General features: G+C 42.2%; 2 protein-coding genes across 7 annotated transcripts; one reads left to right on the top strand and one right to left on the bottom strand.

Moving 5' to 3' along the window:
- Positions 1-7,115: 7,115 nt before the first annotated feature.
- Positions 7,116-49,989, bottom strand: NMNAT1 (nicotinamide nucleotide adenylyltransferase 1). 2 transcript variants are annotated; one of them, XM_072608805.1, is made up of 6 exons: positions 35,116-38,504; positions 30,972-31,057; positions 16,436-16,573; positions 13,112-13,295; positions 10,522-10,667; positions 7,116-10,231 (listed from the first exon to the last, which is right to left on the bottom strand). In XM_072608805.1, exons 2-6 carry the CDS (start codon positions 31,018-31,020, stop codon positions 9,843-9,845), a joined length of 906 nt encoding a protein of 301 aa, XP_072464906.1. In that variant the 5' UTR covers positions 31,021-31,057; positions 35,116-38,504; the 3' UTR covers positions 7,116-9,842. The 2 variants fall into 2 exon arrangements, with proteins under 2 accessions (XP_072464906.1, XP_072464907.1); XM_072608806.1 differs by lacking the exons at positions 30,972-31,057; positions 35,116-38,504 and adding an exon at positions 49,870-49,989.
- On the top strand, positions 49,888-66,790 carry LZIC (leucine zipper and CTNNBIP1 domain containing). Of its 5 annotated transcripts, none has more exons than XR_011966995.1 (8): positions 49,984-50,108; positions 56,021-56,155; positions 61,153-61,288; positions 61,575-61,673; positions 63,168-63,263; positions 64,275-64,356; positions 64,889-65,062; positions 66,188-66,790. XR_011966995.1 is itself a non-coding variant. In XM_072608807.1 (8 exons), the coding sequence occupies exons 1-7, from the start codon at positions 50,032-50,034 to the stop codon at positions 64,945-64,947; spliced, it is 684 nt and encodes a 227-aa protein (XP_072464908.1). In that variant the 5' UTR covers positions 49,984-50,031; the 3' UTR covers positions 64,948-64,980; positions 66,188-66,790. The 5 variants fall into 5 exon arrangements, 2 of the variants coding, with proteins under 2 accessions (XP_072464908.1, XP_072464910.1); XR_011966996.1 differs by having other exon boundaries at positions 64,889-65,073; XM_072608807.1 differs by having other exon boundaries at positions 64,889-64,980.
- The last annotated feature ends 221 nt before the right edge of the window (positions 66,791-67,011 follow it).

The raw sequence follows: 67,011 nt of genomic DNA, 5'->3' as shown, positions 1-67,011 counted from the left end.
AACCAACATATCTTACATGGGGACACTCATTTGCAATTCATTCGATAAGCATGGTGCTAGGCCATAGGGGTGCAAAGAAAAAGAAAATAATTTTTTCCTTCAGGGAGCTTATAGTCTATATTGGGAGTTTACATTCTATTTATTCTATAAAACAACATGTGCATGGATACCTAGGTAGATACAAGGCAATTTCTGGGGAAAGGGAACAAATAACTTGGGGGAATCAGGATAGGGTTCCTTTAGGATGTGGCTTTTGATTTATTGAGGTCCTACTATGTGCAAAGCCCCATGTTAGGTTCTTTGATTGTTCAGTGAAAGACTCTCTGAAATCTTGACTAACAATTGCTCTAGCCTCACTATCCTAGAGGGAGACTGGCTACATATCCCCATAAATGTTCTAGGGGTACCCCTGTGGGTTAGGGCTATCCTTCTCTAATGCTGTCAGCTTGTGTCCCTATTCCAATCACTGTTAGCTTCCAGAGACCAGTGGCTCAGTTCCATTTACTCTATTAACAGAAATTAGCTTTTTTAAAAATAGGATATTTACTTCTAAGAAATAGCAAAAACAGAATAAATACAAACATTTCTCCCCAGTACCTTGAGGTCATACTCCCTCTTATGCCACTTCAGTCCCTGGGGAGAGTGTGTTCAGATTAATTGCAGTTTCTACATAGCATTGATCCCACCAAGTTCACATCCAAGCATGGACTCTACTCTGAGATATCCTAGTGACTCAGTCTCCTGACTTTTTGAAACTCTCTAGGTTGGAACCTTCACTCTTCTTCACCTAAAATGAAAGAACAAAGGCAAGGCACAGACTCATGAGTCACATTTTGACCTGGGCTGAAAGGGGTTCGAGGCCTTTTCCTTTTCTGCTTTGCCTCTTTTCTCTTTCCAGCATGTCACCAGGTAGAAAGGAGTCAGCCAAAAGAAAAGGACAAAGTTCTAGTTGACCATTGTCTTTTGAATGAGCTCTATGTGGTCTCTGAAGGGGCAGCTGGGTAGTACAGTGGATAGAGCACCAGTGCAGGAGTCAGGAAGACCTGAGTTCAAATCTCACCTCAGACACTTGACTCTCACTAGCTGTGTAACTTTGGGCAAGTCACTTAACCCCAATTGCCTCACCCTGGGTCATCTCCAGTCATCCTGATGAATATCTGGTCACTGGATTCAGATGGCTGTGGAGGAGAAGTGAGGCTGGTGACCTGCACAGCCCTCCCTCATTCAAAACAAAGTCAAGTGCAAGTCATGTCAGCATTTCTCTGATGGCATGGTCTTCTTTGGCAACTTAGATGGTCTCTGAAGGACCACACAACTCTTAGATTCTGTGAAAAGGAACTTCTTAGGGACCTTTTAAAGGAACCTTTTAAATTTTGTGAAATAAATCCTACATTTATATTCTCTGGTCCTATTATCAAATGCCCTAACCCCTGGTCCCTCTCATGCCTTCTCATGTTGTTTTAACAGTCAAAGTTCATTGTCACTTCTATCTTAGATAGAAGTCAAAGAGAAACTCTCTTCTCGTTTTGCTCATTGTAAGGCTTAAATATCTAGGGCTGGTGATTTCACATATATAAACATATGTATATACACATATTATATATACATATATGTATATGTGTGTATACATATGTACATATATACACACTATATATATTATGTATGTGTATATATATATATATATAAAATCTCACGGTCTTAGTAATGGAAAGATGCAACTTAAGTACTAATTTTCTTCTGATCTAGTGAGAACATATTGACTTAAGCATTTGGAAATGGATTACCCAATAACCAGTGGCTAAAGAAGTGCATGACTTTTAAAGTGTTGAAGGTCTATATGTGTTTGTCTAGGTGTTGCTGTACATTGACCTCTTTGTATACAAAACTGAACTACTCACTGAGTAAATGCAGATAATGTCTGCTTGATTTTGGAAGCTCCCCTTCAGAGATTTAACCAGTACTAGGTAATGGGGCTTTGTTTCAAGGTGACAACATTGGCAAAGGCATGCTTCTTTCTGGGAGCTGCCACCACCTCATCCTAAAGTTCTCCACTAACCCATGTTGCCACAACTGTCCCTGGGTTGCCACTTCTCTCCTTAGACTCACTTTGCTCCATTATTTCTGTTTGGGCAAAGGTCAGAATCATTGGAGTACATGTTCTCTCCGAGAGTTACAACCAAAGGTTGTTTTGTCCCCATGTCAATTTTCTCCTTCCTCCATCTCTACTCAAATGAATTTGCTTTCACTATAAATATTACTAGCTTTATCTCTGCCCCTTCTTAGTCCATATAGCACAGAAGGTAAATATGAATCAAGCAGAATGAGCAAGAACGGATTTGTATTGTATTTGGTTACAATCATTTTCTTCCTTGCGTGTGATAATCTATTGGTGTATGGCTAGCAAACTTTGTCCTCCTCTTGGAATCCCCAAACTGTGTGAAGCAAAGGCTGCCTAGGTAAAGACGCCTTTTCTCTGCTTTCCCAGCTACCTTAACCCTATCCCCCCTCCTCCCACTGCCCCCAGCATCCTTTATCCAGATCTACTCTCCTCTTCAATTGTATCCTCTCTCACACCCTCCATATCCAATCAGTTGCCAAGAATATCTCTTGAATACACCCCCTTCTCTCCTCTGACCCTGCATCCCTGATGCAGACCTTCATCACATCACCCTGGACTATTGCAATAGTCTGCTAGGGGGTCTGCCTACCTCAAGTCTCTCTTCACCATAGTCCACTTTCCACTCAGATAACAAAGTGATTTTTCCTAAAGCACGGGTCTGACCATGTCACTCCCTGTTTAAAAAACTGGTATCTCCCAATCACTTCTAAGATCAAACAGAATATCCTTAGTTTGGCTTTTAAAGCCCTTCATAACTTGGTCCTTTTATACCTTTTCTTTCCAGACTTCTTAGACCTTACTCCCCATTATATACTCTGTGATCCAGTGACACTGGCCTTCCTGTTCCTCACATAAGACTCTACATTCCCATTGGAGGTCCCCCATTCCTGGAATGCTTTTTCCTCATTTCTGCCTCTAGGTTCCCCTGGCTTCCCTTAAGTCTCATCTATAGGAGCCTTTCCCAATCCCCTTTGCTTCTAGTGCTTTCCCTCTGAAATCACTCGATTTATTCTGTACATAACCTTTACATAGTTGATTGTATACTGTCTTCCTCATTACACTGTGAGCTCCTTGAGGGCAAGAACTGGAGTAAAAATAATATATCTTGAGCTGGAAGGGACCCCAGAGCTTTTGGCTGCCTAATAGATAACTCCAAATACTCCCGCGTTTGAGTTCAGATACTGGATCTTCTACAGAAAGATTCCCTGATTCATCTTGCTCACTGAAGAGGAAAGATGACAGTCCGCATGGTTCCTAAAAAGCAACTGACATAGTACCAAGCCCAGATTAGGGTTCCTGATCTTTCTAAGAGAATGTAGCAATACTCTAGCTCTAGGTGCATGCTTATATATTTAACAACCAGATCTTGGGGTGGGCTGTATTCATGATGCACTTTTAAATTTAATTTGCAATATTAACATATCCCCCATCACTTTCTTAAGTCTAGAAAATTTACAAAGCATTATATCAAGCCCTAACATCAAGTGTTTGCCTATTTCTGAGGTATGAATGCTCACACTGAAAAAAAAATAACCTTGATTTCAGCTGAGCTAGAAGCTAGCAGTGGAGACTACAGTAGTATCCAGTAAGTAGCATCCAGCAGCTATCAACGCAGCCGCATCTGGTGGAGACTAGAAAATGGGGCTAGCAAGGGCAGTGTGAAGACATTAGCATTCCTATAGCATCCGAAACATGAGCTGTCCTCCTCCATGCCTTAGTCACATGTGTTCCCTAGGTGTACGCTACTCCCCTTGCCCTTGCCACATGAGTTTTTGAAATGTGTGCCTCTTTACTTGTGATTTATGTTTGTTTACTCTCATTTCTCATGCTGGGTATATTTGTAGAAGAATTTAGCCTAGTTTATGAGAGAGATATTTTGTTACGATTTTTCTTATGGTATTATTTTTTGAAATGCTTTTTCTTTCAGTTAATTGCTTTTTCTGGCTGGCTATTGAAAGATAAACTAGTGGGGGCTCATGAGCTATGGTTTTCAGGGTGTGGATCCCACAAAATACCTTGGATATTGAAGTAGCTGTACCCCATGGGTCCTGTTCAAGTTGGGAGAGGGTACTACAATGCTAACCACAAATCCTTTTTTTGTTTTTTTGTAGAAATTTAAGATTATTTGGAATTTTGACTAGTTAGAAAGAGACTACGAAGCGGATAGAGTATTGGATTCAGAGTCACAAGGATGTGGGTTTGAATTTTGCTTCAAACACTCATCGTGTGACTTTGAGCAAGACAACCAATCTCTCTAAGCTTTAGTTTCTTCTTTATGAATAAAATATGGATGACACCGCTGGCACTCCCTCCCTCCCAAGGTCGTTGGATGAGAAGTGCTTCACAAACTTTAAAGTGAAATGTAAGTTGATACATAATATACACTTAGGAAGATGTGCTTAATAACATTTGAATGAATGTATAATTGGAAGCAAAGACCATTTGAAGTATAATTAATATGTTATTTTAGGAGTAGTAGGAAGAAGGAGGAGGAGGAGGAGGAGGAAAAAAGACGAGGAGGAGGAAAAAAGACGAGGAGAAGCTAGTGTTTATTTGGCACTTTAAGACTGGCAAAATGCTTTAGAAACATTGTATCATTTGATCCACATAACAACCCTAGGAGGTAAATATTATCCTTATTTTACAAATGAGAAAACAGGTACAGATTAAGTGACTTGTACAGGACCATACTATTAGGGAGATCTGAATTAATTTCTTCCTGAGTCTAAGTGTAGTGCCATATTCGTTACACTACCTTGATACATTTTAGACTAGGGATCTTAAAGGCCACTGAGTCCAACCCCCTTATTTTACATTTGAGGAAATTAGGGGTCATAGGATAGAAACTGATTTATCCAAGGTCATGAAGCTAGTTAGTGGCAGTCAGGACTCAAACTCCTAGTCCAAATGACCTTTCCAATTGGAAATTTTAAATTGGCAGCTTTTGAAGCACAGCTCCCATTGGAGATGCCATGTCCTCCAGAAGGTCCCCCTTAATTGTTCTCACCATTAGAATGAATATGTACGTTTCATACTTTTTATCTATGTTGTGCGGCCCAGTTGTGGCAGCAAATGTAGAGACTAGCACAGTGCCTAAATGTTGAATTTTAGTAGATAGTTTTTAGGGAAGTGTGGAGTGGGGAATAGGTGAACATTTTTCTAATGAGAGGTAAGGTTTTTATTTTTAAGAACCCCAAATAGCATCATATAATCCCTAGAGTGAGGCTGTTAGCTCTCTAGTTAACTAGAGATTCATTCCTTGAATGTAAAGTCTGTTGGGTTGAAAGTACTGGAACTGGACATTATTCAATTGTTTAAAGTATAAAGAACCATGAACTCTGACCAGATTTCTGGGACAGTTGGGCTTATTTTGATTCCTGATGACCATGGTATGAGGATGTTGAGATACTGCACGTACTTCCTTTCCCTGCCCTATTGTTACAAAACTTGGCCCAGAATATGAACAACCCACAGATACAAGTAGTAGTTTCAGCTGAGTAGCTTGTGGCCAAGTTGAGCTGTGCATATCTGAATAAATAACATGGACCACAGATCTGAAGCCAGAAGAGATCTCAGAGGTCATCTAATCCAAACTCTTTCATCTTACAGATGGGGAAACAGAGGCCCAGAGAGGTGATTTGCTCAAAGTCACAGAGATAACTGATAGAACTGGAATTCAAACCTCTGACTCCTAATCCAGGGCACTTTTCTGGCACAATTCCTCACTCTCTGAACTATACCCCATTACCTTGAAGCAAAGTCGGACTTGCACACAGGGTCATATTAAGTTCTCTGAAGCTTGCAAAGTGCTCATTTGAGCCTCAACAGTCACCCTGTGAGGCAAGTAAGACAGATGTTATTAATGCTATTTTATAGATTATGAAACTGGGGTTTAGAAAGGTACAGTGAGGTAAAAATGTTCACTCCTCTGCAGTTCGGATATGCCTTTTATGGGGTCCAAAACCTCTCTCTGGAGAAGGGGGTCCTGGCCACATTCCTATCAGAACTCTTGCTTTCTCTTGGCCTGAATACACCCCATCATGCTGTGCTAAGCAGTCTAACTATAACTCTTCCTGTACTCAGGTAAGGCTTGACCACTGTCCATGCCTGAAGGTACATACAATTCAGCCACTTGGAGCCCAATGCCAGCAAGGCAGCAAAGGATTAAGTTAGTTAGGCTGCTTCTATGGGCATCTACCTGGTCTAGTTCAACTTATGTGCTAAAGAGGTTGTTCTGAAATGACATTCAGTTTCTGTCCTGGATATGTACTATGGTGATTTAATCATCAGTTTAATTATTAGCATTTTGCTGTCCTTTGGAGCAGTAAGTGATGATTAGAGCCTGGGATTTACTCTCATATGACGCAGTCTGAGTCACTGAAACATTGAGTATCCAAAGTGGCCAAAGGACTTAATGACATCCAGCCCTTATCCATCCATCTCTTACAGAGGAGGAAGCTTGGGTTCAGAGCGCACACAAGGCCAGTATTCTTACTACTCTACCATACGGCTTCTAATCTCAAGGTGGTACTGACAGAGGCATAGTTTAAACTTTAAAGGGTCCTCTTAGGGCACACATAGAAAAGTGGGTGACATTTTCCATATCTGGGAAACCACTCTTTAATATTTCCCTTCTGTGGGAAACACCAAAAAGAAATCGCTATTTCAGAGATGAAAATCCATGCCTTTGCATTGAGTGGCATCAGTGGTGAGTGGAGGAGCTGAATGCTATAGGTAAACAATTTCTAGAATGAACATGACAATGAGGCTAGATTTGGATCTAACAAGATTCCAAGAAATGGTTTCAAGGAGCTAATCTTGTGACACAAAAGACTGCCCAGTGCTTTTAGAAAGATGATTCAGACAATCTATGGGGTCTTTTGCTTCTGTGGGAAGAAGTGGCAGGGGTTGGAAAGGTAAATAAATCTCACCCAATGGGAGATAGCAGAAGAAGGGAGGTGATAAAACTCAAATCATTTTTCTAATCTTCTCCAAATTTTGATAAAACAGAATTCAATTTATTTAAGTTTGTATTCAAAATTGCCAATTACATGAGCAAACAATGTACATATGAAAACTCTTCTCACACAAGACTACTCAAGTTTATCCCTACCTGAATTATACAATTATGAAAAAAACAAACCAATAATCCAGCATTATGAAAAACAGACCCTCACATTCACATTTTTTCACTCTATCCTTCAATATAGTTTTTTTTTTTAAAAAAGGCTTATTTTCCCCCTCTTCCTAAGTGAACTTGTGACATTCATTAATACTCATTGCCCTATGGACATAATTGTTACAATCTTCATTATTCAGACAGGAAACTTAGTCCTTGAGGACACCCAAGGCTCTGCCATGCAGTTAGCAACATCCTGAGATAATGAGCTTGGCTAATGTTCCTGGTACACAGTGTGTGCTGATGTTCTAGAAATGCCACAATAACAAGGTAATTCCAGCCTGCCTAAGTCTTTGAAGAGGTCACGCAAGATTCACACAGAGTCCCAAGGTCGACCACTGGGTACTGTGGGATTTGGCAGAATTTTCTTCTGAGTAACAAAATTTTTGTATTTTGCAAGATGGCAGCATTTTCTTCTGAGATCTGAGAAACAGAATTTTTGTACTGTGTGAGATGGCAGTATATTTCTTCCGAATTTTGCTCCACTGTGGCCTTAGAGTTGAGGAGAGATGGAGGTGGGGAAAGAAAAAGCTGTGAGCATCAGTGTTCTGTTTCTGTATCTCATCTAACTCCCAAACGATGAGAGTACATTTCTTCTCAGGGTAGACAATCAGAGGTTGTGACTGGACAGCTCCTGCCTCTTCTTGGCCAGAGCTTCCCAATGTCACCGGCAGGCGTGATTCATTTTTCACTAGTGTGAGGGAGGGCCAAGGCAAGAACACAATTGTAGTGACTCAGTCTACTAAATCAAGAAGTAGGTGGGTGTCCTGAGGCCCCCCAGGACTGTCCTTATAATGGGGGGAGGGTTCCCATGGGCTACACACACTTAGTGTAGTTTTTGCGGAGGAGGATGTAGCTGAAGGGTCTAGTTTAAGCATCTTCATTTCCCATCTTTGTTTCAAGTTCAGACCAGGCTGGAAGTGCAAAAAAAGGCTCCTGATCCCAGGATGTTTTTTTAGGAAACTTGAACTATATTCCTTTTAGTTCTATCATAGCTGGAAACCACAGCTAGGAAATACCAAGACTGCCATAAAAAGCTGTTTCCTTTTTTCCTTTAATGACTTTTTGAGACTTACTGAGTTTTCATTTCTAACAACCCTCAAAATATGCTAGTGTTTTTTGAACAAAGTATGAGCTCAGATCCAGGACAACAACCTTTGACTTCATTATTTTATAAACAATAGCACTGATGATGATAAACTGATTTTATTCCATTATTTCTATGAGAAAAATAAAACATAAGAAAACAGAATGCTGCAGGGATACAGTAGGAAATGTAGGTGATGTTAAAATAAAAGCTATCAATCAATTAGGAAAAAAAAAAAAGAAAGAAAACTGAATGCACTTCAGATAAGTTCCTGGATTATCAACAGGAAAATTAGGGATGTTCAAGGGCACATCACCAAACTTATAAGGCTGCTATCATAAATATTATCCCTAAGATATATTAGGCACATTAATCCTAATTAAGTTAAATGCTTTGGGGATAGCTAAATGGTACAGTGAATGGAGCACTGGGCCTAGAGTTATGAAGATCCAAGTTCAAATCCTGTCTCAGATATACAAACTAGCTGTGTGACCCTGGGTAAGTCAATTAACCCATCTGAATCAGTTTCTTTCTCTATAAAATGGAGTTAATAATATCAGCTACCTTAGAGGGGTGATGTGAAGATTAAGTGAGGTAATATTTGTTAAAGCTTTGCAAACCTTAAAGGACTATATAAAAGCTAGCTAGTATTGCAATTACTTTCCCCCTTCAGACCTATGTTTTATGCACATGGAACACGGCAACTGTGTGAGTTCCTCTGCCTGACACACACAGGCAGCAAGCCTGTAACTGAACAGTGTTAAAAAGAATGGCTGGAGAAGGTAGGGGGTCTGTCCAGGATCAGTCACACGGCCAGCAAAGATCACAGATGTGACTCGAAGTTGTGTCTTCCTCCCCCCCGGGCCAGCCTCATCCCCATCCCAAGCCATATAGTGCATGCATTCTAATTCAACATGATCTTCCTGTTAGAGACTTTGTACAGCTGTGGATGTTCAATGGAACTTTAAGTACTGTTTTAAGAATCCTGTTCTTGAGTCCTTCTGGACTAATGCAGGCTACTGAAACCAGAGGGGTTTTCGACAGAGCAATGGTTTCCTTTTGCTTGGCTGAAAGAGTCAAACTAGACCCCAAGGTCAGCTTTTCATTTGCAGCAAACATGGCATGTGCCTTATCCTGTTCACTGGGCTTTGGAATTTCTCATCCTGAAGCTGGAGAAGTTCCTTCCTGATGAAATGTACTGGGGCTGCTAGATGAATCCATGGAAGAGGTAAAACTCATGGCTCAGGCAAAGTCAACTCAAGATAAAAAATTATCTCAAACTATGTCATTCATCAGAGGCCAAGGTAAAACTTCAGATAAAAAAGCAAAACTTGTGATTTTTATTAAATTCTAACTTTTAACTTTTGTTTATGAAACAAGATCCTCTATGCTAAAACCTGAGTCACTTCACCTTCAGGGGAGGCAGTCCCGAAGGCTGGCTGAGGCTGATGGCTCACCTATTGCCTGGCTTTCAGCAAAGGGGCGATGATACAGCCTGCGTTCCTGTCCTCACTCTCCGAGCTGTACAGACTGTGCTTTTCAATGTACTGCTGGACAGGCTCTGGCACCAGGTAGCGGATGCTCTGGCCTCTCCTCAAAGCCCGCCGAATCTTTGTGGATGAGATGTCATTGGTAATCCATTCATTCACCAGGTGAATGTTGTTTCTGTGTTTCCAAAGAATATCTGACTCATAGATAAATTTCTCGGCGTTATTTCCAGTCCGGGTGATACACACAAGCCCGTAATTTTCCACAATGGTGGTGATATCCTCCAGCTTCCACAAGTTGGGGACACCAAAAGATTCCAGAAAATCTGCCCCACACAGCAACTTCAACTGCGGTGGACCTGGGGAGAAGAACGACAGAATGTCTTTTATTAGGAATTTCTCTATAGTCTCCTACCTCAACAAAGATCTTCTCTCAGTTTCTCAAACAGCAACTGGAACGTGGACTTGATTTATCCTCCCATCAAGCACTGACAGCACTCCCCACACACCTATCTACACCCTTCTCCACCCTCTCTATTAAACCTAATAGGAAAAAGGAAATTGCTGCCTGGATGCTGTGACCTTTGGAAGTGACTCTGTGTTCCTTCCAGTCACAGGCCCAGCTGGAAGGTCCAGCCAACACACTCACGCTTTTTTTGTGGTGCTGATGGCTTCTTTTCACTGAGATCTTGGCCATCTCCATTCCTCTTCCTCTTCCCTCCAGGAAGGACTGGGGAAGGAGAGGCCTGTGGGCTGTAGTCAGAGCTCTTAGCTGCCAGTCTCTGTTGATGGTAGCTGCAAACAGAATGAGAGAAGCCCATGAACATTCAGACAGAAGTGCCATCTCCTCTCTTCCCTGGCAGGCCCCAGGTAAAAGGTTGCGCTTGTTTTTACCATAGCTTCCGGAGCACCTTATGTGTCTAACCATCACTGGAAATTTAACAACTGTTATTCTATCTCGTACCCAGCAGTAGAGTCAAAGATGATGCCACTGACAAAACTCTCCTCTCCCATCTCAGTCTTATACTGTCTTTACTAGACTACACTGAATGCCAGGATACAGAACAGGGCATGAAGACTGTGCAAAAAGTGCACCCCAAAGTGATGCACACTTATGGCCCCATAACCCAGAACACAACTGGTAACGTCTTCTAGTTCTGTAAAACATTAAGTGAGGAGGTGGAATGGGCAGGAAGGAGGCTTGGATATTTTTCAAGGTGTAGCCTCGGATGGATCCCTGTGCCTTAAGTCTCTGCCTCCAGTCCCTGCTCAGTCCTATCAAAGTCATTTTCATAACGTGAAGGTCTGACTAAGTCACCTTCCTCCCTACCCAACTCTACTGGCTCCCTATCACCTCCAGGATCTTCTACCTCCCTCTCCTGGCCTCCCTTTGGGCTACATCTTGTTTATATGCAGTCACTGACACTCAGTCTCCCCCATTAGACTGGGAGATCCCCAAGGGCAAGGACTGTTTGTGTCTTTCTTTGAATTTCCACGTGGCACACACTAGGTACTTAATAAATGCTCGCTGACTTGAAAAGACTTGCAGCAAAAAGGGATTAAAATACTCAGAAGAGAACAGAAGGAAGTTTGAAAGGCAGCAAAGAATATCAGGGCCTTGCTAGAGTTGCCGGTGACTTTAATGTGCGCTTTTTAAAAACCGAGCGATTTCTAGCTTCATGTGCCATCTTTGTCTTCCTCTCTGCATATGGGTTTTTGTGCTTGTTTACATTGATCACATTTACAATAAAAAAATGTTTTAAATCAATGAACTGGCCCTGAAAATTCCTCCTTTCTGATCTCTGTGACTGGTTGCTCTGAGGGTGAGTTTTGCTCAGTTATTCTCTCTCTCTGTCTCTCCCTCCCTTCCTCCCTCCCCCCTCTACCTTTCTCCCTTTCCCTCTCTCTCTCTCTCTCTCTCTCTCTCTCTGTACTTTGTTACAAGGGATGGTTCAATGAGCAGGAGAAGGTAGAGCATATATTCAGAAATTAAGGCAACATAAAAACAAAAGCTATCATAGACATTTTAAAAAACGTACATGCTCACTCTAAAGCCCCAAATGTGGAATGGCAGGGAGAGGAATATGGCAGGATGGCCTTTGGCTGCGCTCAGCATTAGAAATAACCAAGAATTCTATGTGGCCAAGAGTATATTTAGAAAAAAAAAAGAACTTGGGCTCCAAGCATAGATGGGCCATGCCCTTGCCCCCATGCTGTTTACATGAGTCTTTCATATTTCCTCCAGATTCGAATTTCTTACCTTGAACTCCACTGGTCAGCATTCCACGGTTCACTAAAACCCACCCCTTGATTAAACCTTTACTCTTTATATGTTTAGTCTACTTGCCTGCTGCAGACAAATAGAGATGAACTTTCAATTGCTAAGGGAATTGACAAAAGCTGTGGGTTTGAAGATATGTTAACGACAAAGTTGGGTTTATGGCCCTTATCCCCATTCTTTGTGAATTAGGTCAGGCCTGGCAGTTGTACAGGAAGAGGCCTTTTCAGAACAAAGACAAGTAGTAGATATGTTCACTTCCAGGTAGCCTGCATTCCCCTCCCACAGCCTTATACAAGCAGTTTTGTCTCTACATGAGCCATCATCAATTTTATATAATTTTTGTGGAAACAAAATTCAATCATACCTCACATCAGAGGAGGGTGGGGGACACTGAGGGGACAGAAATGACAAGACTAGGGGCTGGTAATATGAGGACTGTGACCCAAAAGCAGGATGGGGGCTCTGTAGGAGGAAAGGAGGAGAAGCATGTACCTGAAATGCTTTCATTCAAAGACAGGGAGGCAGAAGATAGGTGGCCTCTTTGCCAAAGGGCCTAAGTTGTAGGAAGAGGGAGATAAAATAGTTAAGAATCATCTTTCTTTAGGTGATAAGAAGGTGAAGACAAGCCTTCTGGGAGTAAGAAGGTAAAGCTGAAAGCCTCTGAAATTCTCTAAGTGGCTAGTGGACATTTGTGGGTGAAACAGAAACAGAACTGACAACAGACTGTGTGACTGTGGAAGGAAGTGTGAAGCCCCTAGATGTGGGTCTCTGCACAACTACCTAAGTAGCGGTCCTTGGGAGATGCTTCAACTGTAGAAAGGTCACCCTCAAGCTTCAGGACACTGAAAAGGTATGTGCTGGCCTGGAGCAGATACTGGGGCATGCCCTGAGGGCCAGAGCCCCAGAGGGTTGGCCTAAGAGAGGCCTGGGGGGAACAGGGTGAGCTCTCCACATGTACCTGAGCACTTTGGCCGTCTCTACCCAGTCCTTATGAAGACTTTCCCAGGTGTCTACCTCCAGCCATTTGGAGGTCTGGATGGCAAGCTCTGCCATCACAACTCGATGATGGGCACTGATGAGGCCTTTCTTCTTATATGCATCACCAACCGGGGAAATGATGCCTTTAATAACGTTATATTCTCCTGGGTAACAGAGTTAGAATGAAGAGGAGTTAAGAATTTTTCATGCAGTGCAAGTATTTTGTGAGCAAAAATTCTGCCACACTCTGATAGCAAATCATGGATAAGGTGATCCTGGCCACCACATCAGCTGGACTCATGCACCAGGAAAAGCTTACCAAAGTGGAAACGCTCCAAGTCAGGGCCCAGTGACAAACCATGTGTCTGACATAAAAAACCAGCTAAGATACATGGAAGTTCATCCCTGGAACATGACGAAGTCATAGCAAGTCACAAACTGTCTTTTATGATGTAGAAGGGCTGCAATCTGTATTGGTGAAGGGAGTACCCATACATGATAATAAAGGAATCCTTCAAGGAAGCAGGAATGACAAACAACCTTCTTTAAACTGTAGGACTCTTTTACGAGCCTCTGAACTTAGTGACAGAAGTCTCTTTGACTGACATAAAAGACCCAAGAATGAAAGGAGTTCATAAGACTTAGACTATAAGGGGGCTCAGAGACCATCTTAGTCCCTCCATCCCTGTTATGTCAGAGAGTGGTTTGCCTAAGGCCACACCGTGAGCTGCTGGGAGCTGAATACAGGAATTTCTTCTGTCCACAAAGCTGCTGTCCTTCCCCAGCACTGCCCCTTGACACGGCAAAGCTGCCAAGACTTCCAGCAGCTTTCTCCTCAGCCTGGGAAATAGTTCACCAAAAGATTCCTTTGAAAGGACCAGACTCTTCCAGCTTGGTAGAGCTCAGCAACCCCTGACTGTGCCTGTCACTGAAATGATGACCTGATTCCCCTGTGGGCCAAGAATGGGCAGACATCCTTGGGGAAGTCCTTCTCCAGCAGTTAGGAGCCATGTTGGGGAAGACATCACTTGATCTCACCCAGATCTGAGCCGTGTGAGACACACACACACACACACACACACACATACACACACACTCATTCACACACACACGCATACACACACACACCCTGAAACCCACAGAAACACTTGGACTACAATCCCCCCAGTTTGTGCTTGAGGACTTTATACTTTCTGGTCATACAAGTGACCTCCTTAGTTCAATAGAGGATCGTTTAGAAAATGTCTACTCTCCATTTTCTACTTTAAACAAATGTGAGAATCAGAGATGGTCTGCTTGGAGGGGACTCCAGGGGAGGATTTTTTTTTCCTCTTTTAGTTAAATTGAGACTCGTCTTTTTTTTTTTTTTAACACTCCTGTTACTTCTAATAACTCCCATTAACCTTGCCTTGTAATAAAGAAATACAGTCAAACAAACCAACCCATGCTCTGGCTCTGCCCTCTTGGACCTCTACTTGCATAGTGACAGGCTGGGGGCATGTTTCACCAGCAATCCCAGGACTGGGCACTTTGCTGACCACCATCCATCCCCCAGTCCTGCGCGTGTAGCTGTCCAGCGTTCACTGTGAACAATTCCACACCCACAGCCCAGTGTCATGGGACCCTCTTCCTCTGGTTTTGCAAAGTACACTATAAATTGGATGTAAAAGGCAAAATCCACAGCTTAGTGCCTTAAATCAACTGACTTAATCCTGCAAAGTGGGTCAGACAAAGGCTCCTAAAGCTAAGACCCCTGAATTTTCAGGGATTGAAAGCCTTTTCTAAAAGTATACTAAAAAATTAGCTAGCCTCACTGGTCACATACCCTGATAAAGGGGGATCCTGCCTCTTCAATAGTATCTTCACCTAAGTGAGTCCAGATAGGCATATAATGCGGAACAATAAACATTCATTAAGTACTTACTCCATAAAGAGCACTGGGCTAATTGCTTGGGGGGTGGGGAGATATGAGAATGGAGGACAGGAAGAATTAGAATTATCTAAGACATCCCAGAATTCAAGGAGCCTATGGATCTATTTAGAGGATTAAGCACCAGTGTAGGTGTCTATAATACAGACTATTTCTCAGTAGATACTAAGTGTGTTCCAGCTGCAGAAGCCAGGGCTATATGAGGAATGAAGGGGAGCCTCCCACCTGTGGATACTGTGCACACCGTCTCCCATGCCTGAGACACACTTTCACCTCCTATTTATTCCCCAAATCCTTTTCTTCTTTAAAGGCTCAGTTTAGGTATCACCTCCTCAGGGCAGCCTTCTGGAACTGGTCCCTCTTCCCCTACCAACTAGAAACGTCACCTACCCTTTACGTCCTCCCCAAGTATCTGTCTGAATGCCTGCCTCGAACCCATCACCCACCTGGAATTATACCTCTTTTCTGCCCACACCACATGAGAACATAAATTCCTCAAGAACAAATGTGGGTCCTTCTTCTGCATCCTTCTCAGCATCAAACCCTGAGCCCTGCCCACACCAGACTGAACCTGTTATTTCAATAGTGTTAAACTCTCAGGGAGGAAATCCCTTCACCAATGCAGATTATCACCTGCTCTGCAACTCAGAGCCTCTGAGAGGGAGGCTGCTTGGCACCAAAGTAAAAGGGCTGCCTCTATAGTGACAGGACCTATGTTCAAACCTTGCCTCTGAGGCTTATGACCTTTACAATCTCCCCTCCTCAGGCCTCAGTTTCCTCCTCTGTGAAAGGAGAGGGTGGGATTGGAGGTCTCTGAGGCCCCTCCCAGCTCTTGCATGTGTGCCTGTCATTCTAAGAGCTATCAGGGCATGGACAGGGTCACACAGTCAGGATGTGCCAGAGACAAGCCTTGAGCCTGTCTCCTATCTCCACGGGCAGCTCTCTCTCCACTGCCCCACTGCCTCTCACCTCACACAGAAGAGAGTCCAACCTCTTGCTACAGGTGTTTTCTGTGCTGAGGTGATGGCATCTGGAGGTTTGGTAGGAATTCAACAGAGGAAGAAGGGAAACGGAGGCATCCTAGGTCTCCAGCTATCACATAAGCCAAAGCTCAGAGTCGGGGAGAGAAAGGATATGTCTGAGGAGCAGAAGTGTCCACTTTGGTCTGAGCAAGTCTGTGGAGGGCATATGACGAGATTAAGTGGGCAAGGGCAAGTGAGGTGGGGAAGGTCAGAAGCTGCCTCAAAGACCAGGATGAGCAGCCTGAGCTCTCCTTCAGCAGCACTTAGGGCCACAGAAGACTGCTGAGGGAAGAAGGCCCCACCTGGGCTGGAATCCAAGCAATCATATGGGCCAGCATGGCTCCAGCCTTACCTGTGGCATTCATGTAGTCCTTGGCAAGCTCAAACAACCGCAGGTGCATGTAGGTGATGGGATTAAAAGAGCCACAGGCCAGAAGGACCACTTCTGTTCTATGTTCCAAATTCTCCATGACTGGATTTGCACAAGCCACTAAGGAAAGAAGGAAAAAGCAAGGCTGCTAAGGAGAAGCACTGGGCGAGGACTTCTCTTTAAAAAAACAACACAAAAAGGTGATTTCAGCTTTGTAACTCATGAGACTGTCTACACTGACTCTCTGGACAGCGGAAGGCAAGGGGCCCAGTCATTCCTTCTTTCTCATTTCCCAAGGCCTCATAACCCACAGCCTGGCCACAACTGGCTGACTTTTTCGGCTATGCCCACCCATCAAAGAAAGTATAAAAGGGTCCTTGAGGAAAAGAGTAACATGAGCAAGCAGCTTTTATTCATTTTTATTTTGACTTTAAAAAACCCCATTGAATGTTGAACTTTATTTTAGTCAAATCACTTAAGCAGCATGTTATTAAACCAGGGTTTCTTAATCTCTGTGTTATCATGGACGTCTTGAGCAGTCTGGTAAAACCTTTGGCTTTCTTCTCAGAATGGTGTTCGACAAAAATTCCTAACTGAAAGAAATGCCAGCTTGAACGCCACTGCAATCACTGTGTACACACTATTTTGGGTTGTGCTTTTTTTTCACTTAACAAGATTTCATATAAACATTTCCAGGTGCTGACATAGGTCCATGCTCACTTTTGATAGCTTCCATCATGTTAACACACTGTACTTTGTTTAGCCCATTCCCCCCCTGCTAGGGCACTTCCAGTGTTTCACTGTTAAAAACTGCCCTGCCTGGCAAAGCCCATCACTGTGATAAGCCTGTTCTGGGGGGTTGCTGTCATCTTTGTCCCCTGTTTCATTGCCAAAGGTCCTGATTGAGGCATTATCTTCACCATGCTGGCAGCCTGGGCTGTGTGCCACTGTCACTTTTGGCTGATGACTCTTCTGGCCCAGCTATATCCTTTTCTCTGGAACACAGTCAAAAAGTGAAACCATGTGGAATCTCAAGTGTCACTAGCTGATCTGTGCCATTTTCTGTCATCTAGGTAAAGAAGACAAATGCTCTAGAATTAAAGCATCTCTTCATCCAAAGACTTCCTTAACTCATCTGTTTGGAGGCCAGCTGCCTTCACCATTTACACTCTACTTGAATTTTCACCTTAGTCTAAAGTTCAGCATTTTTTTTCTGTTACATACTTTTAAAAAATGGACTCTTTATCAGACTGCACACCTATCTGATCCAAAGTCCATGTCCAATACACCAAAGGAGTGTGTCCTCTTCCAATGGGATTTTAGTGAGATGATCCATTCCTTCCTCCCTCTAATTCCTGGCCAGGTGGCCCCAGTGTAGCAAGCACAATCAGACCCAGTGACTCTGGGGAAGCAGGGGAGCATCTAGGCCCAGAGGTCCTGATGCAGCACACCAGTGGCCAAAGACACAAGAAGCTTGGGAGGGTGCCCCTGAATCCTAGGAGCAGAGCTCAACTTTAAAAATCATAAAATAAGCTGGAAAATGAGCAAAAATCAAACAAACAAACAAAACAAAAAAACCCTGACCACAGAAAACTACTAAGGCAACAGAGAAGATTAAGACAGAAACTCAGAAAAGGACAACAATGACAAAATGTCTACGTGCAAAAGAGCAAAGAGAAATATGAATTAGTCTCAGGCCCAAAAAGAACTCCTGGAAGAGCACAACAAGTATTTTAAAAATCAAATAAGAGAGGTAGAAGAAAAACTAGGAAAAGAAATGAGACTATGCAAGAGAATCACGATAAAAAGCCAATAGCTTGGAAAAGGAAACACAATAAATGGGAAAAGATGTACAAAGATCCTTGTGTTCATCCTGCTTTCAAAGAAGATCATGACATCAGAAAAATGATGTAAATGATGACATGACTTGCACTTGACTTTGTTTTGAGTGAAGGAGGGTTATGTAAGGTCTCCAAAGGAAGGTAAATTCTCTTTCTCTTTCTCTCTCTCTCTCCCCCCCCCCGCCGCCCCAGCTTCCTTCCTTTCCATCTTGTCTTTCGCAAAATCTTAAATTCAGTGCACTCTAAAGCACATAGGTCCCTGCCTAAGCTCCATTTAACGGCTATTATCTGGACCCTCCTGGCTTACGGTGATTATCAGCAGTAATTGTTTCTCTTTCCCTCCCAGCTTGATATAGTTATTTTTTTTTCTTTTGCTCATTAAAGGGGCCATTATCTGACTACTTCTTAAAAAGACATTCACGGACTGGGTGTTACCTCCCTCTTAAGTGAGGACCTGAAAAGGCCTTAGCCTAAAAAGGCCAAGGTCTCCCATTGCATCCTGAGTCATCTCCAGTCATCCTGATGAATATCTGGTCACTGGATCCAGATGACTCAAGAGGAGAAAGTAAGGCTGGTGACCTGCACAGCCTTCCCTCACTCAAAAGAAGTCAAGTGCAAGTCATGTCATTATTTTTCTCATGGTATGGTCTGCTTTGAGAATGAAGGACGAACACAACCTATGAGTAGACCAAGCTGCCTGAAGGGGGACCCAACTAGCTGGGTAACTCAGTTCATCCTCTCTTTTCTGTCTCCCTCTCCCTTTGCTTCTACTCTCCAAAGGAAGGTAAATTTGGACAGCCAGAGGCTGCCCAGTTAACTTGGGGTTTACAAAGATCCACTGAAGAAAACAACTCCTTAAAAAACAGTATTGGCCAAATGGAAAAGGAGGTACAAAAGTTCACTGAAGCAAACAATTCCTTAAAAATTAGAAGGGGGGGAGGTCTCAGAAATGCAAGGACCTAAAACAATTCCAAAGGACTCATGATGGAAAATGTTATCCATATCCACAGAAAGAACTATGGAGTCTGAATGCAGAGTGAAGCAGACTATTTTCTTTTTTTGTTTGTTTTTGTTTTTCTTTCTCATGGTTTCTCCCATTTGGTATAATTCTTCTATACAACATGACTAATGTGAAAATATGTTTAATTGGAATATATATGTAGAGCCTATATTAGATTGCATGCCATCTTGGCAAGGGAGGAGGAAAAGGAGGGGGAGAAAATTTAAAACTTACAGAAGTGAATGTTGAAAACTTTAAATAAACTAAAAAAAAATTAGAAGGGGGCAAGTGAGAGCTAATGATTCCATGAAACATCAAGAAACAATAAAACAAAATCAAAAGAATGAAAAAAATTGAAGAAAATCTGATATATCTCATTGGAAAAACAACTGACCTTGAAAACATATCCAAAAGAGATAATTTAAAAATTACTGGACTACCCGAAAGCCATGCTCAAAAAATGAGCCTGTACAGCATCTTTCAGGAAATTGTGAAGGATAACTGACTGATACTCTAGAATCAGAAGGTAAAATATTATTTGAAAGACGCCACTGCTCACCTCCAGAAAGAGATTCCAAAATGAAAACTCCCAGGAATATTAGCCAAATTCTACTCAGATCAAGGAAAAAAATATTATAAGCAGCCAGAAAGAACCAACTTAAAAATCAAGAAGCCACAATCAGGATTACATAGGATTTAGCATCTTCTACATTAAAGAATTAGAGGGCTTGGAATATGATATTCTGTAAGTCAAAGGAGCTTGGACTACAATCAAGAATCACCTATCCAGCAAAGCTGAGCATAATCCTTTAGGGGAAAAAGTGACTATTCAGTGAAATAAAGGACTTTCAAACATTCCTGATAAAAAGACAAGAAATAAACAGAAAAACTGAATTTCAAATACAAGACTCAAGAGAAACATAAAAAAGTAAACAGGAAAGGGAAAACAAATTATTCAAGAAGGTTAAACTGTTTACACATCCCTACATGGGGATATAATACTTATAACTCTTAAGAACTGTATCACATCAGATTGCATACCATCTTGGAGAAAGGGGAAGAGAGGGAGGGAGAGAAAATTTAGAATTCAAAATCTTATGCAAGTGAATGTTGAAAACTAAAAATAAATACATTTTTAAAAAGAAACTGCAGTTAGAAGGAGCATACATAGCTAGAGGGTGCAGGTGTAAGTTGAGTTTGATGAAATAATATAAAAAAATTAAGGCATGAGAAAGGATTTCACTAGGAAAAGAGGGAAGAAAGAGGTAGAATGGGGCAAATTATCTCACATGAGGAAGAGCAAAAGATCTATTACAGTAAAGGGAAAACTGGGGGGTGGGGTATAAGCCTTGTTTGAACCTTATTCTCATTGTATTTGGCTCAAAGAGAGAATAACATACACACTCAGTTGAGTATAGAAAACTATCTTACCAACAATTTCAAAAGACTCATGACAGAAAATGGTATCCACATTCAGAGAAAAAACTATGAAGTCTGAATGCAGATGGAAGCATACAATTTTCTTTTTTTTTTTTTTATTATTAAATTTATTTATTTAACTTTTAACATTCATTTTCACAAAATTTTGGGTTACAAATTTTCTCCCCTTTTATCCCCTCCCCCCCAAACACCAAGCATTCTAATTGCCCCTATGACCAATCTGCTCTCTCTTCTATCATCCCTCTGTGCCCTTGTCTCCATCTTCTCTTTTGTCCTGTAGGGGCAGATAGCTTTCTATACCCCTTTACCTGTTTTTCTTATTTCCTAGTGGCAAGAACATTACTCGACAGTTGATCCTAACACTTTGAGTTCCAACTTCTCTTCCTCCCTCCCTCCCCACCCCTTCCCTTTGGAAGGCAAGCAATTCAATATAGGCCATATCTGTGTAGTTTTGCAAATGACTTCCATAATAGTTGTGTTGTATAGGACTAACTATATTTCCCTCCATCCTATCCTGTCCCCCATTACTTCTATTCTCTTTTGATCCTATCCCTCCCCATGAGTGTCGACCTCGAATTGCACTCTCCTCCTCATGCCCTGCCTTCTATCATCCCCCCCACCCTGCTTGTCCCCTTATCCCCCACTTTCCTGTATTGTGAGATAGGTTTTCCTACCAAAATGAGTGTGCACTTTATTCTTTTCTTTAGTGGAATGTGATGAGAGTAGACTTCATGTTTTTCTCTCACCTCCCCTCTTTATCCCTCCACTAATGAGTCTTTTGATTGCCTCTTTTATGAGAGATAATTTGCCCCATTCAATTTCTCCCTTTCTCTTCCCAATATATTTCTCTCTCACTGCTTGATTTCATTTTGTTTTAAAGATATGATCCCAACCTATTCAATTCACTCTGTGCACTCTGTCTCTATGTATGTGAGCGTGTGTGCATGTGTAATCCCACCCAGTACCCAGATACTGAAATGTTTCAAGAGTTACAAATATTGTCTTTCCATGTAGGAATGTAAACAGTTCAGCTTTAGTAAGTCCCTTATGACTTCACTTTGCTGTTCACCTTTTCATGGTTCTCTTCATTCTTGTGTTTGAAAGTCAAATTTTCTTTTCAGCTCTGGTCTTTTCATCAAGAATACTTGAAAATCCTCTATTTCACTGAAAGACCATTTTTTCCCCTGAAGTATTATAGTCAGTTTTGCTGGGTAGGTGATTCTTGGTTTTAGTCCTAGTTCCTTTGACTTCTGGAATATACTGTTCCATGCCCTTCGATCCCTTAATGTAGAGGCTGCTAGATCTTGTGTTATCCTGATTGTATTTCCACAATACTTGAATTGTTTCTTTCTAGCTGCCTGCAGTATTTTCTCCTTGACCTGGGAACTCTGGAATTTGGCCACAATGTTCCTAGGAGTTTCTCTTTTTGGATCTCTTTCAGGCGGTGTTCTGTGGATTCCTTGAATATTTATTTTGCCCTCTGGTTCTAGAATCTCAGGGCAGTTTTCCTTGATAATTTCATGAAGGATGATGTCTAGGCTCTTCTTTTGATCATGGCTTTCAGGTAGTCCCATAATTTTTAAATTGTCTCTCCTGGATCTATTTTCCAGGTCTGTTGTTTTTCCAATGAGATATTTCACATTATCTTCCATTTTTCCATTCTTCTCTCTTTGTTCTGTGATTTCTTGGTTTTGCATAAAGTCATTAGCCTCCATCTGTGCCATTCTAATTTTGGAAGAACTATTTTCTTCAGTGAGCTTTTGAATCTCCTTTTCCATTTGGCTAATTCTGCTTTTGAAAGCATTCTTCTCCTCATTGGCTTTTTGAACCTCTTTTGCCAATTGAGTTAGGCTAGTTTTTAAGGTGTTAATTTCTTCAACATTTTTTTGGGTCTCCCTTAGCAGGGAGCTGATCTGCTGTTCATGCTTTGACTTCATGTCTCTCATTTCTCTTCCCAGCTTTTCCTCCACCTCTCTAACTTGATTTTCAAAATTCTTTTTGAGCTCTTCCATGGCCTGAGCCCATTGGGTGGGCTGGGACACAGAAGCCTTGATTTCTGTGTCTTTGCCTGATGGTAAGCATTGTTCTTCCTCATCAGAAAGGAAGGGAGGAAATGCCTGTTCGCCAAGAAAGTAACCTTCTATAGTCTTATTTCTTTTCCCTTTTCTGGGCATTTTCCCAGCCAGTGACTTGACCTCTGAATATTTTCCTCACACCCACCTCACCTCCTGATCCTCCCAGCCCGTGTTTGTGGTCTGAGATTCAAATGCTGCTTCCAGCCTCAGGGCTTTTGGCGGGGGCAGGGCTGCTATTCAGTATGAGATTATGATCTGGTGCTGAGATCGGGGCAGGGCCACCTCTCAGGCTCAGTTCCCTCAGGGGGTTTATGCGCAGACCTTCCGCAATGGATTCAGGCTCTCGCCCGCTTGGGGAGCCCCTGTCTGCAGCCGCCTCTCAGCTTCTACCTCCCGGGGGGGGGGGGGGGGCCTGAATTATGGGGGCACCCCACTCCCCTCTCGACCCGCCAAAGAGACTCTCTCACCCACCCCTGTCACCTGTGGGTGGAGGGACTTGTGCGGCCGCTGGAGATCCCGTCCCTGAAGCCTGCTCGGATCTGTTTCTCTCGGTGCCACAGCCGTGGCCGCAGCAGGTCTGGGCTGGGCTTTGTGTCTGCAGCGCGACGGACCTTTTGCGAGAGGTTTGCAGATCCCTCTGTGGGTGGAGGGACCCGTGTGGCCGCTGGAGATCCTGTCTGTGAAGCCTGCTCGGATCTTTTCCTCTCGGTGCCGCGGCGGCCGCGGCAGGGCTGCACTCAGCTCCCAGTCCCGGCGCCCAGTCCGCAGCATGAAGGACCCCCCGGCGAGAGGTTTGCAGGTCTCTCTGGAACAGAAATCTCTCTCGCTCCAATGTTCCGTGGCCTCTGGGTGCGGAATTCGCCGTGAGTTACTTCCCTGTAGCCATTCTATGGGTTGTGGGTTCAGAGCTATGTGTATGTGCGTCTTTCTACTCCGCCATCTTGGCTCCGCCCAATTTTCTTTTTTTTTTTTTTTAAATGTGTTTTTTCCCTTTTGTCTTGATTCTTCTTTCACAACATGACTAATGTGGAATATGGGGCAGCTAGGTGGTGCAGTAGATAGAGAACCAGTGCGGGAATCAGGAGAACCTGAGTTCAAATTTCACCTCAGACACTTGACTCTCACTAGCTGTGTGACCTTGGGCAAGTCACTTAACCCCAATTGCCTCAGCCTGGGTCATCTCCAGTCATCCTGATGAATATCTGGTCACTGGATTCAGATGACTCTGGAAGACAAGTGAGGCTGGTGACCTGCACAGCCCTCCCTCACTCAAAACAAAGTCAAGTGCAAGTCATGTCAGCATTTCTCTGATGGCATGGTCTTCTTTGGCAACTTAGATGGTCTCTGAAGGACCACACAACTCTTAGATTCTGTGAAAAGGAACTTCTTAGGGACCTTTTAAAAGGAACCTTTTAAATTTTGTGAAATAGATCCTACATTTATATTCTCTGGTCCTATTATCAAATGCCCTAACCCCTGGTCCCTCTCATGCCTTCTCATGTTGTTTTAACAGTCAAAGTTCATTGTCATTTCTATCTTAGATAGAAGTCAAAGAGAAGATCTCTTCTCGTTTTGCTCATTGTAAGGCTTAAATATCTAGGGCTGGTGATTTCACATATATAAACATATGTATATACACATTATATATACATATATGTATATGTGTGTATACATATGTACACACACATATACATATATACATATATTACCTGCCAAGATAAACCCAGGAACTATATGAACACAATTGCAAAACACTTTTCATACAAATAAAGTCAGACCTAAGCAAGCGTAAAAATATTAATTCCTCATGGGTAGGCCAAGCCAATGTAATAAAGATGACAATTCTACCTAAATTAATCTATTTAATTAATTTAGTGCCATACCAATCAAACTACTAAAAAATTAGTTTGTAGAGCAAGAAAAAAATCATAACAAAATTCACATGGAAGAACAAAAGGTCAAGAATATTAAGGGAATTAACAAAAACAAATGTGAAGGAAAATGGCAGAGCCAATGCCACATCTCAAACTTACAATAAAGTGGTAATCATCAAAACAATCTGCTATGGGCTAAGAAATAGAGTGGTGGATCAGTGGAGCACTGTTCGGTACACAAGACTCAGTAGTAAATGATCACAATAACCTAGAATTTGATAAATCCAAAGACCCCAGCTCCTGGGACAAGAACTTACTATGTGACAAAAAATGCTGGGAAAACTGGAAAACAGAATGACACAAACTAGGTATAAACCAACATCTTATACTATATACCAAAATAAGATAAATATGGGTACATGATTTAAACATAAAGGGTGATACCATAAGCAAATTAGGAGAGCAAGGAATAATTTACCTATCAGATCTATGAAGAAGGAAAGAATTTATGACCAAACAAGAGACAGAGAGCATTACCAGATATAAAATGGACAATTTTGATTATATTAGATTATATTAAAAGGTTTTGCATAAACAAAACCAATGCAACCAAGTTTGAAAGGAAGGCAGAAATCTACTAAACAATTTTTATAACAAATGTCTCTGATAAAGGGCTCATTTCTCAAATATATAGAGAACTGAGTCAAATTTGTAAGAATACAAGTCTTTCCTCAACTGATAAATGGTCAAAGATATGAACAATTTTCAGATGAAAAAAATCAAAGCTATCTATAGTCACATGAAAAAATGCTCTAAATCAACGCTGATTAGAGAAATTCAAATCAAAACAACTCTGAGGTAACACTTTTTGCCTATTAGATAGGCTAATATGACAGAAAAGGAAAATAATAAATGTTGGAGGGCATTTGGGAAAATTGGGACACTAATGCACTACTGGTCAAGTTGTGAACTGATCCAACCATTCTGGAGAGCAATTTGGACCTCTGCTCAAAAGCCTTTAAACTATGCATACCCTTTAAACCTTCAATACTATTATTAGGTCTGTATCCCAAAGATTTTTTTTAAAAAAAGAGGAAGGATCTATTTGTACAAAAATATTTATAGCAGGTCTTTTTGCAGTGGCAAAAAATTGGATATTGAGGGGATGACCACCAACTGGGAATTGAACAAGTTATAGTATTTGATTATAATGGAATGATGAGCAAGCTGCTTTCTGAAAAACCTGGAAAGTCTTATATAAACTGATGCAAAGTGAAGTAAACAGAACTAGGAGAACATTGTACATAGTAATAGCAATACTGTATGGAGAATAACTGTGAATGACTTAGCTATTCTTAGCAATACATTGATATAAGATAATTCCAAAGGAGTCTGGTGAAAAATGCTATCCACATCCAGAGAAAGATAGAGTCTGAATGCAGATTGAAGCATACTATTTTTTTCACTTTCTGCATTTTTTTGTGCATTTCTTTCCTTTAGGTTTGTGTCTTCCTTCACAACATGACTAATATGGTAATATTAATAAGTAATATTGCTTACTTTCTCAGGGTTGGGGGAAGGGAAGGGAAGGAGAGAAAATTTGGAATTTAAAACTTTTTAAAATTAATGTTAAAAATTATCTCTACATGTAACTTAGGAAAAAGTAAAATATTATATATTAAAAAAGGATGGAACCAGTCTTCAATGCCAATTTTCCCAAATGCCCTCCAACTCTTGTTTCCTCACTGATGTTCTATCACTGCAGTCATTTTACGGATGAAGCTCAGGGAGTATCAATGACTGAATAGAATCATCCTCAGGGCAGTCCTCTGGCTTCCAGTGCACTGATTTTTTAGTAGGAATAATGATCGATCGACCAACTTGGAGAGATGGCTTGAGGTCAGACTGATGAGGGGAATGGAATGGAAAGTTTATCCTCAATAGGCAACAAGTAGCCTTTGAAGGTTTCTGAGTAGTGGGATCAAGTGATAAATGTGGTCTTTCAGGAGTATACAGAACAGGAAAGACAAAGGCTGGAGACAAGAAGAGGAAGGAGGTTCCCATGTTGGTCCACTTATGAAATGAAAATCTGGGGTGGCGACAGTGAAAATGGAAAGGAAGGGGCAGAAGAGAGGCATTTCTGAGGAAGAATAGACATTCATTCATTTAACAAACATTTACTGGGCCCTATGTTGTAATAACAAGTAATTCTAATTCTATGTAAAGTCTGAAGATGATTTTACCTCCCTTATTATCATTGGCAGCTCACCACCTGTGAGGCAGAGCCACAAGGATTATTGTTTCTGCTTTACAAATGAGAAAACTGACTCAAACAAGCTAAACGAGATGCCCGTGGTCACACTGCTAGAGTCAAAAGGAGGATTCTGAGGAGACCACAACACATCACTAGTAGAAAAAGCACAGGATATGGAGTCAAAGAACCTGGCCAGATCATTTAATCTCCCTGGGCCTTCGGTTCTTAAACTGTGAAATGAGGGAGCTGAATGAGAGGCCCCCAAGATGCTTCCCAGAATCAGGTCTCTGACCTTAGGAGCCCAAGCCTTCCTGACCCCAAGTCCTACCTTTTACCCACAATGCCCAGAAGGGCATGGTGCTCTGAAGATACCAAGGCACAGGAAAAGGATGGGTGCCATTTACACAGCACTTGAAGGTTTACACAGAATTTCACTTCCATCATTTCATTTACTGATTACTGAGGCATGGAGGGGTTAATCACACACAACGGTCAGAGAGCAGAGGCAGAATTTGAACCCGTCTTTCCTGACGCCCAGCCTAACCCTCTTTCCTCTGTGCCATATGGGGTGTGGTCCAAACCTCAGCAGGGGGTGGGCAGTGGTTGAGTTCCAGGCAGAATCAATGAGACCATGTGCAATCCTGCTTTCCTGTCAGTTTTTTTCTGCAGTATTTAACGTTGTTCACAGTGGAGCACTTCATACTTTTTCCCCTAAAAGTATTGTTTCTTGTAAGAACAGTCTCTGTGATGAGGTTTCAGATTTTTTACTTGTTTACATTTACTAGTAAATGCGGATCAAACTAGAAAACCAAGGTTCTCCTGAAATATTCTCCAAACACTCACAATCCTGTGGTCTAGTGGAAGAAGTGCTAGACTGGGAATCAAACGCCCCAGTTCTGGATCCTGCTTAATTCTAAGCCAACTCTGCCAAGCCACCTCGACTTGGACCTTCTCCTCCATCTTGGCCCTACTGCTCCCAAAGAGGTTGGCACCTGCCTGATTTTGCTGGGAGCCAGACCTCCATATCACCTCCAGGAGACTCTGTCACATATTCCATTAAAGTATATTCTCTTTGGGGGCAAGCATCCCCAGTGTTTGGAGCACAGTGCCTAGCACATGGTAAGGGTTTAATGTTTCATCAGTCACTCTATCTTGACCTTGGTTAAGTCACTTAATCTCTCTGGGTCCGAGTTTGTTCTGTAAAAGGGGAAGGTTGATGAGATGACCTCTAAGCTTCTTCAGCGCTTAATCTGTCCTATCTGATCAGTATCTTATTTAGTTTCAAATTCCCAAATCAGTAAGGTATATTCAACTGAAAACTGATCCCAACACTGAACCATTTTTTTTGGCAAGGTCTGTATATCAACCAACCACTTGGCTTCCTTTTTCTACGTCTAAAATCCACCTCAACCTGCTGTGAGTGCCTCACTACCATTCTCCTAACTTCTCCTTGAAATGTTTTTTGTCTTGTTTTATGTAATGGCCATTTTGGGAAACATTCATGCCTCCTACTCTCCCTAGATTAAATTCTCCCTTTTAACAAAGAAAATAGTACCCCATGCAGTGACCCCATCTGACAGTGTACAGAGCATTCTGTTTGTACTCTCCTTTACTAATGTGCAGAGAGAAGTGTTTTATTGTCTCTTCTCGGGTACCATGACTGGTTTTTTCACTCCCTTGAAATTAATTCCTCTTCCTTTCTGTGATAATTTCATGTACATTATTGCTTGTCATTGGGCATACTGTTCTTTTAGCTCTGCTTACTTCATTCTACCTAAGTTCATACAATCTTCCCAAGTTTCTCTGAACTATTCACATTCAGTATTTCTACATAATGATATGACATTCACACACTGGTTTCTTTTTTAGCCAGTCTACAACTGATGGACCCTTATTCTGTATCCAGACCTGTTTTAAGTTAAAAAAAAATGCTAGTCCAATTTCCAATTAAATGGCATTAAATCAGGCTTGCTAGAGCAAGACTATAGCCAATCGTCTCTGTCTGGTTCCCATGGCAACCAAGTCATGGATTACACCTTCCTGGGTAAACTGAACTGCATTGTTACCTGTCAGCAGCTGACTGCACTTCTAAGTAAGGCTGGCAGCTGGGAGGGAGGAAAGTGAGAGCAGGTCACCTGAGCTGATCACTGTCACCTGAACCAGGAATATTCCAGCTTTGCTGTCACTACTCTCAATGGGAGTCACTGAGAAGCATCACTAGCCTGGGCGAGCAGAAACCATGCAGTGGGAAGCCTCCATCTGACCCCAAAGCTGAGGATCAGGAATGACTCAGGAACAGGGATTTCCACCCACCTGAGGGAGAGGCTTGGGTAAGGCACAAGAGATAGATATACTTGGGTCCATGATCTTGTTCTTAAAAAATGTTTTGATAACTCTATTTCAATATAACTGGTTTATCTTGTAATCCATTGTATTTTATTCTCTGTATTTAAAACATGATTCTGGAGAAAGTCCTTAGATTTCACCAGACTGCCCAAAGGGTCCAGGATGTCACCAGCATTCTGAGAACACCTGACCTTAGAGGCTTAACACCAAGGCTTTGTTCTCCTTGTTCTCATGGGTGTTCAAGGATTATCTGAGCCATGATTCACTTTAGCTTGGTGCACTTGGCCTACCGCTTACACCACCGGCTTCCAAGACCTACCCGTCTCAGGCTGTAAGTATCTCTACCTATAAACTGTTGAGCAGGGCTCTACCTATAAATCTAGAGTAGGGCTTCTTAAACTTTTTCTACTTGTGATCCCTTCAGCATTTCTTAAATTGTGGGTCATGACTCCACATGGAAGCAGGTGAGGGGGACGAGAATGTGCCTAAATATAGAAGAGTTTCTATTTCTTTCTGAGGCATTAGCCGAATCAAGCTGCTCAATTAAAAATTACTAAGATTTAAAGATCAGGCCAGAGAGGAGAAAACGGGACCAGAATCTTTGTTCAGCTCTCCAAGTGACAATGCAGCAGGGTCACAAGAGGAAACTGAGTTTAAGAGGAATCACTAAAGCAGGGCCTCCTTTTTTTTTTTTTTCCAGAGAGCAGAATTCAGGCATCTGGATGAGGGCTGTCTCATTCCAATCAGCCTCAAGGGCTTCCAACACATAATTCAGAATATCTTAATTTCTGTAAATACCCAAGTCTCAGAGCCAAGTCTGGAAATAGGGAGGCAAGCAAGATAGGTAATGACAGTTCTGGATCTAAGCCATTTTCTTCTAAGGCTAATATACTTACTCAGAAATCAATTCCCAAAGAGGAATTCCAAAAGCATCCATAGCAATGACAGTATTGCTGAAATAAATGTATTGGGGCCAAGGTGTTTACACTCCACGTGTAGATGTGAAAGTTATGGCACATATGTGTCAAAAATAAATAGGTCTCCTTCGCAACATTAGCAAAAAAGAACTTAGGGGTTATAGAGAGTTTATATCACTCAACTCCCCTAAAAAACCCATTCTAAATAATGGCAAAGGGTCTGAATGACATGACTATATCTCTAAAGCTAGACAGGACAGAAATGAGTGGCCCCAGCTCCGGGCCCAGGGAATCTTCAATTAGATGAAATGTATCCTAAGTTTGAGAGGACAAGTACAATGTGACAATGATTTGTGCTCTAGCAGTGAGAGAAAAGTTCTAAGGACTGACTGGTGTTAGAAAGAACCTGGAAGTTCAGCTTTGTTTCCAAGGCAGAGTCAGTCACACTTTGAGTCCAATGAGCCAAACTTTGAGCAGGAGATCGTGGCGGGGCTGCCTCAGCCTTGGCAGTTTCATGCTGAGCTCACTGCCTTGGAACAAAATCCCGAATCTGGTTTCTGGGAGATGATCTTACCCCTAAATAAGTAATGGATAAACTGTATTCAGGCAGGTAACCATACTCTTCTCTGGACTGGCCATTCTGCTCCTTCACTTCTGGGTCTTGTTCCGGTAAGTGCTTTCCCAGGCCCTGCAGCTGATACTATTGTTGGGGGGGGGGGGGGATGGGGGGAGTCTGGGCACCTCGAGGCAGAGACCTAAGACTTGTCTTACCTTTAGAGGAGCTGTGACCCCCAAACAATTTAACTGCAGCCTGTCCCATGGTTTCTTCTCCTGGCTCCAATCAGATCTAGTCACCTCTTTCAAGATAGAAAATAATTCGCACAAAATTTCTTGCATTAAGTTTAGATGGGCTAGAGAAGGGTTGGTTTAGGTGTAACCTGAGATCAACCTGCTTCTTAGCATATCCAAAACCATTAAAAATGAGACACTGAAAAAAGTTCATTGTAACATCTCCACATCCCCTAGGGACCAGTTCCTACTAGTGCAACATTAGCAAATGTCTCTAAGGGCTGAGGGTGACCCAACTAAAATCATCCAGACAGAACAAAGCTTCCTCCAAAGAGCCTCCGCTAGAAAACTAGAATGAGGCCATAAGAGGCCAATAAGGGACTCGGCCATTAAGTCAATGAAAACTGGGATAATGTGATGGATTTGACACTGTGCTTGGCATCAAGAAAGTGCATGCTGATAATGTGGGAGCTCAAAAAGCCCAGACCTGGGACCCACCCGAGACAGGAGAAAAGGCTTAGCTCCTCTAGATGCCAGCCGGATCAACCTAACTCTGAACTCAGAGGTTGGATGAGATGATAGCTCACATCCCCTTCCAGCTTTCAATCTAGGATCCTAGTGTTGCAGAAGATGGGCAATTTAGAACTGGCTCATGGCATCACAGACTGAGATCTGGAAGGCATGTGAGAAGTCACCATCCAATCCCTTCATTGTGTAGATGAGGAAATGAAGCCAGACTCAGACAGGTACTTTACTACCTGTGGAGGGCTAGGATTGGAATCCAGGTCCCCATCTCCAAATCCAGCACACTTTCTACTATGTTACTCTATCTCTCATATCATTTATCTACTGTTGCAAAGAAAATAAAATCTCTAAAAATTATTCTCTCATCAAAACACCACATTAATGTAAATTGGAAATACACAGCAGTATTCCCATATAATATTTCATATTCAAAGCAGTTTGGTTCTATGAAATAACTCTCTTTTTGTGACTCATGGGCTATCTCCATCCTCACTAATGGCTGCCCAGAGCTACAGATGGGAAGTGAGGGTAGAGGGGGAAGGGCAGCTCCCAAGCGACTGATGAGCTTGAAGGTTGGGGATTAAACTGTCATGTGGCATGTTGATTCCAGGCCCAGATCTGCCCATTACTGCAGCCAGCCCCTCCTCTGCAACCTGGTGGTTAACATTCTCTTTACTTTCCTCACTACTGGTAAGTTCCTGACCATTCTAATTAAATATTGCACCATGGGGGCAAACTGGTCATTTCCTGGGCACTGCTCTTGTCCTCCCAGAAGTGATGTACAGAAATAAAAGAAGCTGACTGCATGTCCTGAGTTACTTTAACTTCTACATATTGTATATGCAGACAGAGATATACAGACACAAACAGATACAGAAGGTGCATTTGCACTGAAGAAAGCATTTGTAAGCTAAGTTGTCCTGTCACAGCCCACTGTTTGCTTCTTCTCCTTTCAGGCCTGGCTTTGCTCCTCACTCAGGTAGAAGCAGGGCCCAAGGCACTGGGGGGGCTCTTTGCAGTTTCTGGTGTGGCTTCCTTTGCTGAGGGAGTCTGTACTATGGTCTTCACTGCCCTGGCCTCCAACTGTGTAAGTTTCTGAAGGAGCATGCTCCTGAGGGTTCATCTTAACCTGAGTAATGTAAGAAATCATACAGGCAAATGGTCCTTCCTGGTCTTCATATATGGCCACCCTTTCCCATCTCTGTGCCTTTGCATTGGCTGTGCTGCCTGTCTGGAGTGCACTCTCTCCCCCTCCTTCTTATCTGGTAGATGATACTTGGTAGACGGTAGATGCACTAAGGTATTCAGTCCATACAAGGAGCAAATGCTTGTACGTGGAGAGATGGAGATGACTACTCAGACACATGTCTTTATTTAAACAGACTTAATGGTGGTGGTGGGGAGGGGGGAACCACAACACCTTCAATTTAATAATTAAAGGATTTTTATTTTTAGTCTAGATCTGTGATTTCATCAGTACAGGGAACTCCTGGTGTGAGAACTCCCTCCACCTATACGGTACAGCATCTCATTGCCTTAGATGAGGCCCTGAGAGGCTCAGTGCATGTGTGTCAGGGGTGAGACACAAACCCTCATCTTCCTGACTCCAAGGGCAGCCCTTTACCCACTATATCACATTGCTATATCAAGGGATAATCAAGGGACTTTTATATTAGTAGCTAAAATTCCATATTCCTAGGATAATCTAAAAACCACTTATGATACTGGCAAGAAGTTAAATTGGTGGCTTAGTCTGACATGGGAGTAAACTTCCTATATCTGGCTTTACCAGCCAAAGAAATATCAATTAATCTTCCCCTAGAAGTCTCCACTCATGCAGATTTTCAATGCTAGATGAAGGAAAGGAATGATTCCTCACAGACATTTTCTTATATAGGAGAAAACCACCCCTGAACTTTACTACCTGTCTCTGCTCTTGTCTGCCGGCAGCTTGGCATCTACAGGTAGGTGGAGAGGTCTCCATTTTCATCAGGGATGAGTGGATGACTCAGGGATGAGTGGATGACATGGGTCACACAGACTTCAGGAGAAGCATCTGTCAAACTGGGAGCAAGCAAGCCAGGGAAAACCCTGATTCTTTTTACATGGAACCAAAAAGGACAAAGGATTATGGCAGACTAGTAGAAAGTCTTCTTCTCATATTTGTTTTATTTCCATCTTTAAAGATCTTGGGGTTTTTTTTTCTCTCTTCAGTGTTCTTCTTCATCATGGGGCTGATTTGGCTGGCCAACATGGTTTCTCCAGGCCTAATGTTGAATAGCCAGCCAGTCATGGGCATCCACGTCAGGCTGCTCTCTTGTTTCAGATAGCTGTCTCCGGCAGGCTGGGAGATGAATGGTCTGTTGTGACCACAGATTTTTGCTGGCAGGATTCCCACACAAGTCTCCTATCCCAATTCTTTTAGCTGAAGAGACAAGCTAATCCTTGCAGCAGCCACAAAGGACACAAACTCCAAGCTGGGCATTCAGAACACAGGGCTTTAACTATTCACGTGTACTGACTAATAAAAAGCTGAATTCAAATCAGGGATTTCTGAATCATCAATGTCACCCTCGATATGGCCATTTTTCCAAATACTCTCAAGACATCTGTTCTGACATTTTGGATGTTTTCAGTTCAAATAAGTTGGCATTAAGGGCTTGGGAAGTGCTTGGAGCATGGACCTCACCCCTAGCATCACCGAGAAGTGTTGCTATGGAAACAGCTACTAAAAAAGAGGAAGAAGGAATGGGTAGTGTCTTTGTAAAAGTGCACAAAGCTTTAGTTTCAAAAGAACAAAATGACTCAGATTGGAGGTTTGAACAGGGTCAAGTTGTTACATCTAAAAAAAAAGTCAGTGGAAACTTTGGGGATGACAATAATCCCTGACACTATACTGAGCATTATCCCCTCCCCCACAGGTTAAAACAGCCTTTCCGCATCTCAACATCTAATTGTGCTCTTCTAGAGAAAGCAGGTCATTAAATTGCATCATGACTAGACTGTTACTCCCTCTGTATCTGTTTACAAATTTGGGGTTATTAATAGGAAAGATCTGGTTATGCGCATGCACATATGCAACCCACATCTCCACTGTGGTTAATGCTGACTAGCTTTGTTCCCTTTTCTTCTGGAAATGTAGCAGGATACAAGTGCCAGGAGGACTACAATGTAATAAACACCATCTAAGCTGGTCCCCTCAGTGACGGGAGAACACGAGGCCATCCAATCCATTTTCCTTCACACTGGAGTCAGTTACTACACGGGGAGTTGGCTGTTAACATTTATTTCCCAGAAAGAGAACAACAACACAGCAAAAACCCTACCAGGTCACAGCCCAACATACCCAAAAGAGTGCAGGTCTTGGGGTTCCAATCTGGTCTGAAAGAGCCATGGGAGAGTCAACAAAACCTCTCTGAGCGTCAAGTGTAATGAAGGGCTTTTGGCACATTCCCAGACCACCTAACACACAGGCACCCTGTTTCTGGGAGAAGATACTCAGCAATCCCTCCCACTCCTCTACCCCTCTTTGAATTGGCTGAATAGCCAGAACAGACTGTGTCTCTAAAACTGCAGGACAGGGATAGTCTCATTCTCTTACCTGCATCCTCCAGAGAGGATAAAGATGCAAGTTCTCCCACAGCACAGATGCCATGAAATGAGCTGATGAGAGGGGGAAAGGCCTACCTTCTCCTCCTCTCCCTTTTTAGACTCTCTGGACCCCAAGAGATGTACCTGGGGTTTTGTGTGTTCCATTTGTCTTTTCATTGCATAGGCAATGGAATCCTGTAATCCCTATGGAGACCCTGGAGCCACGGAGACCTTAGAGCTAGGATTCCAGGCTGGATATGCAGCTATCAAGCCCAGCTGAGAAGCCCTGAGAAGCCAGTACACCTGGGACTCAAGCCCAAGGGAAATTCTGGACTTGGAACTTGGGGCTGTGCTATACAGGAACTGAGCTAAACTGTAAGCCTGATGAAGTGCTGAAAGGCAGGAGTAAGCCCCAAATACCTGGGAAGCAAATAGTGCTTGGTAAAAGCTAATCTGACTGTTATATGGTTAAATGGGAACTGAGGAGCCAGGATCCTCCTACAATTGAGGGAACATCATCAATGTGCCAATGGCAGAGAGCCTAAATGACCCTAACCCCTCCTTAGTAGTGCTGGAGAACTGTGGGACAAGGATGCAGTGGAACATACCTGGCCTTCAGGCAGTGGGGGGACAGAGTAGATACTGCCACACAGGTATCTCTCCAAGTTTACTTGTTATTGATGGGTTATAGTCACAGCCAGACCTTCCAGACTGATGAAATCATAAGTCCTTGACACACTGACCAATTCACAAAGTAATAACTAAGAGTACAGGATGCTAAAATTAGACCTTATATGTCATTGAGTCCAGATCTCTGTTCACTTGACAAATGAGGAAACCAAGAACCTGAGAGGTGAGTGACTTGCCCAAGGTTATGAAGATACTGAGGTTATGAAGATATTGGAATTCCCATAGAGGCCCTGAGATTCCTAAATCCTGCTGGTCACATTAGCCATGCTCTTTGCCCTCAGCTACAGCAGCCACTTTTAGAAGAACCTATTTGAAAATAATCACCTTGCTACAAATTCTATTTTAAAATAAGAACTCCCAGAAAGCATCAGGAAAAGTGACACAGATAATGGACAATCTCTGCAGGTCACTTTGAAAGGTCCAAAAACTTACGTCAATGTTATTTTCCCACAAAATGTATTTATGTTCCCCTTGGCAGAAAGGTCTGCTCAATATTTCTAATATAAAATTTAGCCTTGCTTCAGAAAAAAATTAGCTATTGAAATTCAGCTTTTTAAATTAGAGTATATGAGTCTAACAAATTCAATCTGAGATTTCATTTTAAACTACAAACTTCAGAGATTAACAGTAAAACCAAGGTATCCCAGACTTCCTGAAAAGATCTGCTGCTTGATAATTAATCAGCAGCAGTGGAAGAACTGTTTTTAATCAGATGTTTTCCTCTGTGTTATCTTACACAGTTTGACCATTTCGGCACCAAAATCAAGAATCTATTTTAACTGACATCAGATTCATTAAGAATTGTTTTTAATTTTATTCTACTGATACCTTAGAAACTATGCTATTTCTGACACAGGTGAATGTTAAAGCAAATAAAAATATGTAAACTTTTTCTAATACAAAATGCATAATAAGTTTTTGTCATGAATCTTTAAATACTTTTTAATAAATCTTATTTTTACATCTGCTTATTAGGTGGCAGAGGAGGCACAGTGCTGGGTCAGGAGTCAGGAACTTGAGTTTAAATCCAGCCTCAAACACTTACTAGTCGTGTGACCTAGAGCAGTCACTTCACTGCTGCTTTCCTTTGTTTCCTCAACTGTAAAATACAGATAATAATAGTACTTATCCCGTGGTTGCCGTCAGGATCAAATGACATGATATTTGTAAAATGTTTAACACAGTGCCTGATACAAAGGAGGTGCTATATCAATGTTTCTATCTCTCTCTGTGTGTCACACACATACACACACCCTTTTCTTGCCTTAATTATAATTCCATTGGCACCAGCAGCATCCTACAACCTGTCCTGATGACTTATCTAGGCTCAATGGAAAGGATCCTTGACATGTCTGATTTCTGTTACCACAATCCTTGTTGGAGAACACTGCCCTTTGTACCCACCTGTTAACATCTCAGGGATGTAACCAAGTAGAGGCACTATAGAAAGGTTAGTACTTCTTTCGTTTTATTTTTTAAAACACTTGGCTGTTGCTGGTACTCTAAATGTAAAATTCTTATCCACTGACAAACGCTATCGGACAAAATGTCTTGTACTCATCTTGACATTTTGCTCTAAATGAAACCAGAAAGCAGAAAGGCTGTAGGAGGCAGAGCCAAAATGGAAGAGTAGCAGGAAGCAGGGTAGTGAGCTCCCTACTTCAAAATGCCTCTAAACAGACCTAGAAAATGCACTGGACTGAATTCTGATGGGGGATCCAAGAAAAAGGTCACAATGAGTCATTTTTCCAGCCCAGATTAGCAAAGGGAGATGGAGAGGTCTGCAGACAACTGGACATAAGGTTTGGACAGGGGTAGCCCTGTGAAACACTCCAGAACAGGGAAAGGTTGTACACCAGGATTCCCAGACCCATACAGGGGCACCCCCAGACACATACCAGGACACCACAACAAGAACAGGTACCTTTTGGAAAACTGCCACCCACTACCCATTGGACGACCAGTGCCCAGGGGTGGCATTCCAGGGTAGGAAGGAGCTGAAGGCCCTAGGCATTGTACTGAGAAAGGATTAAGTTCAGAAGTAACAGCAATATGACTGAGATACCAGGAGCAGAGCAGGGTCTCACAGTTCCAGCTTCTAGCTCAGTCTGAAGCCTGCAGAGGAATAATCAGGAGAAGGATGCCAGACCAAAGGGAAGCCTGCCATCTTGTCGATCTGAATCAGGAGAGCTTCCTAGCTGGCTGGAGCTAACAGTGGTTTACTGTAGCTCACACCTAAACTCAGGTCAAGAACTTGCAGAGCTCATACCAGGTGGGTATCAATCAGATTTTGTCCTAGATCAGACGACTTTGGGAGCACAGACAGATTGTAGGGCACTAGTTTGAGCTGTCCCTTAGAGCTTGGAACAACACAGAACTCAATTTCCAAAGAAAACAGCAACAAGACTGGTCAGACCTTCCCTCCAGAAGCACTAGGTCAAGAAGTAGGCTAAAGAAAAAAGCAAACAAAAAAGGAATATCACCATTAAGAAATTAAAAAAAAAAAAACTATTATGGGGATAAGGATCCTTAAGACACAAACCCAAGAAAAGGGAATAACTACAAAATATCAAAAAAAAGTGGCCAAAAACAAAAAACACAGCTTGGACATATGTGCAACTAGAATTCCTGGAAGACATAAAGAATTTTTTTTAAAGAGTTAAAAAAAATTATCAGTGAAATAAGAACTAGAAGAAAAAAACTGGAAAAGAGACGAGTTATATAAGAACAAAAAATGGAATTAATAGCTTGGCACAAGAGATACAAACCCTGCCAAAGCAACAATCTCCTTGAAAAATTGAATAGGTCACATAAAAGTCAATAATCTCATGAGACAACAAGATGTATTAAAACAAAATCAAAAGACTGAAAAAAAATAGAAGAAAATGTAAGGTACTGCACTGTAAAAACAAACAACTGATTTTGAAAATAGATGAAGAAATAATTTAAGTCACTGGACTGTCTGAATTCCATGACCAACAAAAGTGGCAAGACATCATATATCAAGAAATTTTAAACAGAAAACTGCTCAGATTTCCTAGGACCAGAGGGCAAAGTGAAAATAGGAAATCATTCTCCAGTCACCTCCTGGAAGAAGAAGAAAAAGCCAAAATGAAAACTCCCAAGTACATCATAACCAAAATCTAGAGCTCCCTGGCCAAAGAAAACATACTGTACATGAACAGAAAGAGAATTCACCAAAGATTCACTGACAGAATCAAACATGAGTTAGCAACCACTACTATAAAGAAATAGAGAAATTGGAATACTATATTCTAGAAGGCCCCCAAAAACTGAGCATGATGGGGGTGGGGGTGAAGAACAGAGGACTTTCGTGCATTCTTGTTGAAAATACCAGAGCAGGAGTTAAGTGAAACATAAAGTGGTACACATAAACAAACAATCATTTGGTACTAAACAAGGATAAACTATTCGCACTGAAATATGAGGAGATGGTTCACGTGTCCCCTCTGAATCCTACCATCATCAGAAGTCATAGAGGGAATCTAAGTACACAGGTCCTGGGAAGTGATTCTGTTATGTCTTGATCTTAAGAGAAGAATGAAAAGATCAGGGAGAAGGAATATACTGGGGGGAAGTGGGAAAGGAAAGGAAGGTTAGGGAAAATAGTCTAACATAATCAGTGTCAGCAAGCAGAAATCTATACAAACAAGAAGGAGAGGAGTGGCTCTTCGCTATTGTCTAAACTAGTCAAAGAAGGGAAGAATACATACATACACACACAGATGGTACAGAAATATATTTCACTTAACATGGAAATAGGAGGGAAAGGGGAGAAAGGAGATTTAGAGGGAGAAAAGAGTTAGGGAAGGAATTCATGCTAAGCAAGGCAAACTAAAGATGCATAAATATATATATGTATAACGCTTTTTGAGGTAGCAAAGAATGAAAATGCAAGGGGATGCCCAACAACTGGGAATGAATGTACAAGTTATGATAGATGAATGTGATGGATACTATGCAGTGAAAAATGAAGAAGGGGATCGTTTCAGAGGAACCTAGAAAGACTTGTATGAACTGATACAGAGTAAAGGGAGTAGGATCAGAAGAACAATTTATACAGTAAAGCAATACGGTAAAGATAACTTTAAAAGAATATTGTATATATACATATATATAATATCTATGCAACACACATATACTCACATATATGTGTGTATATACATATATGTATATATGTATGCGTGTATGTATGTATAAAAAAGGAACTTTGTCAAATCTATAAGAACACAAGTCATTCCCCAGTTGTTAAATGGTCAAAGGACATGAACAGGCAGTTTTCCAATGAAGAAATCAAAACAGTTTCTAGTCATATAAAAATGTTCTAACTCATTACTGATTAGAGAAACGCAAATTAAAACCACCTTGGGATATCATTTTACACTTATCAGACTGGCTAAAATGACTGAAGGGGAAAGCAACAACTGTTAGAGGGAATGTGGAAAAATCAGGACACTAATTCACTGTTGGTGGAACTGTGAAGAGATCCAATCATTTTGGAGAGCAATCTGGAATTATGCCCAAAGAGTTATTAAACTGGTCATACACTTTGACCCAGTAATACCAACACTAGGTCTGTTTCCAAAGATGATTAAGGGAAAAAGGAAAGAAACTACATGTTCTAAAATGTTTATAGCAGCTTTCTTTGTGGTGGTAAAGAACTGGAAACTGTGAGGATGCCCAGAAATTGAAGAATAACTAACACGTTGATAAGGCCTATGATTGTGACTGTACTACAGAAAATAATGAGCTCGATGGTCTTAGAAAAACATGATAGATTTGCACGAAATAATGACTACAGAAATGAGCAGAATCAAGAGTGTTATATACAGTAACAGCAATACTGTTTCAAGAACAACCCTGGGTGATTAAATCATTGTGACTATTATAAATATCCAAATTAACTACAGAGGGCTTACGAAGTAAGATGCTGTCCTGTATCCAGAGAAGGAAGTGATAAATAGAGGTGTGTATACAATGATTCCACACACATGTACACACATATACACACACACACATACATTTATGTTTAATGGTAGCCATCACTGGAGCAAGGGGAGAAATGGAAAAAGAAGTTACATGATTGTTATATGTTTAAAAAGAATAGCATGATAAATGTAGCATCTGTCATTGTAAGCAGCTCTCAGGCAAACTAAGGATGGAATAAAGGCAAAAGAGAAAGAGGGCTACATGACCCCCTTAACATCACCCTGACCCATGAATGACTTCTTACGACATCTTTAGTACATGTTATCTGAGTCCTGCTTTAATAACATTGCAAAACATTGTAACAGTGCATACAAGTACAAAACACTCTTTATAGAAATAGAAAGACCTAAATAAATGGAGAAATCTTAATTGCTCCTGAGTAGGTAGAAGCCTGAGTAGGTAGAAGCAATATAATAAAAGCGATACAAACTCTCAATTTGGTATGAAAATCTATCTTACACTACAGGAAAGTAGGGGAAAAGAGGATAAGTGGGGTGGGGGGATGATAGAAGGGAGGGCAAATCAGAGGAGGGATAATTAGAAGTAAATACTTTTGGGGAGGGACAAGGTCAAAAGAGAGAACAGAATAAATGGGGGGGCAGGATAGGACGGAGGGAAATACAGGTTGTCTTTCACAACATGACTATTATGAAAGTCTTTTGCATAACTACACATGTATGGACCATATTGAATTGCCTGCCTTCTCAGTGGGGATGGGTGAGATGGGAGGAAGGGAGAGAAGTTGGAACTCAAAGTTTTAGGAATGAATGTTGAAAATTATTTTTGCATGCAACTGGGAAATAAGAAATACAGGTAATGGGGTATAGAAATCTATCTTGCCCTACAAGAAAAGAGAGAAGATAGGGATAAGAGAAGAGAGGGGTGTGATAGAAGGGAGGGAAGGGGTAATCAGAATGCACAATGTCTTGGAGTCGGGGGAAGGGAGAGATGGGGAGAAAATTTGGAACTCAAAATCTCATGGAAATGAATGTTGAAAACTAAAATTAAATAAATTTTTTAAAAATGATACAAACTAAGCCAATTTACTTATTCATTACCATATACCAATCAACTACTAAGGCATGACATAACTTATATGGAGGAGCAAAAGGTCAAGAATCTCAAGAGAATAATGAAAAAGAGGAAGAAAGGAACTTGATGGAGCCAGATCTCAAACCATACTACATAGTATTAATCCTCAAAGCAATTTGGTGCTAGTTCAGAAACAGGAAGGTCAGTTAGTGAAAAAGATTAGGCATTCAAAATGCAGAAACAAATGAACACAATAGGGTAGTGTTTGATAAACCCCAACTACTGGGGTCAGGGCTTACTATCTGACAGATACTGGATAAAACTGGATAGTAAACTAGCAGAAATTAGACATATAAAAACATTTCATATGATATATCAAGATAAAGTCCAAATGGATACATGACTTAGACATAAAAAGCAACAGGATAAGCAAATGAAAAGAGCAAAGAAGAAATTACCTTTCAGCTCTATGGATGGGGAAGAATTAATGACAAAACAAGGGACAAAAAGGATCAGCTGATAAAATGGGTAATTTTGACTATATAACATTTTAGAGTTTTGCAGAAACAAAACCAATGTGGCTACAATTAGAAGGGAAGCTGATAAGCAGGAAAAAAATCTTTGGGATATCCTCTCAGTCATTGCTGGCAAGATTCTTGCCAGGGTCCTCCTTAACAGCTTGATCCTTTACTGGAAAATGGTCATCTACCTGATAATGAGTGTGACTTCAGAAAGGGCTGAGCAAAAGTCGGTATGGTGTTGGCTGCCCAACAGCTCCAGGAGAAATGCCAAGAGCAGAATAGAGGTCTGTACACAATGTCTGTCAATCTGAACACGGTCACTGATATTGTCAGTCACAAGGGCTTGTGAAAAATTATGTCAAAATTTGGTTGCCTGGAGAAGTTCATCAATATTTTATGTCAATTTCATGAACGCACACTGGATAATGGGCAATGCTCTCAAGCTTTCCAGTTACTGATGGAATGCAGCAAGACTTGCTCCCATGCTTTTTAGCACGTTTTCAGCAATGTTGTCAGATGCCTTCAATGAAGATGAACATATCACCAACATCAGCTACCATACTGATGGTAAATTATTTAATTTGAGAAAGGTACAAGCCAAGACTAAAGTAGAAGGAGTTAGCATGTGATTTTTTTATTTGCAGATGACCGTGCACTCAGTACAGCCTCTGAGACTGTATTGCAACAAAGTATGGTCGATTCTCTGCTGCTTGTGCTCATTTTGGTCCAATAATTAACACCAAGAAAACAGGTTCTCCACCAGCCAGCATCACCACAACATCCATCCATGAATCCAACAAATGGAGAAATCTGACTACTGTGGATAAGTTCATTTCACTTGGCAGTATACTTTTTAGGGATGTAAACATTGACAACAAGGTTGATCCACACATTGCCAGAGCTAGCTCAGTGTCTGGGAGGAAAGCGTGGGAAAGAAGAGGTACTTTCTGCCTACCAAAATGAGTCTATAGAGCCATTATGCTGACCTCACTGTTGTATGCCTGTGAAACCTGGACAATCTACCCACACCATGCCAGGAAACTGAATTGATTCCATTTGAATTGTCTTAGGAAGATTTTGAAGATCATCTAGAAAGACAGCAGACACTGAGGTCCTTCCTCAAGCTAAACTGACAAGAATTCAAACTCTCCTTCAGAAAGTAATGTTGTTTGAATATCAAATGTACCTTTGCCTAAAAGACTATCTTATGGAGAACTGAAAAAAGGCAAGCATTCACATGATGGTCAGAAAAAGTAATAAAAGGTCACTCTCAAGGTCTCTTTGAATAACTTTGGCATTGATTGTGTGACGCTAGAGATACTGGCACAAGGACATCCAGCATGGTGTGCCTGTATCAAAGAAGGCACTGTGCTCTATGAGCAAAGCAGAACTGAAGTAGCTCAAAAGAAACAGGAGATGTGCAGATTTAGAGACATCTGATCAGCCACAGTTGGACACACTGTACCTTGACTCCAAGATAGTGATGTTATTTTGGTCCTCTTTGAGAACGAAGGATGACACCCAACCATTTGTTATAAGGGTTTTAGTTTTGTTTTTATTTATTTTTCAACAGAGGGGAGTGGGTTAGAGGGAGAGAAAATCAATTTTTGTTAATTGACAAAAGTAAAATTTAATTTTAAAAATCATTTTTAAAAGTTTGTTTGTACAATCAGATCACTGACTTGTCAGAGCAGAGCACAGATCAAAATTAATATAAAGCACGATATATAGCCTGCAATGAAAATAACTACAACATGCCCTATTTAAATGTCATTGATAGTAAAAAAAGGAAATATATACAGGAAAAGGATGTCAAAACCAATTATAATCATTTCAAACAGAAATTTACTAATATAAATCAATTGCTATTAATGAGACCAAAAGTTTAAAAATTATTGTAGCAAATACTTGACTTTCTTGTCAAGTAGACAGAGACGCAGCCAAAGGCCAAAGCTGATTTAAAATATTAACTTGTTTGTTAAATATTACTGAGAAAGATGGTAGAAGATAATGATCTAAAGTAATTGTCTCATTAAAAAAAAGCAGTAGAAAGAAAAATCACTTTAAAGAAACTTTATAGAAACTAAGCGAAGTTACCTTGAAGGCATTTGAGAATGGAACCAGAAAAAAAGATAACAGAAGACAGAACATATCTGCAAACAATTTTATAACAAATTCTTTATACCACTCAAAAACTGTAGCCAATATCCAAACTCTAACATTTCAGAGTTAGGTATACTTCTAGAGAATACATATATGAAAACAAATATGGGAAGAGCTGCTATAATAGACCAAATATACAGAGTTCTGTGCGAGAGATAACACAATTTTTTTAAGGTATTTAAGTCCCAAAGATACAAAAGGTCTGGGGGGAAAAAAGACAAAAAACAAAAAAAGCCTCAGATAGCATTGTTAGTTAAAATAAAAAAGATCAAGAGAATATCAGCAACGATTGATCCATGTGACTACTATCTCATCCACATGAAAGTTTTGTGAGAATATACAAATTTATTAAGGCAACCTAGCTAAAGATATCAGAAGAGAAGAAAACAGGTAGGCTTTCACAAGCAATATCCCACTCCAGATCACATCTTTATCATCACACAATTGACTGGGAGGCGTAGAGAGTACAACATTCCACTGTATTTACTGTTTTGTTTTGGCTTTTTTTTTAACTTTTTCTAAGAAAGTAGTTAATTCCATCGAACACAACTCTGCTGATATCCCTTGAAAGATATAGTAATGAAGATAATCTCTCATGACTCTCCAATTATTACCATTACATTTAACATAAAATAGGCAGACATATGTTTATCATTATTATGGAAGTAATCCAATGCTAAATCCAAGTTGAAGAGGGATTCCTTACAGACAATGAGGTCCTTCAGACGCTTCTTTTTGCAGGTGATATTGCCTCATGCTCCAGAACAATGAATATAAAATTGCTTACTGTCAAGATTGAGATAAGCAATTGAATGAAGAACCCATAAATCTCCTCCATCAAGATACACAAACAAACATCTATATATCCATTAGATTACATATGGATTATGATATATATATATAAATAGATCATATCTAATACACACACTGCAAATGGACAAAGAATTAGGCACAAAACAGAAGAGTGGCAGCAGTGAGTATGCTACACCACATCACCCATGAGGAATAACAGGAAAAGCAGCATAAGAAGGGCATCAAAAAGACACGTGAGGGGAAAAAGACCGACTGGTCATGTGGGATAGCCAGTAAACAGGCTTCAAGTAACATTGCTTGAGATGTTAGATGAAAATGATAGATGGTGAATGGGTGAACATGTCCCCTGCGGTCAAACAAGATCAGCAGCAGGCATGAATGGGCTGTGACCTGAATCACTGAAGAGAAAACTCATTTCGATGAGATCAAAGATTCATTTCAGTATGAAATATATATTTTAAACACTGTATTCAATCACTAAAAGCAGAAGCCACACTGATGGGTTCACTGAAACACTCAAGTATGGAGCCACTGTGGAAGTTTATCCTTTATTAAAATACATCTTAAGTTTCCTTTAAAAATATTGACTGAAATACCAGAAGAAGATGGAATGAGGAAGAGAATTTCTCCTCCCTGAATCATCTAAAACTTGTATCCACCCCTCCGCTAAGAAAAGACTCCTTCTGAAGTCAAGGAGAAAAGAAAATCGAAGTAAGGACAGGAGAAAGTCAAGGCAAGAACATGTTTTCTTTGCCATCCACTGATTAGCTTCTCCCTTCAAATTGATAACCCAGTTACCCCCTTGTCATATAAAACTGTTGCCAGGGAACCTGCAAGACTCAGATAAGCTGTCATTACGAAAAGAGTTTTGAGGAGGGGGGGTGTGCTCTTCCTTTCCCTTGTTTCAAAGAACTTGCAGGCTAATGAGCCTTCTCTCACTACAAGAAAGTCATTCTGTGAAGGTTTTGGGACATGAACACCTCTGGCATCTGTGATCACAGGATTTAGAACCAGAAGGGACCTCAGAAATCCTATCCATCACCAGTCAATTAACCAGCACTTATTAAGCAGCAGACCCTGGGATAAATGCAGGGGATTCAATGATAAAACTTTAGTTGCTCACCTCTAGAAGTTCACATTCTAACAGAGGAGACAACTTGTACATAAGTATAAATACTATATGTAAAAAACTGGGGGAGGAAGGCACTAGAAACTGGTGGAGTCAGGAAAGACTTGCAGAAAGAGGTGCTTCGGTGGAATCTTGAAGCAATCCAGGGATCCCAAAAGGCAAAGGTGAGGTGGCAGTGCATTCTGGGAGGCAGTTCATGCAAAAGTATAGAGATAGAAGACGGACTTCATACATAAGGACCAAGAAGAAGGCCAGTTTGTATAGAATGTACAATGCAGGAAAAATCATATCATAGACATATATATAATAAAACCAGAAAAGACAGCCTGGGCCCAAGTAGTGAGGGACTTGAAATACCAGAGGACTTTCTACTTCATCCAGAAAGCAGCAAGGAAACAAGAGAGCACACTGGGCAGGGGAGTGACACAGTCAGACCCAGGAGATCACTCTGACAACTCGTGGAGGACAGACAGGAGAGCAGAGAGGCTGGAAGCAAGAAGACCAATTAGGAAGCTGCAGCAAGAGTTCAGAAGTGAGGTGTTTAACCAGGGAGCTAGCTCTGTGGATGAAGAGAAAGGGATTTGAGGAGGCAGAAACAACAAGATGTGGTAACTGGCTGGATAGGTCGGGGAGATGAGAATGAGGAGGCAAGGTCATCCTTGGGGGCAAGGGGCATCCTACCCCCCCTCATTTTAGAGATGAGAATCAGAGGCTGCAATTGCTTAATGACTTGCTTATGGTCATACAGGAAAAAAAGGTCAGAGGAAGGATTTGAACTCAGGTCTCTCATAACTCTAATTCCAGTCCTATTTCTATAGCTACATCTTACAGCATAAGAAAATCCTCTGTACCTTCCCAAGGAGGACTTCCTTAGCAGGCCAAGATTTTCAAAACATCACTAGACCTGATTGCTGATCATTCCACTACTTGAATTAACCCTGTCCATGTCATGCAGTTGACATGAATAGTTCGCGAAATTAACTTCTTAATTAGGCGTGACCTATTGCTTCCTTCCTGAGCCAATACTTACAGGAAATAGTGATTCATTCAGAACACAGACAATGTCACAACCACCAACATGGATTGTAGGGCCACCCTGGCTAAGCCCCCGCTTCTAACAATTCCATATTCTCTCCCAAAGCCAACTCGACGCACATCACTTCAAAGTAACACTTAAGTAACAAATGTGCATTTGGGGGATTTGTTTTTACACTTTAATGTGTAATGACACATTGTATCATAAAGTCAATCCATCACTTTTTAAAATTACTTTCTGTTTCCTTCCTAGAGACCTGGGTTTCACTTCTGATTCACTGACTGAGGTGGGACTTACATGTTATTCAGTCTCTCCAAGCAAGCACTAGGCCACATCCCTTAATCACTCTTTAACTCTTCACAATTTTAACATCTTGTATTTTTCTAAAGGATCCCTCATTTCCTCAGCAGGATTCAGATCCACTGAATCTTCAGCTAAATAGAGATTAACAATAATAACTGACATTTATAACAGTGCTTCCATGTCCGCAGTGTGGTTTACACTCCTCTCCCCCATACACATACATTTCTATCTCCCCTCACTGTCTTAACTTTTTCTATCTGTGCTTTATTCAACTTTTCTCTGTCTCCCCATACCCTCAAGTGTCTTATATTCTATCCCTCTCTCTCCTCTGCTGTTTCCATTCCTGTCTCCCTGTGTCTCTTCCATCTCTGTTCTACATATATTTTCATCTGTGCCTCAAAACAACTTCCAGAGGTAAGTGTGACAATCATTATGATCCCCATTTTACACAGAAGGCAGCTGGTGCCCAGAGAAATCTAAGAGCCCCAACAAATCCTAGCAAGTTGTGGGAGGCTTCCTTAGAGAGGCAGAACAGTTTGCCCAAAGTCTGAAAGCAGGAATTCTGGATGCTGTGCCCAGAATGATCTTCACTATGCCAGGCAGATTCTATAATGGCTCTCCCATCATCAACAGATGTAATCGGAGGCAGCTAGGTAGATAGAGCACTAGCCCCAGACTCAGGAGGGCATAAGTTCAAATATGACCTCAGATACTTGACTCTTACTACCTGTGAGACCCTGGGCAAGTCACTTAACCCAGATTGCCTCACCCCAAACAAAAAAAAAACTCCAGATGTAATTGTATTGTATGAAGGGGAAGTCCTGCCCCCCCATTGCGGGTACCAAAGCAGCCACTTGGTAACTTGTAGATCTTCTCAAGAACACACACAACAAAGCTGGTCGGCATTCTTAAAGAGAGTGCTGGGGTGTACTCCCAAAACGTTTCCAGACATTCCCCAGCTCCTGGTGCTTTCTCCTCCAAATTACTGATGGAGTACAAGCCCAAGCCAAGACCCTTGGATCTGGAGGGCTTCTGTCCCATTTGTCTGCAGGGCCCTGAAAACTCTGGCCTTGAGGAGGAGGGCTCCTTGGATTCCCCTTCCATTTCTCCCAGCCCAGATGCTCCCTATCTTATCACCATTCAACATTCTCTTCCTAGGATCCTAGCATCCTTTTGATATTCCCAACTACTTAGCATTCTCTTAAAGTCCAGGTTGCCCAGCCTGGATGGTGGATCATCTGGACTCCCCAACAGCCCCATCAGGATTTCTCCCTGGGACCCCAGGCTACTTGGGGACACCTGGATTCTTCCCTCAGACTTTTCTGTATATAAGTTCCATCCCCCCTCCATGAAGGCGCTGAGGTTTAATCCAGCTCGGGCTCTGTCTAGCTGAGATTCTGACTGGCCGCTTGTCACTAGGAGGGTTACAAAAGGTGAGGCTCCTTAAGAGTCAACCCAGTATGGCGCCTCTTTAATAAACTTTGTTTTCTTTGGCTTTAAGAAGGCTTCTGCGGAATTCATTGGTGCAGGACCCCGGCGTGTTGGTATTTTGGGGTACTGCACCCCAAACCTCAACCTTCCCACCTATTTTTGTTTACATGGATACACCTCACTCTAACGGAGGCCAAGCTCTTCCAGGGGAGGGCCTCCTACGCTTCAGTCCTGGTATCCCAACCCACCCACCCACGTGGGGACAGGAGGCCCCGGGCTCTAGGCCGCCTCGGACGCGCCCTGGCGGGGGCATCCGCCCCATCACCCCCGAGCTCTAAAGCTGTCAATGGACCGGACCGGGTCGGAAGGGCGGACCGGGCCGGGCCGGAGGGGCTGACCGGACCCGGCCCAGCCTCGAGGCCGAAGGACTAACGACAAGTCCAGGCCCGAGGCCCCACACTACGTCGGAAGCGCCAGCTCCGGCAGCCCACGCCCTGGCGTCTCCAGCGGGGGCGTAACGGAAACGGCTGCCCTCTCGGCGCTTACACTCCACTCTGGCCGCGCCGCTGATTGGACGGCGGCTTGGCCCCACATCCGGGCTCAGAGAAGAACCTTCTCAACACTCCCCCATCTCACCTCGGCGGCCTGCACAGCGGCGGCTGCGGCGAAGGCGACGGCTGCACCTAGAGTTCGGATTGGGCTCTAGGGCCCCGAGGCGGTTTACCCCAACATAACCACAGCGGCAGGGGGGCGGGCCTTCTAGTCATTGGCTGCCCCGCCGGAAGTGTGTGAGCGCGCATGCGCAGGAAGAAGCGGGGCGGGGCCTGCTCCGGCCTGCCTTCCCGCTCCGGTGACCGTCGGACTGGGGCCTTCAGGTAGGCGGGGCCGGGGTTGACTGAATGGGCCGACAGCCGGGGACCCCATTCCCCCCTGTGCCCCTGGCCCTGAACCATTCCCGGCGCAGTACTTCCCTGCCCTGTGGTCCGAGACAGAACCTCCGGAGGGCGGCGGGAGAATACGACGGGCCTGTTCTCTGGACTCCACATTCCGTCTCCCATCTCCGCGCTTTTACCCAGGCTGGCTCCCATGCCCGGGGCTCCTTTCCCTCCGCTCCTTCTTCCTTTCTCCTTGTAGCACTGTTGGGGGTGCATGCGGTACCACCCCTATGGAGTTTAAGCTGTTCAGAGGAAGGGGACTGTCTCATTTTCGTTGTTCGTACACAACTGGCGCTTAATACTTGTTTTTGTCGGAGTCGGAGACCTGCTCTTGAATCCGGGCTCTGCCACTTAGCATCTGGGGGAACCTTCTCCTTCACATTTGCGAAAAGAGAGGGTCAGGCCTGTGAGGGTCTCTTCCAGCTCCTTAGTCCCTGGAGGTCAAGTCTGGCCTCAAATACCCCTAGCTGGGTGACCCTGGCCAAGTCACTTTCTGCCCGCCTCAGTTTCCTCATCTGTAAAATGGGGATAATAACATTGCCCACCTCCCAGGATTGTAGTGAGGCTCTACCTAGGGAATAATGAGCACAGTGCTTGGCACGTGGTTATTGTTCAGTCCCGTCACTCTTACGGACCCATTTGGGCTTTCCTTGGAGCCCTTTGATGGTCCGTTTTCCAGCCCATTTTACAGGTGAGGAAACTAAGGCAAATAGGGTCAAGCAGCTTCCCCAAGGTCACACAGCTGGCAAGTGTTTGAGGCTGGATTTGAACACAGGAAGAGGAGTCATTCGGACTCCAAGCCCGGCACTGCCCACCTAACTGCCCTGGCATATAGTAAGAGCTACATAAATATGATGGGATAATAATAGTAATTATTGTTATTGCTAAGATAGAAGAGGCTTTACCTTTGTGCTGAGTAGGATGGGAGGTGTAGTGTTAGATAAAAGGAGGAGCACAGTCCACTCCCTCCCTTATTCCCCTGCTGACCTTAGACGCATCTATATTAGGTAAAACCTAAGATTTAGAGCTGGAAGGAACCTTAAGAAGTGCATATGGTCGTCAGCCTCCTGTCTTTTTATCTCTTCCCTTGCCATAGCCATCCCGTACCTTTTTTTCTAGCTTCATTGCAGCCTTGAATGACTCCCTGTTTTCCCCAGACTTGTATTGTGGTCTCACTTTCCTCCCTTCAGAACCTTCACTGGGATTAAGTCCTTCAGTTTTACCTGTGTCCTTGGATCCCTTATTCCTTTGTCCTCTCCCTGGATGGCTCCAGGTTCCACCTTTACTGCTTTTGTTCTAGTCAGTGATAGGGGAAGTCAGAGGATCCAGCCAAGTGGGCTGGGAAGCATCAAGCTTGAGGATTCAGTAAAGCAGATGTGGGCCCTGCCTGCCTTCAGGGAGCTGACATTTTAATGAGAGAGATGACTGGTACATAGATGGGTACAAAGCAGATACTAGGCAACATTGGAGCAGAAGGCGTTAGCTAGCCTGTGGGAGAAAAAGAAAAGGCTGTGGCAGAGCTGAGTTTTGTTTAACACTGTTACAACAATTAGTTCCTTTTAAGCTGAGAGGTCAGTATAATGGTTCCCTAAGGTCCACTTGATTTTCTACTGTTTAATTTTAAGTATTTTGTTTTAGATGAAAAGTTCTGAGTTGTCACCATCTCTCTGAGTGCCTAATTAGGAAAATTCCCAACACGAAGGCACTGTTTTGAGTTCTTTGTCTAACCTTGCATTTTTATATCTCTCTAGTTCACATCTGGCCTCTTTGTATTTGTGGCAAAATTCAGTTTACTAGAAACATTTAGGTAACTAAATCACAGATTGCATTATAATGTTTTTGGATAGACACTCTTGGGGGAGGGTGGTGGAGGGCAAGATAAGATGGGGAAAGAACTTCACTTTTCTTGAGACTTAGCTCAGGCCAAGTCTAAGGCATAGGTGGAGCTCTCCACACCGTCTCCTCTCTCTGCCTTAGTCCTATCTGCTCCTCAGAAGTGTGGTCAGGCTTGCTCAGGCCTCTTGAATCTGGCCCCTTAGGATCTCACCCTCCAGTTCTGAGATATGTCCTTCTTTTGAACAGATTGCATAAGAAGTGACTCACTTTCACACAATGATTTTGACTTGGTCCATAAGCATGTATAAAGTGCCTGCTCCTGTGCTAAGCAGGAGATGCAAAGAAATGGTTTTCTGAAGCACAGATCTGACCATTTCGCTTCCCTTCTCAGCAGATTGCATTGGGTCCCTCTGACCTCAGAGATCAGATATAGACTCCTTTGACATTTAAAGCCCTTCTGACCTTTTCAGACGTGGTGGTCAGTCCAGCCCCACAGGGCACTCTCTTGCCCTTCTCACTGCAGCTCTTCATGTTGCCTGTCCCCCATGCCTACGTGTCAGCTTGTTTTTTTCCTCCTTCCTCACTTCTGCCTCTTAGAATCCATTATTCAGGACTGAAACCAAGGGCCATCTTGTGCTGGAGGCGTTTGATGCCCCCAGCTGTTGGTGTCTTTCCTTCAAGGTTGTACTTATTTTGTGTGTATCTGTTACCTATCTGGATGTGTTCGTGATATCTCCCCAGGAGAAGGTTCTTGAGAGCAAAGATTATTTTCCTTGAAGCATGGTGTAGGGGCAGTGATGTGGCTCAGTGGATAAAGCACTGGCCCTGGAGTTAGTCAGGAGGACCTGAGTTTAAATCCAGCCTCAGACACTAAGTAGCTATAAGACCCTGCGCACTTAACTCCCCTGTTTGCCTCAGTTTCCTCATCTATAAAATGAGCTGGAGAAGGAGATGTCAAAGCACCCCAGTATCTTTGCCATGAACATCCCAAATGAGGTTATGGAGGGTTGGACACAACTAATCAACTGTAAACAGGTGCCAATAAATGCTTATTGACTAATGAATCTGCAAGGTCGCCACTTCTCTTGGTGACCTTTTCTCAGCCCTCTTCCTTCTCGTCCTTTCTGGCACATTTGACCCTGATGACTCTGCCTGACTGCTGAGCTCTCTTCCCTGCGTTTTTGGTTCTCTGACTCCTTTTCTGACCTGTCCTCATCATCCATGTCCTTTGCCCCTGTGGCCATACCCTGGGCCCTCTTGGTGCTTCCTTCTCTCTTGGTGATTTCCTCGTGAAGCCGGCTGCCACCTCTGTGCCTCTGCCTCCTTGCTGCATATTCAGTCTTCTGTCTCCTGAGGTCTCGTCTCCAGCCATCTGCTGGGCTTGTCCTCCCCACATCCCAGCCCACGTTTCTCAAAGTCAACACATCCAAAACATCTTTTTTTCTTTCCCCTAAATCCACCCTTCTTCCTGATTTTATTCCTATTGTTGGTGATTGTGGTGTGTAACCTCAGCTTTATCCCTGAATCTGCACCACCCAGGTCTAATTAGCTGCCAGCTCTTGTACAGTCTGCCTTCTTAACACTGTTGACATCTGGCCTTTTTCCTTTACACTCCTTGCCCATATCCTCCTCGATCTCTCCTCTCCTGAAACATTACAGTAGCCTCCTCATTGGTCTCTCCACTCTATAATCCATCCTCCCCTCTAAGCTGTCAGATTGATGTTCCTAAGATTCAGCTCTGACCGTGCCACTTCCCTGCCTCTAGAACCTTCAGTGACTCCCCATTGTCTCTGGGGTAAAGCACCAGCTTCATGGTCTGACCTGAGCTGGTTACAGGTCCTGACCTTCCAGCCAAGCTTGTCTCCTTGCTATTCACTGTAGGCAGCTGCCATCTTCTCGCCTTTCTTTGTGCCTTGACCTTGGGACTCAGTCTCGGTGCTCCCCTTCTTACTCCTCTCAGCTCCCTTCAGGTTTTTGTGCTTCCTTCCAGAGGCCTTTCCTGATTTGTTCTGTTTATGGCTCCCTGCCAGGCCACTTTGTTTTTTATACATAATATGTGTGTAGGTACGTAAAATAGTATATATTTTATTTTTTGGTGCGTGTCTATGTGTATGTGTGCAAAAATGTCCATCTCCTGACCCCTCCCTACCCCCAATACAATGTGAGTTCCTTGAGGGCAAGAATTATCTCTTTCATAGTTGTATCCCTGACAGGGCCTGGCACACAATAGGTTCTTAATAAATGCTTATGGATTGACTGACTGTAGTGTAGCACCCTTAAAATAAAACCACAGAATAATCTTCTCTCTCCTTTTGTCTCTGCTTACATCCTGTGGCCTCTCTCTTTCTTTGCCTGTTAAAAGCCTACCTTTTCAAGCCCAGTCAAAATGTTGCCTTTATTAGGAAGCTTTCCCTATTGTTAATGACCACCCACCCCCATATATAAAACTTTGTTTTAGCACTCTAATGTGTTGAACACTGCCACTACTTTCGAGCTTAGGTCAAGGATCAGGCCTTGAGGCTTCATGTGGTCCTCTAAGTACTCAAGTGCAGCCTCTGACTGAATCCAGACTTCACAGAGCAAATATATGGCCTCAAGGCCCAGGTTCCCAACCTCTTCTAAAGCCTCCAGTGCCTGCTTAGCGCAGTTCTCTGTGTGTTGAAATAGATCCCTAAATGGTGGTGGTTATTCATCCAAATCCCTTGTACTCAATTAACCCTTCCCCTCCTCTTCCACCATCCTAGAGACCAAGGAGCCCAATTTCAGTTTGATTTCAGTACAACCTGGAAGGTCTTTTAATGAAAGGCTGCCATTTGTTGGCTCCAGGGAGAGGCTACCAGAAGATAAGAAACCGACAGGCTTGGAAGTGAGTGGTCAGTCCCCCTGAGGTCCTAAGGAACAATTTCTCAGGGTTTGAGATTCAGATGAAGCCAGTGGGCATCGGACAAGGGTCTGACACCTGAGACTTAGGCAGGTGTGATGCTTTAGCTCAGCAGGTTATTTTAGAAAGTCAATCTTGGGGTGCTGCTGAAAGTTGTAATACTTTCACTGAGTACTAGGGGGTGCCCTTGAATTGCTTTCGTCTGAGTCAGTCTAGGTCAGAAATATTTCATCATTTAATTCAATAATAATAATAATAGCTACTATTTGATAAATAATTGTTAAGGGATTCCAAAAAGAGTCCTGAGATTGATTCAGGAAATTCAGGTATTGATCCTTTATGCCTTTTATCCAGACTTTTGGTTTCATTAAGTAATTCATTAATAAGTGGAGTAGGAAATGTACATTTCTAGACATAACAGATTGTGCCATATGTAGCTATAACGTTTCAATATAGGTTTGACTGAGATTGTCCTCATTTACATATTGGCATAGGTACTGATTGCTCTAATGCAGATTTTTAAAAGCTCAAGTAAAAAAATGGATTTTTAATTATAAACTTCAGAGTAATATTGAATCAAGTCTCCTGATTTGAGCTCTCATTTCTAACCTACCTAACAAAGGCATACTCAGCTGAAGTCCATCCTTTCTAGAATGACTTTGGACAGGTTACTTAACATGTGTCTGAGATTCTCCATATGTAAAATGAATGGGTTGGAATAGATGGGCTCCCCAGCCCATTTGAGCTCCAGATCTTTCTGAGGCCCTCTCATGTATAGGAACACATGAAGTTCTTTAATAAATTGTCTGTGAATTGGTATTTTGTGTACTTTGTTTTATGCAGTGAGTACCTTGAATGTGTATGAATTCAGTTTATATAAACTCAGCCAAGCCAGTTTATCAGTCCTGTTATGAGGACTGACTTACCTCATTCCACAGACTTGGTGTCCCAGTCTTTTTCTGGAGGCGGGTCTCTTTTGTCTCTGGTATTCAACTCTTAGCACCCCGGTTTGCATTCTTTGTTGATTGACTCCTTGAAACTTATTTCCCATAAACAATAACAGGAATCACTTAGCTAATTTTAAATTTAATTCATATGTAAGATTGCTCTGATCCACTTTGTTCTCATTTTCTAGGTACTTTTATCCATTTTTTTATGAAAAAATTAAAATGGCTTCTAGAGGAAAGACAGAAACAAGTAAATTAAAACAGAACTTAGAAGAACAGTTGGACAGACTAATGCAACAGTTACAAGATCTGGAAGAATGCAGGTAATGTTAATAAGATTTTGCATTATTACAAGGAAAAAAACTGTTAGCTCCCCAAACTAAGACTGTAAGCTACTTGAGGGTAGGAACATGGTACCTGAACAGGGACATAGTAGAGAAAGTCCAGAGAATCAGAGATGAAGCCCTGACTGGCCTAGGTGTCTTTTAATGGAAGCTCTGAGAGGAAACAGAGATTCCTCCTTGGGGAGGAATAAGGAGCGAAGGACCAGGGATATGGAGTGATTATAATATGAGATTTAGGTAGGTTATAGATAATCTTTGTCATCTCATTGACTCCTGTGCCTTGAATTATCACCTCTACAGAAAGCCACCCCTAATCTCATTCTTGACCTCTATTCCCCAGACAGAATGGGGAACCGCTGTCTGTGCCTCCTCCTGGATAATCTGTAGAAATCTCAGCTCACTAGGTCCAGAGTGGAAGACATTTTCACCCTTAAACTTGCCCTCTTTGGACTTTCCTCTTCCTTTTGAGGGCACTGCCATCCTCCCAATCACCCAAGTTGATAATACTGGAGTCATCTTTGACTCTTTCCTCTCCCCTTTCCTTGATTCCATCCAATCATTTGCTGAGTCTTATTGATTTTTCCCTCACAACATCTCTTATATCCATTCCGCTTCTCTTCCTGCATACCCACCACCCAAGTTCAGATCCTCCTCATTTCTTACCTGAAACACCATAGCAGCCTTCTCATTGGTTTCTCTGCTTCCATCATTTTTGGACAATCCATTTTCCACACAATGTTCACAAATAGTCAGTAGCTCCTAATTACTTAGAGGATAAGCTCTTTCATGTGGCATTGAAGGCCCTCCATAGCCTGACTCCCAACAAACTTTCTAGCCTTAGCCTTATTTCTTAGCACTCTACATACCAGCCAAACTGGACAATCACTGTTTTCTGAACTCAGCATTCACCTGCTGCTTGGTGTATTTGTGTCCAAGCCCTGCCTCCTCATCTCCAGCTCCCAGAAGCTATGTTTCCCTTTAAAGCTTAGTGCAAACCCCTCCTCCATCCCCTTTCATTCTCATCTATAAGTCTCTAAATACTTCCCTCCTCAGTCATTGCGTCTTGAGGCTCTGCAGCTCCTATGAAGCCCACTTCCAACACCAGCTCCTTCAGGAAGCTTTTGGTGATTCTCCTTTGTGCTTCCAACTTTTCCCCTAGGATCTCACATAACAACACTTTCTCCTTTTCAGATACATTGCATTCTGTTTACCTGTGTCTGTCATGTCCTTCTCCTAGATGGTCAGCACCATTAGGGCAGTGACTGCTTTTTGTCTACATATTCTAGTTTCCTCTGGCCTGGCACTCTCGGTGGACACTTAAGAGAGAGTTATTGAATTGAGAGATCTTTTTTTTAAGATTAAATTTTACTTTATTTTTAGACCCTTGTTCACTCCCTCCTACCCCGAATTGAGAAAGCAAGAAAAATAAACCCCTTGTTACAAGCATGTAGAGTCAAGCAAAACAGGCCATGTCCAAAAACATATTCCTCAGTCTGCCCTCTGAGTCCATCCCCCCTCTCTCAAGAGGGGGGTGGCATGTTTATAATCTCTCAGAGTTGATTGTCTCTACTATATTGCAGTTATCATATAAATTGTGTTCCTGGTTCTGCTTACTCTACCCTACATTAGTTCATACAGGTGTTTCTGGGTTCCCTCTCTTTCATCATTTCTTGGAATACAGTATTTGAACTGACTCATTATTTCTACAAGTAATAATGTAGATGCCAGTCCCTGGCTCCAGGTACCCTAATTGTCAGATATTATTATACTAATAATAAAAGCTTTCATTTGTACAGTATTTTAGAAAGCATTTTCATGTGTTATTTCACTAAATCTTCATATCAACGCTGGAGAGAGAGCTGGATTTGAAGTCACAAAACTGGATTCAAAACCCAGTTATGCCACTTATTCCCTGTGTAACTTTGGGCCCTATTCTCTGTCTGTGAAAAATAAAAATGTTATATTAGATCACCTTTAAGGTCTCTTCCAGCTGTAAATATATGATCTTTTTCCTTTTTTTAAAAATGTTAATTTTTTTTTATTTTGAGTTCCAGATTCTCTTCCCGCTACTCCTTACCCCAGCCATTTGATATAAGGCAAGCAGTGTGTCATTATACAAGTAAAATCATACAACACATGTTTCTATATTAGCCATGTTGCCAGTAGAGGTGGGGGGGAGAAAAAGATAAAGAAAATGGAAAAAAATTGCTTCAATCTTCACTTAGAGTTTATCAGATCTCTCTTTGGAGATGGATAGCATTTTCCTTTTTTTCCAATTTATTAATTTATTTTTAGTTTTCACCATTTGCTTCCATAAGTTTTAAATTTCTCCCCCTCCCTTCCCAAGACAGTATGCAATCTGATATGGGCCCTAAACATACATTCCTGTTAAACATATTTTCACATTAGTCATGTTGCATAAAAAAATTATAATGAGTGGGAGAAACCATGAGAAAGAAAAAACAAAACAAAAAAGAAAATGGTCTGCTTCCCTCTGCATTCCAACTCCATAGCTCTTTCTCTGGATGTGGATGGTATTTTCCATCATGAGTCCTGTAGAACTGTTTTAGGTCTTTGCATTACTGAGAAGGGCCACGTCTATCAAAATCAGTCATTGCATGCTTTGGCTGTTACTGCATACACTGTTCTCCTGGCTCTGCACACTTTGCTCAGCGTCCGTTCATATAAGTCTTTCCAGGTTTTTCTGAAGTCCTCCTGCTCATCATTTCTTATAGCTCAGAAGTTTCCATTACATTCATACACCACAGTTTCTTCAGCCATTCCCCAACTGATGGGCATCCCCTCAATTTCCAGGTCTTGGCATTTTCATCATGAATCCTTTGGAATTATCTTAGATCATTCTATTGATCAGAGTAGCCAAGTCTTTCACAGTTAATCATCATTACAATGTTGCTGTTGCTGTGTACAGTGATCATCTGGTTCTCATTTTACTTTGCATCAGCTCATGTAAGTCTTTGAAGGTTTTTCTGAAAGCATCCTGTTTGTCATTTCTTGTAGCATATTATTATTCCATCACAATCCTGTACTACTGCATGTTAGCCGTTCCCCAATTGATGGGCAGTCCCTCAGTTTCCAATCCTTTGTCACCACAAAAAGGACTGCTATAAATATTTTTGTATACATAGGGCCTTTTTCTTTTTATCTGCTCCTTTTGGTGTGTAGAGCTAGTAGTGGTATTGCTGCGTCAAAAAGTATGCATAGTTTCATAGCCCTTTGACCATATTTCCAAATTGTTCTCCAGAATGATTGGACCAATTCAGAACTCCACGAACAGTACACTATTGTCCCAATTTTTCCATATCCCCTCTAGCATTTGTCATTTTCCTTTTCTATCATGTTAGCCAATTTGATAGGTATGAGTTGTTTTAATTTGCATTTCTCTAATAATTATTTAAAGCATTTTTTCATGTAACTACTCATAGCTTTGATTTCTTCCTCTGAAAATTGCTTATTCATATCTTTTGACCATTTATCAATTAAGGAATGGATCTTATTTTTCTACTTTTGGCTCAGTTCCCTACATATTTGATAAATGAGAAAGCTTTATCAAAGAAACTTGCTATAATAATTTTTTCCCAATTTCCTGCTCTCCGTCTAATTTTGGCTGCATTGGTTTTATTTCTATAAAACCTTTTTAAATTTAATATAATCACAATTATCCATTTTACTTCCCATGAACTTCTCTATTGCTTGTTTAGTCACAAAATCTTTTCTTATTCATAGATCTGACAGGTAATTTTTTCATGCTCCCTTAATTTGCTTATATCATCCTTTATGTCTAAATTGTGTACCTATTTTGACATTATCTTGGTATATAGCGTGAGATGTGGGTCCATGCCTAATTTCTGCCAGCTTGCTTTTCAGTTTTCCTCACAGTTTTGTCAGATAGTGAGTTTGCCCCCAAAGCTTGGTTTCTGGGTTTATCAAATGCTAGATTACTGTGGTCATTTACCTGTGTATATTGTATACCTCATCTATTCCACTCCATTTCTTAGCTAATACCAGATTGTTTCAATGATTACCACTTTGTAATATAGTTTGAAATCTGATATTGCTAGGCCCCTTTCCTTCACATTATTTTTCATTGGTTCCCTTGATATTCTTCCAGATGAGTTTTGTTGGTTTTTTTTAAGCTCTATAAAATAATTCTTTGGTAGTTTGATTAGTATGACACTGAATAAGTAAATTAATTTAGGCAGATGGTTGTTTTTATTACATCAGCTTGGCCTACCCATGAGCAGTTAATATTCCCTAGTTGTTTAGATCGGTCCTGTGAGAAGTGTTTTGTCATTGTGTTCACATGATCCTTGGATTTGTCTTGGCAAGTAAATTCCCCAAGTAGTTTATACTGTCTGCAGTTATTTAAAATGAAATTTCTCCTTGTACCCCTTCCCGCTGGGTTTTGTTAGTAACGTATAGATATGCTAATGATTTATATGGCTTTATTTTATATCTTACAACTTTGCTAATGTTATTAATTGTTTCAGCTAGTTTTTCAGTTGATTCTGTAGGGTTCTCTAAATATACCATTGTATCATCTGCAGTCATAATTTCATGCCTCATCGATTGTTCTTAGTCCTTCAGTTTTTTTTCTAGAACAGTATTGAATAATAATGGTGATAAAGAACATTCTTGTTTCACCCCTGATCTTATGGAAAGGCTTCTAACTTATCCCCATTATAGATAATGCTTGCTCTTGGTTTTAGATAGATAGATTATTTTTTAAAGGTCCCCATTTATTCCTATGCTTCCTAATCTTATGGTTCCTTTTCAGCAGATTAGGAAATTGAGGTTCAGAGAAGAAAGCTGAATTGTCCCAACCACCCCCACCTTATAGCCAGGGGGACCAGATCCCCTTTGTCACTGCACTGCCTCCCTAGTCTACTCAGGATGCTTAGGTGAGAACTTTCTCTAGGTTGTCCTCTTACTGATGTGGGTTGTTACGTCTCTTTCAGAGAAGAGCTTGAAGCAGATGAATATGAAGAAACCAAAAAAGAAACTTTGGAACAGCTGGGTGAATTCAATGATTCGCTGAAAAAAATTATGTCTGGAAACATGACTTTGGTAGATGAACTTAGTGGGATGCAACTGGTAAGCTCTCTCAGGTGTTTGGAAGCATGTTTGAATTGAATTGTGTACATGTGCTTTTATTGGTATGGATTCTGGCCTATAACAATTGATTTCTGTGTATGTACCAAGCAAGACAGCCTGTGCTTCCAGAGGCTCCTGTCCCTTCTGTGGGAGAAGAGCTCTGCAGTGTCTAGTAAGCAAGCAGAAGACTGCCTCCATCAGTACAGAGAGCTACTGGGCTCTCATGGTCATTGAGGCATTCCTGAGGTAGATGTTGTCATGACTTTTTGTCTCCTTGTGCTTCCAGGCCATTCAGGCAGCCATCAGCCAGGCCTTTAAAACGCCAGAGGTTATCAGATTGTTTGCCAAGAAACAGCCGGGGCAGCTGCGGACAAGGTTAGCAGAGGTAAACAAAAATCTGAAATTGGTGTTTGTCCCTTTCTCCTACTCCCAGCTTCTCCCCAGTTTGATGTTCTCAGCTGTAGAAGGAGGCCTGTGGAGCTGACACCAGCACTTTCTAACTAATCTAATACCATGTTCCCCTCGTGGTCTTTGCTCTGCTCATGCCCCCCTCAGATGCTAACTCCTCCAGAAAGCCTAGCCTGACTTCATTAACCACTTTCCTTCCTTAGTCCTCTCGTGGTTCATTGTTTTCTAACTAATGCCCATAATCGTGTGATTTTGTGTATTGAAGCTATCTCTGTCTCTATGGGAGGGGCTCTTGATGCTGGGGTTTCCTGTCTTAACCCGTTACTAATCTGTAAGCTCCATGAGGACAGGGACTGTATCTTAGTCAAACTCTCTTCCTTAGCAACGTAACACAATGCTTTGCTCACATTAGGCACTTTATAAATACATTATTGTGTTTTGTTTCCTCCTTAAACCACCCAGTAATTAACTTTGTTGAGTAATAACTGTTGAAAATAAACTCTGGAAAGGGAAGAAGGTTAGGTGGATGGGGAAGATTTGAAAACAAAGACGATGTAAATACAAGATTTATCAGTAAACTATTTAAAAATGTACTCAAAAATAATGTCCCTTGGGATAGCTGGATGACTTAATGGAGAGAGCACCAGCCCTAGAGTCAGGAGGACTTGAGTTCAAATATGACCTCAGGAAGAACTTACTAGCTGTGTGACCCTGGGCAAGTCACTTAACCCCAATGGACTCAAAAAAATTTGACAACAATAATAATGATGTTCCATACCTCACAAAGAGAAAAGAAAACCCAGAACTTCTGCCAGCAGATCTTGGATATAATAAGATGACCTCGTCTCTGGAGTCTATCCCTCAGGCTAGAGTTCACAAGCTTTTCACTTAGGGAGCCCCTGTTGCAACTTCCATCAGTGAGAGATTAACAGTGTTACTTTATCCTTTGGCCACACCTCTCATCTAAAGAATCTCAAAGAGCATTACAAGTGTAATTGATGATAACCAAAAAGTATTCTGCTTGCTTTATGAAGACTTCAGTGTACCTGAGGTGTGAAAGCCAGTTGAGTTTTTGGCACCCGGGGAAAATTCAGTCACTATACGGATTTGAAATAAGTTCCAAAAGACTGGATTCCAAATTGCCCTTGTCAGATTCAGAGAGCACAGTTCAGCCACGTGAAATGAGTGACCAGGGATAGGTGTTGTCCTTCCCATAAGACTATCTTTCTGTGAATTCTCTACTCTTAGAAAACTGTAGCCCCCTCATGGGGGCTAGCAGGGCAGACCTTTTTCAGTCACTGCCATGTGCAGAGCCTGGCCCTGAAACAGCTCATCTTCACAAACAATTTATCCACAAAGTTTTTTTTTAGGTAGAACTGAAAACTTGATTGTTATGCTTTAAATATGTTTTTTATATGTTTTTAAAGAAGCTGCTTTGAGTACTTCCCCCTTGTATTTACATCCCTTTTAGATGGACAGAGACCTGATGGTTGGAAAACTTGAAAGAGATGTATACACCCAACAGAAGCTGGAGATACTGACCGCTCTGCGGAAACTTGGAGAAAAGGTACCACTCTCCCAAGGGTCAGTGCTTGTACGACAAAGGAAAATGTCAGCATTTTGTCCTAAAGTGCTAGATCTGTTGTCATAGTTTTCCTGCCTACGATTTTACTTCTGTGGGATAGAGGGGTTAGGGCAGGGGCGGGAAACCAGCGGCCTCAAAGTCACATGTGGCCTTCTAGGTCCTTGGGTGCAGCCTTTTGACTGAGCCCAAGTTTTATGGAACAAATCCTTTTATTAAGGGGATTTGTTCTGTGAAATTTGGAGTCAGTCAAAAGACTGCACTTGAGGACCTAGAGAGCCACATATGGCCTTGAGGCCATAGGTTCCCCATCCCTGGGTTAGGGAATAATACCCAGCCATTGTTGTTACTCCAGAAATATATAGCTATAGATAGCAGGTAGAGAGATAGAGACAGACACGGAGGGAGGGAGGGAGGACAGGAAGGAGGGAGCATTAGACCTGAACTGAGTCAGGAAAGGCTTGGGCTGGAGTCTTGCCTTAGGCCTTTAATGGTGGGGAGGCTGAGGCCTCAGCTCCCTGAGCTCTGTAACAGTTACCATAATGCCTGATCTACTTACCTAATGGGGGATTGAAAAGACTTAGTGAGATGCTGTAAGTACAAAGGTCTGACCAGCCCTAACTGAGGCACTAAATGACTGTCAGTTCGATGGGTCTGTGGCCACAGTCTGTTTCAATAAAACACCATGCAGTTGTGCTTAGCCATCCTGATTATTTCATAGAGACAGAACAGTAAGCACAGAGCTAACTCTGGATCTGGGCACCAAAGCCACTGACCGCAGCTCCATGCTGCTCCCCTGGGAGAAGCTTCCCAAGGGTCTGTCACATTGAACCAAAGCAGAGTCATGCATGTGTGCATGTGTGCGCACGCGCGCACACACACACACACACACACACACACACACACACACACACACGCACGCACCCATACCCATCTTACAAACCTAGGCTTACCATCCCAACCTCTTCATGGGCTATTTTTTCCTTTTTGAAATAGCTGACTGCCGACGATGAGGCCTTCCTGTCCACAAATGCTGGCGCTGCTCTCAGCCAGTTTGAGAAAGTTTCCACTGACCTTGGTGAGTCTCTGCTTCTTTCCCAGGTCCCAGGGTTGGTCACTTCTCTTTCCTGGTACAATGAGGCAAACCAGAGTCCCTTTCCCCAAGGGCAGCATCAAACCTAAATTGTTATCTTTACAACATTGATTTCATTTCCTTTCTTTCTCAGAGCTTCACTGGAGATGCTGCTGCTCTCTGTCTTCTCCTCTCGGGTCTTTTGACCACCACATATTCCCAGCATTCATGAGCACGTCACTGTAAAAGTGAAGTGGGCTAAACTATTTCACTTCCATTTTCCTCTTTCTGTGGCCCACATCTGGAGACTGGGAAGACCATTTCGTTGCCTTTCAAACAGTGAGGATTCCTGTCTCTGGAGTTCTTTTACCATAGTTGCATTATTTGAGGCTAGAATAGTGGGTTTAGAGTTGGTGAAGGGAGGTATAGGACGGGACTGCCCCAAAGCAGGCTGCTTCTGTCTAATGTAATAGATCTCAAGCTGCACACTCCTGAAGATGCCCTGGGTTGTTTATTATCTGCCTTCTTCCTTCCTCAGGTTCTGGAGATAAAGTCCTCGCTTTGGCAAGTTTTGAAGTAGAAAAAAACAAAAAATGATGAGCTGTGTAGAATCCCTGGGCACTGGTCACGGTACAAATGGCACATTTGTTTTCTACTGCGGATCTAAAGTCATCTCTGAGAACTCTAGAGAACTGGGAACCATGTTAACAGCGTGAGAAAAGCGTAATGGAGGCGTCCTCTGGCCCTGTCTGCCTGCTTCACTAGTGTGTGTGGGTGGTGGGAGAGAGAGGTGCTGCATAGCCAAATAGATGGTCTCATTAACGTACACACACACGCACACACGCACGCATCTTAACCTAACTTAGAAGGATCTGCCTGTAGAAGGGAGGAGGGTGCATTCTCACCACTAGGCTCAGTTTCTCTGTATGTCTCTGCTCTGCTTGAGTTCCTTGTTTGCTTAAGCTGATGGTGAATGGAGCCTAGAAGTATTAACAGCTTGTTTCCTTCTTCTGGCTGTCCCCTGTATTCTTCCCATATCCTTAGGGCTTCCCAGCTCAGCAGAGGTCTAAAGGAGTGAAATGATTTATTCAAAGTCAGTGCAGAGTCAGAATTAGAACCCAGATTTCCATATTCCCAGTTTATCTCTTCCTACTATCCCAATGCTGCCTACAGTGCCCTCTGAAAGTGGTGTCTATATTTATAGAGTCTTAACTCTATACAATTGAAGAATGGTATTTGTGGAAGCCTGGCTTTTCTGAAAACTATTCCAGCAAAAATCAGCATCCCAGCAGTATGAATGAAAGTCATTGTAGCTCTGAATTTTGAGCAGGGAACAATGGGGGCCCTGTTGGTGGGAGCCTCCTGGAGTTACCAAACCTCCTGCATTGTCTCACTGGGGAATCAATAGGAAATGGCATTGTGAGGCCTGCCCTCTGTGACCTGTGGTTGTAACCCTGGGCCACTAGACCCAGGAGCTGGGAGCTGCCCCTCCCCTCCTTAGTTTTCTAAGACTGGCATGAGCTGTCAGGAACAACACACGGATGCCCATCCTGCTGTGTTGGCGTTCGTGTGTGTGCGCTCTGCTCTTCCTCATTTCCTTGCCTGGTGCCATTCTTGATTCTCTGTTTCCCCTACTCAGTTTTCTTTGCACATCACACAAAGCATCAAATATCTGTGAAGCTTTCTGTGTACTTTAAACTGCTCTTTTGTTCATGGATGGGAATTCTGCCTTAAGTAGAAATTATGCCTTTTTTAGAACCAGCAATAGGAGTCATTGTTTTCTGAGGTTCCTGGTTTGTGACTTTCAGTCCTACTTACCTCCTGTCTTCCCTCACAGACACCCGATGAGGTTGTGGCTCACTGCACAGAAGCACCTGCTGATCGCCATCTCATGCTTCCATCTTCATCATTTCATGGTCATTCCACAGCAGTCTGCTTCTTTACCTGGTATCATAGCAAGAAAATGAGGAAATGGGCTCTGGGGACCTGGAGCCCAGCTTTTTGTTTTATTTTGTTTTGTTTTAGAACCGGGTCATGACCTTCCAGGACATAACTTGGCTTTAATCGTTTTGATCTTGAGTTTGATCCTGTGCATTTTGTTGCTGATTTTCCTTTCAAATGAACCTGGTTAGACAGCTGGTTGAAGTGGCCAGGTTTGTGATGTCCAGAGTAATGAGGCCCTGCGGCCTGTATGGCCCTTTTCAGAAGAGGCAAGAACTTGATCACTGGCAAGTGCCTCTTCCTAACTAGGACTTAGTGCTCCCCAGAGTCTGCTAGGGTGGAATGTAGTAGGAAATTGTGGGAGAAAGTGTGTACTGCATAATGGTTCTGTCTGTGCCATGGACTCTGCTGGGGATCTGGTGTTTCATGAAAGGAGAGACCTTCAAAAGTGAATCACATCCTATGCAAACCATAGTCATTAAATGATTTTCAAACTCTGGCCATTTTCTCTTTACTTATGTGTGTCTTACCCTTGTGTTATCAGTCATTTCTGGGGGAAGTGAGTCAGATTTTCTGTTAAAGGATGACTTGCTCCTTTGAAAGTTTAAATGTGACTAGAGCTTATACACACCTGCTACCATTGACTCAGGACCCTCATGTTGTGCACTTCCAGGTATCTCAGCTGAAGGAAGGCTTGCCCATATCATTCCCCAAATGGGC

Source organism: Notamacropus eugenii, chromosome 5, assembly GCF_028372415.1.
Source record: "Notamacropus eugenii isolate mMacEug1 chromosome 5, mMacEug1.pri_v2, whole genome shotgun sequence".
NCBI lineage: Eukaryota > Metazoa > Chordata > Mammalia > Diprotodontia > Macropodidae > Notamacropus > Notamacropus eugenii.
Note: the sequence above shows the minus strand (reverse complement) of the source record. Positions and strands in the feature narration are given on the sequence as shown.

Excerpts from the sequence above, each read along its gene's own strand:
- NMNAT1 (XM_072608805.1), bottom strand. The coding sequence starts at position 31,020 with ATGGGACAGGCTGCAGTTAAATTGTTTGGGGGTCACAGCTCCTCTAAA. Across the intron at positions 13,296-16,435 it reads GGACTACATGAATGCCACAG|GAGAATATAACGTTATTAAA; the intron begins GTAAGGCTGGAG and ends TCTGTTACCCAG. Across the intron at positions 10,232-10,521 it reads ATCAGCACCACAAAAAAAGC|GTCCACCGCAGTTGAAGTTG; the intron begins GTGAGTGTGTTG and ends TCTTCTCCCCAG.
- LZIC (XM_072608807.1), top strand. The coding sequence starts at position 50,032 with ATGCGCAGGAAGAAGCGGGGCGGGGCCTGCTCCGGCCTGCCTTCCCGC. Across the intron at positions 50,109-56,020 it reads CGTCGGACTGGGGCCTTCAG|GTACTTTTATCCATTTTTTT; the intron begins GTAGGCGGGGCC and ends CTCATTTTCTAG. Across the intron at positions 61,674-63,167 it reads TGCGGACAAGGTTAGCAGAG|ATGGACAGAGACCTGATGGT; the intron begins GTAAACAAAAAT and ends CATCCCTTTTAG.